Genomic DNA, 72089 nt, shown 5'->3' with positions numbered 1-72089 from the left:
TTGATGGGTTATGTTACCGGCGATCCAAGGCAGGCAGCCCTTTGCTGTCCTGCCTGCCTAATGAGCCAGCCAGCACGGTGAGTCGACGCTCGGACAGTGCAGCACCTTGTAGATCCTTATCTTGTACTCCCGCCCCCTCTTTCAGGGCGGAGCGGTATCGCACATCCCTGGTCGGTTCAGGCCCCCCGACCGCCGGAAGGACTAACGGGGCGCCGTCGCGGTTTCCCGGAACCTCCTGCGGCTCCAGGTCCTTGGCTCAGGCACCCTTACTGTGCCAAGCAGAGGTACCCTTACTGTACCAGTCTGCCCTAGAGGTACCTTTACTGTACCCGTCTGCCTCCAGATCGCCCTGTAACTCCGCTACAGCTCTGGAGGAGGCTACAGTCGATAACAGAGCCCCCCCACCTCCAAGCACCCTACTTCCATCCCACAGTTATCAAGAGAAACATATCTATCCCGACTTGGACAGTGCACGCCATCCTTTTAATAATAGCCTTCCACTCTTGCCTGCAATAGTGCGTGCTTGATGACCCCCAGCCTTCCTTTTCTGTGACCTCTGCATGGCCACGTTAAGCACTTTTGCATAAATGCTCTACCGCAGCTATGGACCTGGCACCCCGCCGTTCCCTACGAGGACAATCTCCGACCACACTAGCTCGCATGGCCCCAATTATTGCTGATGGTCCGCTGTATCACTTCACCTAGCCTGTAGGAGTGCCCTCCTCCCCATGGTTACTAGTCCTTGCCCCCTGCATGGGTAGACCAGAACAAGGGAGGGGGTACCCAGAAGAGAGCTGTTGTTCGCCTGCTCTTCCATCCCGACCCGGGGTGGCCCCCATACAACTGCGCCATGCCAACCTGGCAGCGTAGGAGTGTTCCCGGAACCACACCCGACAACCTGATGGGTAAAAGGCCATCATGTCACCACTTGCGTAATTGTTCGCGAACACTGCGCACCTTAGTTATTGCTCCTTTACTAATACTCAATGAAGTTGCTGCTCGTTGTGCCCAGGGAGGACCACGTTGCTTACAGCGGTGCCGCCCTACCCAGGAAAGTGCAGTCCTGCCTGGCCAAACTGATGGTAAGGGGAACACTCCCACCCCACGATTGTTGCAGTCGCTATCGCAAGCTGATCCAGCGCATGATGCGGATCACAACCAAACTATCTCAGTAGTGGGCGGCAGCTTCCCTATGCTGTGTTAGTGCGTGCCTCCCTTACTAGCTCAGACCTAACTGCTGGCATCCTGACGGGCACTGCACTCCATCTTATACTGCAAGCAGTTCTCACGCCTCCTCACCTGACCGTTGGTCCTGGAAGCTTTGGAGTGCTGGGTTGCTGAACCCCTTATTGCGCTATCTTTGTCATGGCAGTGCATTTCGCTGGTGGGACCCACGGAAATTTAACACGCACAACTAGCCTATGCCTTATCATTGTCCTAGCCTGGCGGTCCCTCGCCATCTGACAGCGGTCCATAGCTTCTGAGTCACCTTGTTCCTGACCGAACCCCGGGGTGCGACGCCCTGCGCCACACCACTGTTCGTGTATACCAGCAAGAAAGTAGTGGGAGGTGACAGTCCTGTAAACTCTTCCACTTCCTGCCGCCTAGCAGCTTTCACTGGTGGCAGTGTCTTATTGCAACGACTACCTGCCCCATAGACAGGTCACGGTTGGCCGTGCTGAAGTTGTGTGGTTACTTTTCATCAGTATAGGTGGAACATATAGCATGTGCCCCAAGAGCCCAATATGTGTGATGTTGCTCAGTGTAGACAGAAAACTCCCAATGGCAGCGGATAACACCCAGTACCATCCTAATTTGCTTTTCTATGTTCACTCACAGGTACTAATTTATCATGATTCATGAGTGTAACATGCCTGCCCCACATCCAGGTAAGGTACCATTGGGGAGAACGTGGGTCCCGCGACCCTAACACATTGCCCCAGGGAGTCCGCTCAGCTATCTGAAGAACGATTTTACAAATAGAAATTCTATTCTCCCTGCCTTTGGAAGTGTCTTTCCAGGTGATCCAGTGGTTAGCCACTCTGCCCCTAGTTGCAGTGGTATCCCTCACTCTGGGGTTGGTCTCAATTGCGACATGCCCCGTCACTGTCCTCTGATAATACACTGTTTGCTACCTCTACATTGTGTTTGTTTCGATGCTTGCACAAGTGGCACCATTGCGTACATAACGTTTGTTCTTATGTTCGGTAGTCTGATCTGTATCGCAGTACTATTCCCCACTAGTACCTCTTGTGGTTAATGTCCACCATCTGCTTCAGTATTTCCATCTACCTGCGTACGGCCCTCGTTTGTAACATGTACACTTCACCTCTCTCCTGTAACACACTGTTCGCTACCTCTCACTTAGTCCTTCGCCGGTACTAGCACCGTGCCACCTTGCCTACGTAACGTATGTCCGTGTATTTGGACTGCCTGTCATGTATTGCAGTATTGTACCTCTACTTGACTTTGTACCCTTTAGTAACTTGCACATCTGAGTTAAGATAACTATTTTGCCCACAATACATTCTCGCAGGAGTTTGGTGGAGCACCCGCTTGCCCACCTCCAGCGCTTGCTGCAGAAGTGGTGTCTTGAAACAAAGACAAACGTCCGCCTGCTCGTTCAGCTGACGACCATTGCACTTAGGGGTGTGTGAATTGGAGTCACTTCGGAACTCACCCCCCTACTCTCCCTCTCAGAAACACCTCCTCCTCTCAGGCCTTGAAACTGACCTCAAGTTCTCTTCCGTCAAAGCCACTTCCAAATGTATTTGGTGCCCTCTCTTACCTGACGGAGGCCTTCTTAATATAGAAGCTTCTACTCCCCTTGACTACGTAAGTGCCGTCCCCATGAGGTACTTGTGGTTGGAGAGTCTGCCAATTCTAGCAGTGTATCCTTCTACCTGTGTATGGTACTTTATTATATTTATCTCGAGTTAGCGTCGTAACTTTGTTTTTGCGCCACTAGCTGTGTATTTATAAGCTTTCTCTAATTGGTCTACTCATTCCTTTGTAGGTGTACGTAGAAGCACTTGTCATTACAAACACCTGAGTACTGCTTTGAACATACACCGAGGTATGTTCCTCGCTTGGCAAACACGAACTTAACGATTCTTCTCAGGATCGATATCATCAGTCTATGTGTGCTTGAGGTCCATTATGTTTTTCTAACATACTCCAGTGTGGTCATGATCTAGATTGTTTCATGCTACTATTTTAATTTTAGCAACTCTATGTCTGAGTTTGAACACGATATTCTGTTACTCTCTGTTCCATTAAACTAACACTTCTGCCAAGTGTTCAGGTTAGCGAGGTGGGAGAAGAGGGACTTTGAAAGCAAAACAAGACACTGTTGAATGGCGGCATTACCGTCATGAAAGGGTTTGCACAGTCCTGCAGCTTTTTTTTAATTTTTAAATCTTTTAAAATCCCACGGTTTCAATTGGCAAATACAGTGACAGAAACATGATTCACAACATAAGTGGATTGCTCATTCGGCAAATGAATAGATGTTTAAAGAATTATGGGCCTGATGTACCATGGATAGGGTCACAAAACAATTGTTTTTGCTAAGCCATTGGATGCACTCTTATCCTTCAAGTGGGTTATTACAGATTAAAGCAAAAAACTTGAATCCAGTGGCGCGCTTTGCCTCTGGATTCAAGCATGCTTGCATCGAGTTCAGGAAAGACCTGGTTTGTAGTTCGGCTGGACTGTTCCCATGAGGCACAGTCTCAAGGTTGCTTTGTATATGGCTGGGGAGGGGTGAGCTAAAGAACAATGATGGCTTCCACCCAGATCTGTAGATGCTTGTAATTACCTTGCAAATGAACTTCGTAAGGTAGAATGTAACTAAATAGTGGAGTAAAATCCTTATTATCTGTGAAGTTTTACATAAAAGAAAACAGAAAACGGAGCTAACCTGTAGGCTAGCACTAGCTGTGCAGGAAAGGGCCAGTGATCATGCTATCCTCACAATTTGATACTTTATTAAAACAAGCACACGTCACTTTCCACTTGTAACACATTTTATGCTACCCCTTACCATGTCATTGCTTCCGGTGCCTGCACAAGTGCCACCCTTGCCTGCCTTACGTTTGTTCTTATGGTTGGGTGTTTTTTTCTTTTTTTTCCTCTTTTTTTTCCATTTGTGTGTTGTTTGTGGGGGAGGAGAGGCACATGGCGTAGGCCTGGATACAGAGGCACTGGCAAACTCGCAGTGGACGCCTGTGCCGGTAAACTCTGCCACGGAGTGGAGTTTATGGCCAAATTCCATGGAGTGGCAAAAACTCACTAACTCTGCTGGCAGAGCGGAGCTGGCCGCCCACTCCTAAATTTCTACCTTTGACATAAATGCCATCTGCCCTTATCATTCAAAGAACCTGTAAAAATGTCAAACCATCAAGACAATGACATTGGTAGGACACCTAATGTGACATCTGTCTGGGACAAGTGCCTTGTTATCTATAGTTCAAGGTCAGAGAAGTAAAGTAATACCATAAACAATTAGTCTGAATTGACAAGTTTTACCATATTAGTTTATACTAATATGGTAGCGAACTTGTAATACATATTAAAGAATACAGATTTTTTCCGAAATTCCTTACAAATGCCCCATGTGAGATAAGATTGGTGGCCAACAGTATGAAGCTCATTAAGTTGCGACCGAGGTAGAGAGGTCCTTCACCCAGGTTATTGTACAAGATACTGCCGATATCTTGAAAAGACTGCTTTGTACTGCCACAACATCCAGTCCTACAAGGGGGGCGTGGCTTGGACGCCGATCGGGATGGCGGCGTGAGCTTGCAGCTCCGCGCAAGGTCCCGCTATTTCTCCTGAAAACTACACCCGGGGAGATCCCTGATCGGCGTAACTTGTCTGTGAAGTATTGGTGAATCATCGGAGAGCAGCTGAGAGCTCTTGGGAGACCGAATATACCACCGAGACCCTAAAAAAGAAGTCGGAGGTGCTGTCTGAAGCGAGAAGAAAATGGCGGCGGAGAGGGACGGTGGCCTCTGAGCCGAAGCCGAGGTGGACTGGCATCGGACTGCGGGGTGAACCGCCTTCGGCGAGATTGGTGTTACGGGGGCGCACCCGCACGGACCTGTGGGGTGAAGCTGGGGGTCTGGAGGCCAGTGTTGGACTGGTGTACAGTTTGTACGCACCCGCTTATACCCCTCCTTCCCCCCTCGTCCCGGCCCTGGCGACAGTGAAGCGGGCGGCCCTGGCACTCCTGGTTATTGGAGTTGCCGGCACGGCAGAGGTGCTCCCCCGCGATAACTGTTGGTGCGCACGTTCCCCGGGCAGAGGATATCGGGATTTGGAGAAGACCGGGAGTGTCCATGTGACGACGCCAGAGGCACCTAAGATGGCGGCTGCAGGCGAGGCGGCCATTACGGAGCAGGGCCGGGAGGACTCAACTGCGCTATCCCATGTAGGTGAGGCCCGAGCTTCCCCGCTGATGATGGAGCAGGAGCAGCGGTTGAACCAGCGCCTGGATACTATTCTAGAGGCCATAACCTCGACTAAGGAGGCATTGCAACAGGACATTGCGCAGGTCGCCACGGGGCTGGGTCTCCTGAGGGCGGATCATGCTAAGCTGGCGGACAAAGTAAAGGACCATGAGCAGCTGCTTCTGGACCTGAAACCGGCGGTAGTGACCGCGGAACATAAAATTACGGACATCCTCAGCCGTTTGGACACGTTGGAGAGACGAGCAGAGGATGCCGAAAGCCGTAATCGACGGAACAACGTACGGGTCGTAGGCCTGCCGGAGAAAATCGAAGGGGATGATGCAGTGGCTTACATGGAGAACTGGTTTCGGACGGTGGTGGCACCAAAGGGCCTCTCATCCTTCTTCTCACTGGAACGGGCACATAGGGTGCCAGCTCGCCCACCGGCGCTCGGTCGCCCTCCTAGACCGATGGTAGTGAAGCTCCTACACTATAAAGATCGGGACCTGTTGATCCAGAGGGCTCGAGCATTGGGCCCATTTGAGGTGAAAAATAGCCGAGTCACGATCTTCCCGGACTAAACGCAAGAAGTTCAAAAGAACAGGGCATCCTTCCTGGCAGTGAAAAAGGAGCTGAGGGAGGAAGGCATCCAGTACTCATTGCTCTTCCAGGCTAAGCTGCGAGTAATCCTGGATGGGAACATTCAATTTTTCCAGACTCCTGATGAAGCGTGGTCGTGGCTAGAATTGTATCGTGCCGGCACGGACAGGACTGGTAAAAGTCAGCAAGAGAGGCCTAAACCGCTTCAGGTCCGGAAATCCCAACGAATACCGCTCACGTAACAAGCTTCACAGAGCAAAACGGGTAGCTCAAATGGCTGCAGACAAATGAGGTGCGCTGGCAGCGACGGCAAGCATCACACGGTCGCAACAGGAGAGTGACCTGGTTGTATCGGACTCTGGTGAGGACGGCGGCAGGACCGGAGAAGAACTATCGGAGGCGGAGAGCTCGAAGGGCCCGGCGGTCACCCCACAGACGTCTGACGGGATCTTTAATGGATGACTCGTATATGGGACTTATGACACTGTACTTCTCGCAGAGAAATATTCAGTTGGTACTAGAAGGGCTGGCAGGTAGGGTGTGGCATTAGCAGTGCGGGATGGAAGGCGCGGGGCGCGGGCTCCGCCTGCCCTGGGTCGGTGATAATTCACCCCCTTGGGGCCCTTAAGGCCTTCTGTGGTGGCAACCACAGATTAGTCTGATGTGTGTTAAGTTTAAGGTTTGGATCAGGGCTGAAACTGGGTTATTAGGCTCTGTCCTGGGGAGTGGGGTTTGGGGAGTTTTTTCTACAATTCTTTTGGGGGGTAGCAACTGCTGCGATGTGGGTAATGACTGGCTGCACCTGAACTGGATCGTTATGGATTATCATGGGGACGTTACCTAACTTGAAATGCCTAACATGGAATGTCCGAGGACTGAGAACTATGATCAAACGCCACAAAGTGCATGCTTATTTGGTGAGGCGGGGTGTTCAGATTGCAATGTTACAGAAGACTGATTTAACTAAACAGGAATGCACTGCGCTACAGAAGAGATGGTGAGGTCAAGTCTTTGGTACCACTTATTCCGCGTTCGCTAGAGGGGTCCTGATATGGGTTTGAGCGGGTGTACCGTTCCAGATGTTGAACCAGCTGGTGGATCCTGAGGGTAGATATGTGGCGGTGGAGGGGAGGTTATATGGCCGGGATGTGGTTTTGTGCTGTGTATATGCCCCGAATGTTGACCAGGCTCGCTTCTTTGATGGCCTATCGTGCTCACTGGCCTCTTTCTTGGCGGGTCCTGTGATTCTGGGAGGGGATTTTAACTCAATTACTGATGTGGCATTGGATAGGTCGCACCCACCACTGGCTGATTCCCCAGTACGTAGACTAGCTGCACACAGGAAGGATTGGCAGGAAAGGTGGAGACTGCTGGAAGTATGGTGGGAGCAACATCAGGATAGTAGGGATTATTCCTTTTTCTCGGCCCTCCATGCTCTACACGTCAGGATCGATTCGGTCCTGTGCAGTGGTTCCCTGGCTGCAATGGTCACCCATACGGAGTACCTGACCAGGACCATCTCGGATCATAATCCTTTGCTGATGCACGTACAATGGCAACGTGCGAGATCTTCGATTCCAACATGGCGGCTTCGGCCCGACACCTTGGAAGATTCAGTGTTTAGTGACGCGGTCCAACAAGGCATCGACCAATACTTTGGGGAAAATGAGGGTACTGAATGGGATGCGATGAAAGTGGTGGTGAGAGGAGTGTGTATGGGTAGGTTCTCGAATGCCCAAACTTCGGTGTTCAATGCGCTTGCCAAAGCGGAAGAGAAGTTGAGGGGTCTGGAACAGCGTAGACCGGACCGACCGGACTTACAAGCCCGGTTATTGGAAGCCAAGGAGGTAGTGGCGACTGAAACGGAACGGCTACAGAGCTATGATTATAGGCAATATGCCATCAAAGCACATGCTGAAAGGGATAAGGTAGGCACGCTCCTGGCCAGGCTTGCTAATCCTGAAATCAGAGGCAGCCCAATCTTGAGCATAAAAACTGCATCGGGGGAGATGGTTTATTCGCAGACAGCGGTGATGGAGTGTTTTCGGACCTATTATGCGGAGTTGTATGAGTGCCAACTGGGGGTGGAGGCCCGGGAGATCAGTGATTACTTGGAATCGATGCAGCTTCCGGTGCTGGATGACGACGATGCGAAGGACTTGGGAGGGCCTATCACGCTCGCCGAGATCAAGGCGGTCATCAAACATATGGCGAGGAACAAAACGCCTGGGGTGGCTGGCTTGCCGATTGAATTTTATCAGAAGTATGTAGATAGTTTGGCGCCTAGATTACTGGTGGTGTACGGGGAAGCTAGCAGGTTGGGGTGTCTGCCCAGATCGATGAGGGAAGCGTTGATAGTACCATTGCTGAAACCCGGCAGAGAGGCATCAGATGTCATATAGGCCGTTGTCCATGTTGACGGTGGACTACAAGATATTGAGCCGTATTCTAGCCACCAGGTTGGCTCCACATATGACCAGGTTGGTGCACAGGGACCAAGCAGGGTTTATCCCTACGAGGAACACGACGCTTAATATTCGTCGTCTAATTGGGATATTGGACGGCACGGTGGACGCAGACGGTGACCCGGTAGTGTTATCTGTGGATATTGAGAAAGCCTTTGATAGCCTGGAATGGGTCTACTTAGAAGAAGTCCTGGTGAAGTTTGGCCTTGGCGAGGGGTTTCGTAGATGGACGAAGGTGTTGTATTCTTCGGCCACAGCGAGGGTACGCCTGGGCACTCTTGTATCCGCGGATTATCCAGTTTGTAGAGGGACGAGACAGGGGTGTTCGCTATACCCATTGCTGTTTGCACTAGCGATGGAACCATTAGCAGCACGAGCCAGGTCAGGAGTCATGTACGCGGGGATCAAAAAAGGTGAGCAATCGCACTATATTTCTTTATATGCAGACGACTTGCTGCTGTACATGGCGGATGCAGAGCAGGCTCTGGAGGGGGCGATGGATATGTTATCCGAGTTTGGTCGGTTGTCGGGCCTCATGGTTAATTGGACAAAGACTTGCATCTTTCCGCTTAGGGCGGACACACAGTGCCCACCTCGTGCTATAGGGGTGGCCTGGGAGCCATCTTGCTTCACTTATTTAGGAGTCCGCATCTACCATGAGGTCGCGAATCTGTTGGAGGGTAATATTGGGCGATGTATAAGAGCACTGAGAGGCTGTATATCCTTTTGGGCCTCCCTCCCCTTGTCGGTATTGGGTAGAGTAGCTCTAATGAAGATGGTGGCGCTCCCAAGATTACTTTATTATTTCCGCACGCTACCCATTTGGATTCCTCAGAGGATCTTTAAGGACCTGCGGACGATGATAATCGACTTCTTCTGGGGGCACGGACGACGTAGAGTAGCATTGAACACCTTGCTTCGACCCAAGCTTGAGGGGGGGATGGCAGTCCCCGATTTTGAGTTGTACTATTTGGCTGCGCAGCTTCAGGTTCTCACGCAGCACGTAGCTAGGGTATTCAGAGGGCTGGAACACGAACGAGGGAATGGTATACAACGTCATGTCCTGGCTTACATTATCATGCAGCAGAAACTAGAGTTACAAGGCCTCACTATGGAGGAAAAGACTCTCAGGTTGTGTTGGCATAGGAGTTTGAGGAGAGCGAAGGCTTCCCGGCCTTATGCACCGGAGATACCGTTGGGAATGTTGACCGCGCTGCCGCATGGTGGCGATTGGTCTCCGCTGCTGGAATGGGAGGAGCTGGGATTGCAGATGGTGGGTGATCTGTATATCGATGGAACGTTGGTCCCCTTCCAGACGCTGCAGGAACAGTTTGGGCTGCCGGAGGGGAGCTTCCTCTTGCATGCAGCTGTGGTGGCGGCAATGCAGAAACACTAGAAAGGGGGGCTCCTTGAACCGGAAACGACTATGGCTTGTCAGTATGTCGTGATGGCCGCAGGTACATTTAAAGCGGTGACCTGCCTCCATAGTAGGATGTTGCATGAGGGGTTGGATCCGCTCCTAGGCCTGAAATCGAAATGGGAACTTAGCATAGGTAGGCCCATTCCGGATACAGTGTGGGGACATATCCTGAAGCGCACATGGAAGGGAACAAGGAATGCACGCTTTCAACAGGTACACTTTTACGTCCTGCATAGGGCTTACCTGACCCCGGAGAAGATTAAACGGTATTTCCGGGTGCAGAAGGCGCGATGCCCGAGGTGCCTGGCACTGGAGGTTGATATAGATCACTTGTTGTGGGGCTGTCCAAAGCTGGGGACTTACTGGGTAGAGATTGGGGAACTCCTAAATGCAGTGACCGATCGGGAGGTGGATTTTGACATGGCGGCATGTTTGTTGCTTTGGTTCCCACACACGAAGAATACAAAGGTGACGAGTAAATTCATTGATCTGGGGCTTATACTGGCGCAGAGGGAAATCACTTGGCATTGGAAGTCCAGGGAGGGACCGTCAGTGAGGAGATGGGTGAATGAACTGTTGAGATGGTCTGAATGTGAGAGTGTGCTCCGTATGAGACAGGCAGTCAAGATTGACAATGAAAAGAGCCTAGAAATGGCGAGAGCGTGGGAGATGATAGTCCAGGCGTTGCGTGATTCCATGGTGGAGGACGAAGACTGAGCTATTTGTGCATACGGGCTCCATGAGGCTTATGAGTATAACGGTATCAATCGATCTGTAGCGAGACCCATTGTAGAGATAGGAACATGGCCCACATCGTTAGCGGTTGCAGGAGGGGGGGGGGGAGGGGGTTGTTTGGGGGTTGTTGGGGGTGGGGTTAGGCACCGAGGCCCAGGTCGAGAGGCAGCAGTTATCTCCGGGGTTGGACGTGTCCCCAGCGTGACAGGAGGGCCCAGATAGGCAGTGGGGAAGGGACAGGGACACATGAGACTGACATGATAGGGGCCCACCATTGGATGGACTGGGGTCCAGGATTATGAGTATCGCTTGCATAACTGGAATGCTAGTGACTGCTGGATGGTGTTGGGGGAGGGTTAGGAGTTTAGGGGGGTAAAACGCAGATACACAAAGCTGTTATTGACCAATTATCCCTCAGGGATGCTCACTATGATGTTCTTGCTGGAAGTATGGATTACCACGCCGCCCGGCCTCCGGGATAGGGGCTGAATGGCTGTGTACGATCTATGGTTTATTTTATCCATGCGTGGGGACACCATGAGTGTGCTGGTTGATTTATTATATGCAATGGTTTCTAACTCTGCAATAAAAACAAATTAAAAAAAAAAACACCCAGTCCTACAATGAGAGCTGAAACAGAGCTAAGTATGAGAGGAAAGTAGCAGAGCCCAGCTGATGTTTGTTTTTCTTTTGAGGAAACACTCCCAGCTCCTGATTACAGCTTTTTGCTCTAAGCAGGCATGCAGTGCTCAGAATCCTAGGAAACTCTAGATGCACGCTAAGCTACACCATTCTCTCATAGTGTAGTGCATAGAAGTAGTCTTTAGGGTGTTGGGCTGGCAAATGACTTTTTTACTGTTTTAGAAATGTTCATATTATTCTCATTCTTAGTAACATGCATCAGTGCTGTTTTAATAATATTCTGTGTGGTTATTTTACATTTGCTAAGCAACAGGATGGTACTGTAGAAACAAAACCCTTTTAAATATAAAGTGTCTTTTCTCTTAGTGCAGAACTTGTGTTAGATATTGTGAAGAACAAAATTGAGTTTGAATTACCACTGCGTCCTTGAACCCTTTCTACAGAAGTGTTAGTAACCCAGCAGGCACGAACACCACTTCGACTATATATTGAGCTGGTTTGTGTGGGGCTACAACAACCTGTACTTTTAGGATCATGCATTATTGCACTGAATTCAGTTCAGGCATCCATGAGTGGGAAAGTCAAACCTTTTAAAGCTAAGCCAAAGCCTTAGTTTATGTAACAAATGGATTCAAGAGCCCAGCTGGAAAATCCTAAACTGATATGGTGGAACAACTGGCAAACAGGCAATAAGGAATACTTCTGGTAACACAGAGGTACCCTAGGAACAACTGGAAATTACATGACACATTCTCCTGCTGGTCTGCCTCCATTATATGCAAAAATTTTACCAGGAGCAGTAAGCGCAGCCACAAGAAGAAGATGGTGGCATGCTTCTTTGGAAAGCTATTGTGGGAGAGCAGTGTGGCACCATCTTGGACTGGGACCCATATATAAAATCCAAGATGACACCCACACTGTCCTAGACACCGGAACGCAGAAGGAAACACCTTCCTTGCTGCCCGTGGTGTAATCAACATCAGACAGCAGCTTTTCAGCTTGTATGTGGTAGGGCGCCTTTAAACCAATTTTGGGGTTCTTTAAATGTTAGAGGTATTTCTACTGCTGCATAAGCTGTGCAGTCGTTAGGAACTGCAGCTACATTGTAACTATGAAAGTGTTTTGTGCATTTACTGCTGGGATTGTGGCCCATGAAAAGAATACCTCTGCCCTGTACTTTTTGTGGGCCTCTACCACAAAGGTAATATCTCCCCCGTAAGTGTGAGCCCATTTTGTTGCAGCATCTGTGTAACTACATGTCTGCAGTTTACTGGTATGTTAACTGCTGCTGCATTAGCCAATTGAATATGTGGAACCAGAGAGGGTACCTCTGTGGGGTGATTATTTAAAAGGTTGAAGCTTGAACATCCTACAGCCAGAAAATAGGGGTTCCCTACTTAGCTGAGGAGGATTATTCCCTAACACCACTGATGTCTTCAGTTAGTAGGTGAGTAGGGGTCTTTCGGCACACAAAAGAAAAACTACTCGACAGACCCATTAAATAAGTACCCACGCTAAAATGTTGGTGGAGCCATGTCATACGGTTCATACTGTTCCCAGTAAAGCTGTGCATTTGTTGGACAGCATAAACCTCAAAACTGTACACAACTGATTCACTGCACACCATCAGGATATGTTGACCTTAGTCCTACTAGCTCGCAGTGCACCATCTGTACCCCTAACCTGGCAAGGTAACCGGTGGAATGTGCAACCTCAGTGCATGACAACCCTGACTCCCCAAGTAAATCATGGAAAAAGATCTCGAACCTTTTCGTCATGCATAGCCAAAGAGATCCACAAGGAATGCACAACATTGTGGTTCAATATTTATTGAAGCATTATGATTCCTCTGTAATATATGTGCACTGCAGTAATCAATATAAGGAAATAGAACAGTGTAATCAGCATTACGAGAACTGTAAAGAAAATAAACAATTCAACCATTGTGCTGTTACTTAGGATATATGCTTGCATATAAGTACTGTTATATTGTGTGCTCCTACCTAGAGTTACATATCCTAGTGTGTCTAGGGTCGATGAATCAGCCAGAATCCCTGTAGGGTGATCCATCTCCCCCTTCAACTGTGGATATGTTTCATCATGGAGCCTGTCCTGGTGGACAGCTGGGCTTCATCCCCACAAGAGGTAAGCAGGAATCAGCTGTACTGGATTTACGACATGGGGTGACATGAACAGTGTCAGCGAAATGCTCCTCTGTCTTAACAAAAGAGTGATGTTGTTTATTTAATAAAATGCAGTCCTGTAATCATGCCGGAGTCCCAGCCAGGCCAATATTGTTGATTCTTTCATGATAGCTCAGTCGTTGAGTGGACAGTAAGCATTTTGCGTAGTGAACTTAGCCCTTGTACAAAATGTTCAAGGCAATTGACAACGAAGAATTGTAAATACCAGCAGAGCCATTTCAGAGAATATGATCCTGCACAGGCACGCCAGTAAATGAGTGTCAAATGTCAGTGTTTATGAAAAGGTGGTAACTTTAAAATATTAGCATGTATGGTAAGGGGGTGTACCTACTCTGGCCAAAATGTGACCACATGACACAGATGGCCTGCAACGTTTCCATTCTCAGCCACCAGAGAAGTTCTGCATGGTCACCCCGCCGTGCACATTGCACCCCCATTCAAAACCTCGGCGGGTGGCAAGTGCATAATGTATGTTGTCTCTTTAACAAGTTTGGCATACAGTGAACACTGTTCTTAGTAGATACTTTGTGGTGTACTTCTCATGAGAGTTTCACTTTCTGTAAACAAGGTGGTACAGAGTAAATTCTCTCCATATGGTAAACTCTGTTTACAGTACCCATCTTTCTAGACATATCCACTTCATTTCTCAATGTAGATTTGGTGTCTGTGAGGGGTGTGATACAGGTAAAGGCTGTCTGTAGTAGAGTATTAGTTATGTAACAGAAGATGAGTATCTGGAGGTACTTGGTTTTCTCTGAATAGTTTTATACAGATTAAACACCGTCGGCAGTAGTGGTTACCCATCTATCTGTGGTTGATTGTCAATCTGAACTCAGCTACCCATGGAGTGTATGTTACAGGGTCAATATTTCACATAACACATGCTTGCGATACCTAAAGGATTTGTATGTGTGATGGCATTAATGATGCTGCACATTATTCTGAGTGATATTTCTTACTTACTTTCAGACCTCTAATGGCATACTCATTTATGCTTCTCCAACGGCTGGCAGGGGTGGGGATCACCGGTCTGGCCCTCAAGTGGTTTGCTTCCTTCTTGGAGGGTCGCACATTCGAGGTATGGGAAGGCCCTGAAAAATCATCTTCAATCCCTCTCCAGTGTGGTGTGCCACAGGGCTCTTCATTGAGCCCTACGTTATTCAACGTCTACATGGCCCCCCTGGAGAGCGTGGTACTGCCACTGGGTATCAAAATCATCAGTTATGCTGATGATACTCAGTTGGTGGTAGGCCTTTCCCAGTCGGCTCTCCATCCTGACCGGCTGCACTCGTGTCTGGAGAAGATCTACACATGGATGTGCAGCTCAGCTTTAAAGCTCAACGGCTCCAAGACGGAGCTGATGCTGCTGGGAAACTCCTCTCCATCTCTGTCTCCCAGCAGCTGGCCCGACTGCCTTGGACCTGTACCCACCCCCAAGCAGGAGATTAAGAGCCTCGGGGTCTGGCTTGAGCAGGACCTGTCGTTTAAAACCCATGCCAAAAAGACTGCTGGCGTGTGCTTTGGCCTGCTCCGCTCGGCTCGGAAGATTCTACCGCTGCTCCCAGCGGCCACTAGGAGACTTCTCATCCAGGGGCTTATCATCTCGCGGCTGGATTTCAGCAACGCGTTGTTCCTGGGTGCTCCAGAATCTACCATGAACAAACTGCAGCAAGTGCAGAATGCGGCCGCCAGGCTTCTGACGGGTATCCCCAGACATCAATCTGCTCGCCCTGCGCTCAAGGCACTGCATTGGCTCCCTGTGAGGGACAGGGTGAAGTTCAAGTCACTCTGTATCGCTCATAAAGTCCTGCAGGGGGCAGGTCCACCTATTCTGGGGAAGATGGTTCAGCCCTACAAAGCCCTCCGCTCTCTCCGGTCTGACCACCAACATCTTTTGCAGGTTGGGAGGGTGAAGAAAGTAAGAACTGGTGGCAGAAGGTTCTCTATAAACGTAGCCACTCTGTGGAATTCTCTTCCCCTACAACTTCGCTCGGAAGCCAGTCTGCTTCGGTTCCGCAAGCTTTTAAAAACTTTTCTGTTTTCTGCTTAAACCCCCGCATTACTCTGTAGTTTCATTCCCTGGTGAGCGCTGGGATGCCTTTCTGGTAACCAGGCGCTATATAAAACTCAGAATAATAATAATAATAATATAATTTATAGAGTAATGTGTACAAAAGAAACTTGGGTGATATCATCAGTGATGTCATCAGAGATGTAATCAATGATATCATATGAGATGTCATCAATAATGTAATTTGAAATATCATCAATGATTCCATAAATGATGTCATAGAACATGTCATTAGATATGTAGTGTGTGAGGGAATAGCCAGTTCATGGCAGGAGTGCAAGTTATAGTTAGCTCTGTTAACTAAAACTGGTAAATTCCTGTGTTCAAAACATTATGTTGGAACTGACATTCACCTAACTATAAATCACAATAAAAATAAAGTGAGTCTATTTCTATGGCTTTTTATTGTAAAGATAAATATAATAACAATTCCTATTTATAATGTCACTTCAACCTATGTTTTTTTCTTTGAATTTCTAAGTTTTCGTATTTTTACGTAAAGTAATATTTTGTTACCATACGCAAAGCCAACATCCCACTGCACATCTCCCCTCCCTGAGCCTTATTAGGCCCCGGGGACCCCATCCCAGGGCCAAATTGAACAAAAAAGGAGAGGCGGCCGCCCGGCCTCTGTGTCCGAGCTTTATCAGGTCCGAGTGAACCCTATCCCCCGGGGCTTAATTTTAAGGGGGTGGGCATACAGCCCCTCTGGTCATATTGTGCCCCGGGTACTTCATTTCTAGGGTCAAAAGCAGGTATAAAGGGGAGGGAGCCAGGTGTCCCCCCTCCCTGAGTCTTTATAGGGCCCGTGGACCTCATCACCCGGGGCTGCATGTTATCTAACTGGGGAGGGCAGCTGTGCGGCCCCCTACCCTGTGCCTTCTCGGGCCCGAGAACCCCATCCATGATGTGGTGAGGTGCCGATGATGAAGCATGCCACTATTAAATGGGTGAGACGTCTACTCCAAAATCTTTGGATTTCCTCCAGAACCTTCTTTTTTGAAAAATTCAACCTAGTTTCCTAAATGTGGTTGGGATTATGTCTGGGAGAACACAAGTAGGACTCCTCTTCTCTCACTCTCTCATTGTTGAAGAAAGGGGATTAACCCTCACAGCATAATCTCAGAATCTATATCCTGGACTACTTCTGCCATTAATTATTTCTGTGCTCTTGATATCACTGGCATAATACAGCCCCATGGGGCCTCGGTTATTACTACTGTTATTGGACAGGTCAATTTTTACATAATCAGCCCACGCTGTGTCGCAAGTGCATTCATTGCAGGCCTTCACAATGGCATCTGTTTTCGCAAGTTTAGAAGCAAACATGTGACCTAACTTTTTGAATAAATGGAATCAGTGGTTGCGAGGCACACGGAGGAATGAAAAGGATAGACCTCGAAGACCCACAATGTTACAAGTCACTTTGACAGTTGCTCATTATCGATAATTCATATTTTATTTTGCATTAGTAAACATTGGATTACATTTGCCTTGACGCCCGATTGTTTGCCTTTGAAGAAATTATGCTTGATTAGAAGCTAGAGGAATTGTATCATTAAATGTGTCTTGCATGTATTTTACTTCCTCGCTGGGCCAGATAAACAGATTCCATTCACTTTGACTCTTCTCAGAGGCTTCTTCGATTAAATGAATCTAAAGGTGTTTGGCACACAACATCTGTGAAAAAACAAAAAAAGGAGAACGTGTTAATTAAAATGATTCAGACATATCAGTTATTAATAACTTTCTGGGGCAGCTTGTGAGTATTCTGCATTGTCTTATGAACATTTTTTTTTTTTTTTTTTTTTTTGAAAACCTTTATTTTTGAGAACACAGTACACAGCGTCAGCCTACAACCACTGCGGGCCGGCCGCTATGACAACATACAACCATTCCGGGGAACCTTGCGATGCAGCAAGTAAAAGGTAAAAACACTACGATGGATTAGCAAGGAGTCACAGGAAAAGGATAAGGAGGGTTTCATTTTATGTTTTTGACGAATCACCCTAAAGTCAGACAGGGTAGCTGAGCGGGCGAGCCACGTGGAGGAGATCCACCAATTATACATTGCTAACAAAGGATTGGCGTGAATCGTTCACAGTAAGGACACGCAAGCACAAGAATAGATGTCGCCCCAATTGGCACCCGCCCAGTCAATATATCACAACAGGATTTACCATCTAGATTGCCTGCAGTATAATAGGATATAGAAGGGTTCATTATATAGCAACTAGAAAGGATCCAAGGACACATAAGAGGGACACTCGTTACTTGGGAAAAGTCATGGCAGGATATGCGCCCTCAAACGATAGTGGAAAAAGGAAGGAAAAGCTAGTTCTGTAAGCATTCAATAAAGATGCAGTAAATCAAAATCTTAATAATAGAATCAATAAACCATGTGATACAGACTTGGACGCAAACCACAAAGAACATCCCGTGAGGAACCAAACCCAACCTCCCGTCTGACCCGAGATATATGGGAAGAGAGAGAAAATAAGAGTGAAGATAAGAAGAAGGCCATAGAAACAAAAAGAAAAAGTAAAAACCCAAACCCCCCACCCTGCACGTCGAAGAGGCTACGGCCCACCCCCCCCTACTAACGTGCCTGTCGCCCCAGGAGAACCCACATAAGGAATAGAGAGTAAGAAAAGACTAATCTAATCTTAAACTCTCATAGAGAAAAAGAACATTGGAGGAGGAGGTACACTTCGTACACGCTCGGACACCGCCGGCATCTTAACAGTCTGCGCCCCAATATCAATTAACGGAGAACTTCACCAAAGATCCTGCCATTGGAGAGAGTCAGAAAATAGTACACCGTGTCACATACACAACCCAAGTCTCTCCCCGCCTCCACCCGCCACTGTATTGATGCAACTAGGATATCGCCTAACCCTGGCCCGATCTAGGATACAGTCCATCACCCAACCAACTTGGTAATACGATACAGTCTGCGTCGACAAAGAAACATGGCCGCCTCAAGGATGGGGGAGGTACATCACCGCAGAGGAAGCATAGCCCGTCCCTCGCAAACAATAGTCCCATAGGAGAATGCCCTTCCAAGACATACTGGCGACAAAAGTCACTGAAGGATGAAACAAAATCGTTCCAAGAAGGAGAAGGGGACAGGGCAGGAGAACAGGCTAGCAATGAACAGCTAAGCGAGACTGGTGCACGAGGCAGACAGTTGATTGAAGAACAAAGGGGAGACATTGTAACAGCAGCAGAGTCGACTAGCGGCAACAAATCTTCAAAAGTCCCAACAATGGTTCTCTCGATCGATACAGTGTCTCCAGGAGATAGTGGTGGGCCGACAAGCTGCAACATAGTCAGTCCCGGCTCTTGTCGGGGATGGGCCCCCTGCATTCGGCTCTCAGCAGTAATATAGGCATCCAGAGTCTCAGCCAGTACCTTATAGAAGCGCCGCATTTCCAACCGTACTTCACCCAGGATATTCATCACGTCCCTGAGGGTGTAGTCCGGCTGTGCTCCACGTAGTCCTCTATTCATGGAGGAAGAGTCAACTCCGGTCCCCTGCGCAAGGATGCACTCACCTCCCCTGGAGGAGGGCACTGCGCCATCTCCGCAGCGCTGGTGAGCAGGCATCGCCATCTTGCCAGCCGTCCACAGGGCACCAGGAGGGGGAGACACGGGGGCCACGGGCCCCGATGGGAGGTAGATATTGCCCCTGCAACAAACTGTACCCCCTCCGGTGTGTCACGGGAGCAGAGGACAACCAGTAGTGAGGCAGGCAAATAGGGCCGTGAGGAGTTCACCGGCAGCCTGCACAGCAACGGAGAAGTCCGTCCGACAACATGGCGGCCACAAACAAAGGGAACCTCATGAGCCCTCAAGTATCCGTGCCGGCGCTGCTCCGCTGGATCTCGGCAGGGCTGAGGACGCGGGTATGGCAAGCAGCAGAAGGGTGAAAGCGTGCCCGTGTGTTAGCCAGGCGCCGCAGCAGACTGTCCGCCTCGGGGCATGCGAGGTCCGGCAGGCGCCGATGTGCGGGCGGCGACCCGGGGCAGAGACGAGCCGCCCAGAGCTCACGACTCCGGGCGGGCGGAGAAATCAGAGGGACACCGACAGGATCAGCTCCGTGTCCCGCATATTCCGGGCGAGGGAAACCCAAGGATAGGAGTCAGGATGTAGCGCGGGTCTCCAGAGCCGGCGGAGCCGAGCGACCACACGTCCGTTCAGGTCGCCATCTTGGCTCCTCCCCGTCTTATGAACATTTGATAATGTCTTCCAGCAGGCAGTCAACATTTTACTTGAAGACACTTGGGTAACAATGGCATGACACAAGGCGCACTTTAGAGTCACTCTGCGGATGTTTCAGAGATACTGGGCAGACACTTTAGAGACACAGGGGAGACACTGGGCAGACATTGCAGCTGTGGATTTTCTTCGCCCGGTCTCCTGGCCCGAGCCTGCAGCCTTTTTGCAAAACCGAACTCCCCCATTGACTTGCCTTGGGCGCTCGACACTGTGTTGGCACTCTGTACCAGGCCACCCCTGTGCCACTGAGGGTGTGAGCTTTGTGTAGCCTTTTGGCCCTTTCTGTGCTTACTCTAACCCCTAGAGACTGGGATACCAAACTGCTTTACTCACTGTATTAGGCCAAAGGCAGCTTGACCACATTACGACAAATTGAGCACTTTGGTTTACATTGAGCCCTGTACACTTCTGGGGGATCTCTGGAATCTTTGCACTATATAGCCACTTAGTGGTATCTCATATAAAGGACCAGCTTACTACACATAGGATAACATTGGGATGAGCTTATTACTTTTTAGAAGTGTAATTTCCAATTGGGAACAGATAAGACCCCTGAGTCTGGTGTCTCCGGAATCACAATTTAAAATTACAACTTATGGTAAAGTCAGATTTTAAATTGCAATTTTGAAAATACCACTTTTAGAAAGTTTGAATTTTCTTACTTTAGCCGTTTGGTGCCTGCACTTCAAAGGCCCTTTTTTGAAGTCTCCCCCACTTCAAAGGCACAACTGGGTATAAGTACTGGAACTCTGACACCATGACTTGAGTATACCTCTGGACCTGCAGATACTCTGCCAAGAAAAAGGATAGCTGTGCTGCGGGATGGACTGTCACTCTGCTGGACTGCCCCTCTGAAGTAGCTGCTGCCCTGCAGTGCTAACCTGTTGCCTGCTTCCCTCTTACCTGGAGAGGAAGAACTGGACCTGGAATCCACCTTGAACCCAGGACCCCAGAGGGACGCAATGGGCTAGTCTGCTGGGCACCTGGTCTGAGCCTCTGCCACATAACAGGCTCCCCACAGCTCCTGGACACGTCTTCTACAAGTTGCTGCCCCTCCCCCTCCCCCCCCCAAGAGGTGCCTCTCAGGTCTCTGGGCCCTTAGGTGGATCAGCAGTGCCTGAAATCAAGCTTTTGGGCTCTTCAGAAATGCCAACGGGTCTGTTTGCACCGGAACCGCGTTGCTCGCAGAAGGGATCAGCAAGAGTGGCTGGAAGTTTGTCTCTTCGTACAGAAAATACCACCATTGGCAACCGCGAGGCTCTAGCCCATCCATCCATGATGCCCAGGGGCTCTTCAAACCCTGTGGACCACAGCCAGTGATGCTTTCCTTGCTCCCGGCAAATTTCTCCCCCGTGAAAGGGACTCTTGGCACAATTCTTGAGAAGGTAAAACCTCAGCTGAACTTAACTGAAATGGTTTCCGACCCGTGCTCCATTGCATTTGGCCTGAACTTTTGGATTTGTCCCTGTCTAGTGTGGCCAGATATTTCTCCACTTAGTACTTTATGCTTTTAGGAACTATATATCAGTTTGCTCTTTAAAAGATCACAACTCTGGTTCTACTTTTTGGATTTTTATCGTTTTCATCTTGTTTTGTTCATAAAATTAAGCTTTAGTTTTCTAACCTGGTATGGGGTATGTTTATTGTGTTTTCACCGTGTTATTATTGAAGTGTTGCACAAATACTTTACACATTGTCTCTTAAGTTAAGCCTGACTTCTCTGTGCTAAACTACCAGAGGGTGAGCATAGGTCAATTTATGCTGTGTTTGTGACTTACCTTAAAGAGGGTTGTGGTTACTGTTTGACCAGGGCTTCCACCCCAGTCAACCAGGCACCCAATTTCTATCAGGGACACAGACATTGTGGACATTGGGAGGCATGGAGACACACAGACAGGACACTGTGGACATTGGGAGGCACGGGGACACACAGAGACTTTACATGGATGAATCATGTGGACAAACAGATTCTGTGGACTTTGAGAAGACATGGACATTGGATATTATGGGTTACACAGAAACACTGTGGACATTAGGAGGCGTGGAGACACACAGCAACTGCGGACATTGGAAGGCATGGGGACACACACTGTGGACACTGGGAGGCACAGGACACACAAACACTGTGGACATTAAGGAGAGGTACACTGGGAGGCATGAAAACACAGGCACTGTGGACATTAAGGAGAGGTACACTGTGAGGCATGAAAACACAGGCACTGTGGACATTGGGGGACAGCAGGATACATAGACGCTGTAATTATTGTAATTCATGGCTACACACAGAGACTGCGGACTTTCAGCAGACATGGAGATTGGGAGGCATGGATGCTAAGAGGACTCTAGGGAGTGGGCGCTTCTCTGAAGAAAGTGCTCATGGGAAATGGGATAATGCAGGAATAACCATGTTTGTCACTGCTGTTTGGTTCATGTGACTCCTGTAAGCAAGGATTAGGAATAACAAACATTGGGGTTGTATGCTTGTCCTACATTGGCTTACTATTTAGAAGCTTTATTTTGATATAATGTCTAACGTGGGTTGGTGCATTTATCATAGCTAGGCTGCATTAACAGGAGTGTGTGCCACATTAAAAAATAAATCAATGTTTGTTTGCCTTGAACGAGCTGTGCATTTTTATGTTTCATTTTACTTTCAAAAAATCATCGCAATTCGGCTGCAAAACATGGTCCCTGACTCTGTGTACAAATGGAACGTTTCTCTAGCTTCTCCAGACCAAAGAATGTGCGCGTTTACCATTGCAAGGTCATTAACTTAACCTCCATAAACATGTTGATGTTATTAATGGGCAGAAAAAGTTCATTTCCTCTCGTTTTTGCATTAAAAAAACATGCAGTGTCTTCGGTAAAACATATTCTGTGCCTGACACCCAATGAAAATAAAGTGCAAGTGTGTGTTATATATATAGAGATGATTGGTTAATGTGCAAATAACACTTCTAGTGCTGAATTCCTATGTAAAATCATGTTATGAAATTGTGTGCTTTTCATATCCAGTACATTATAAAAGACGTAGTATTTGGGGAAGAGCAAGAGTCTATTTTCATTTTGTTCTTTTCGTGCAGAGCATGTTGCTTAGAGAGGGCTAGGTGCATGTGATCCTGTGTCATGTTGGCTTACTATTATTAATTTGATTATTTGACAAATGTGCAGTGGATTACTTAATTTCTTAACGACACATTGCATTTTTGCATTGACTATCTGATTCCTTGAATAATTAATATTTGCTTTCTGTAATGATATTATTATTTGAATAGACGTAGGCGGAGGAGCATCACCCCACTGCTTTCTCGCAGTGCGAGAAGCAGAAACATAAAATGGTATTATAAATACCATTGTATGTTTCTGCCTCTCGCACTGCGAGAAAGCAGAAGGATTTGGTTGGTCCTGTTCTAGGGCAGGGGAGGAGTGGCTTGCCCACTGCTGAGGGAGCTGACTGTTTGGTCGGCCCTTTGGGGCTCACCAAACCAGTCATGCGCACTCTGCCTTTTCTCCATTTTGGCTGCATGCAGAAAATGGCCTCCCTATAGACGCCTGGCTGGTTGGCGTCCCGCAGCATTGTGATTGGCTTAGGGGAGTGGAGGAAGGTTGCCTGCTTCCTGTTCAGGAGAGCAGCAGAGACGTCACTGGACCGGGCCGGGTAAGTTAACTTTTTATAAGAATAAGAATTTTAAATCAAACCTCCCCCAGCGCATCCCCCTCACCGGGTGCCCCCCCTACTCGCAAGTCATGCTGACCACGACTGTCCATCTCACATGTTAACAAAGCTTAATTTGTTTTGAGAGGTTTTCAGATTTAAGGTAAAAAGTAACTGAAGTGCTTAACTGTATGGACGGGTATTCTACACGACTTGTATTTGTATAAAGCTCTTGTATGAGAAGTCCTGTACATAGTACTGTTATCATGCCATGGATAACACAATAAAACAAGATTTTTCCTTTTTAAATTTCATGTTTTTCTCACAGAATGATAGAGTGGGAGTTTTGTGCTGCTGCTATCTGTAATACTAAAGCACAAGTAGCAGGGCTCTTAAGTTACTCAAATTCTGGCGTTCTGTTTTAGGTCTCTCCTACTAGATAGCTAAAACACTGTCTGTTGTGAGACGTATTGTTAGCTTATAATGGGCTTAGAGGGCACCCATTGCTTACCATTGGTTGGCATCATTGTCACTCTCCTTTGCTTGCTTCTTACTCCTTAGTGTGTGGGGACTTTCCATCCTGTTCTTGTGTTTGTCCCTTCCATGGAGCATGGATGTATTACTGTGCCTATATACTTTACGCCTAATCAGGGACTACTTTTTTCTTTTTTTTTAAGCACTGTACAAGAGTGGATGTGTTTTTTCAGCTGTCTCTATTGTGTGCCTCTCTTCTCTGCATTGCATCAGCCCTCATCAGCCCCCTATGTTGATTCCACACTCCTTGTCCGTGTTGTTCCCCCATCTGCTTTACCCGCATGTTGCTTTTGTGTCTCGCGCATGTTGCTTCCAAACCACTCACATTACCCCACTCACTTTCCCTCACTCCCTTTCCCCCCAATAAACGCTTCCTCTCATTTGTACTTTTTGCCGGATCAAATCGGCAAATAGAAATAAAAGCGCCTGCATCCTTTTGAAGGCACGCCCGTGTGGTGTGTTTGTCTACAAAATGGCAGGATAGGCTTTATTTTTAATTTGGTCATGCTGCACATAATTGGGAATGCTGTACAGGTAGCTAAAAAACAGTGACAAAGCCAATAGGTCTCAAATGCGAATAAATTTGGCTTTGCCAATGCATGGCTCTTTTAGTATTATGGTTTGTGTGGTCCTGTTCTTATAATAACAGAAGCAAAACTACAAGTAATGAAAGGGAGATGAAAAGAAAACAGGAGTGGATAACCCACTAACTGGGGGACAGCCAAAGATCCCTGCAAGAGGGTCAAGTCAGGAGAACAAGAAGTGCTGGTGTAAGGTAAGTCAAGAGCCTTTCTTGTCAGCGGCTAATCTTGTGCTGTTAATAAATTCTGTGTTCACGTTTAAAGATTGTGGGGCATATTATCAAGCCTGGGCGATAAAATTATCGCCGCTTTATCGGCAGGAAACTTCCGATAAAGTGGCGATAATGGGCTTGATAATATGATCTATGGAATTCCAATCGAAGCTCATGTTAAATGTGAAGGACATCTAACATGAGCTTCGATTGGAATTCCATAGAGCATATTATCAAGCCCATTATCGCCACTTTATCGGCAGTTTCCTGCAGATAAAGCTGCGATAATTTTAGCGCCCAGGCTTGATAATATGCCCCTGTATTTTGTATAAACCATTTGATATGATAGAAAGGTGCACTTACATGTAACCCTCTGCACACCCCTTCGGTCCCAAGGAATACTCAAAAGCGAAGCAGGCGGCTCGGCAGTATCCTCTGTAATCTGCGCAGCCCCAGACTGCAAATGACATCCCTTGACCTGAGAAGAGAAAAATATAAATCAAAACCATGCCACCCACAAAGTAAGAGAGAAGCATCCTTTTCACAAACCTCCCAACTTTACCCTTTAAGAAGAGAGTCTCAATTCGGAATCCTGGGATTGGCCATATAGTGCCTGTTATTCATTTATTTATCATTTAGGTTCCCAGCCATGGAGCCCCACCAACAGACCCAGAAACTCAGATACCTTCCACGGCTCAACACATTTCCCCCAATGAAGGTTTTATTCAAAGATCTGGTACCAAACTTGACATGGGCCTTCCGGTGAAGGACGTCACAATACAGCTCAAAACCCAAGCAGACGTCATCAAACAAGGCAACATTCTAGAGCGCCTCCTGGTGGTGATTGTTAGAGATGCAGGACTGGGGAAAGCATTGCTTTGTGCTCTTCACTGGAGGTCCCCTTCAACCAAGCCTCTACGAAGGAGACCATGAGGTACTTCTTCTGCATGGCCAGCATTTCCTGCTTCAAATATAATTAGGACTCTTTCAGCTAGTTTCAGTGCTTCCACATACCACTCCCCCGCCCACTCTAGCTGTCACGTCTCACTCGCTTCACCATGAACTGAGCACTGCTGTGGACCACACACACTGCACCTCCGGATATACATGTACACAACCATACACCATCAAGCACTTCTCTGGCCAAAACGCGGCAGCTCGCTTTCTGCTGAACTTGCCAGTTCGAATGCGGATTTCACCTTATCCGCGTGCTCTTCACTGGCTTCCCATTAGGAAAAGAATCATGTTCAAGGCTTTTGTTCTAGTGCATGGAGCTCTTTACCACACTGGGGCTCTTTGTCTTAGAACCAGATTCAGGTTCTATGTTCCTCCATGAAACCTGAGGTCTGCTAACCAATTAATATCAGTGACTCCCAGAATTCAACACGCTACAGCGGGAGGATGAGCTCTCACCCATCTAGGATCAGTAAGATGCAATCAGCTGCCCCTAGGGTTGCGCGCTGTGAGTAATGTTTTACCTCTCTTAACCTTTGCAATGCGCTGGGACACTCCTTGGAGTAGCTGTGCGTGATACAAATTGCCTTCATCATCATCATCTGGCCCGCACACACTGCACCTACGGATATACACAAACACAAACACCATCAAGCACTTCTCTGGCCTGCACACTCTGCACCTACAGATATATACATATACACCACACACACCATCAAGCACTTATCTGGCCTGCACACTCTGCACCTATGGATATACACAAACTCCCCACACACCATCAAGCACTTATCTAGCCCGGACACCCTGCACCTACGGATATACACATAAACAACCACACGCTCCATCAATCACTTATCTGGCTCGCACACACTGCACCTACAGATATACATATATACCACATACACCATCAACCAATTCTCTAGCCTGCACACTCTGCACCTACAAATATACATATACACTACGCACACCATCAAGCACTTATCCGGTACGCACACCCTGCACCTACGGATTTAGAAGTACACAACCACACATTCACCATCAATCACTTATCTGGCTCACACACACTGCACCTACAGATATACATATACACCACAGACACCATCAAGCACTTCTCTGGCCTGCACACTCTGCACCTACAAATATAGATATGCACCATACACACACCATCAAGCAGTTATCTGGCCCACACAGAAGTGTGGCTCAATGATTAGAGCAGCAGACCCTGATGGAGATGTCTAGCCCGGGACCAGGGTTCGATTCCCCGCCTCGGCGGGTCTTGGGCTCAAAATTCCACGGACCTGATAATTCTCGCCTCGTCCCTATTCCAATCATGGAGTCCCACTCTGCAACTCTGGGCAATAGCTTGCTTAATCTCCACAACGGCCCCCACAATGCTAAGGATGCCTGGCCTCCACCTTGGGGGTGCCCAGGAGTGGACGCCTCACAGGGAAAGCCAGGATGGGTTCCACAGCGGTATTTGTACAAGTGCCTTGAGACCCTTGCGGGAGAGTAGTGCGCAATACAAGTATCATTTTTTTTTTACACACCCTCCACCTACAGGTATACACATAAACAACCACACACACCATCAAACACTTATCTGGCTCGAACACACTTCACCTACAGATATACATATATACCACACACACCATCAAGCATTATACATCCCCCGATGCCCCCATAGTGGGCACAGAGATCTGGTGAACTGTACCACAGTGAGTTCGCCACTGATGCACAACTTCTAGCGCTCCCCTTCTGTACACCACCCAGTGCTTCTGTGAGGCACATCAATCAGTTCTCTCCAGAGCAACATCAGCTGCTGAGGCACATCGCCCAGTACTCCCATGGTGCACACCACGCAGTCTTCTTCATAGCAACATGAGCCGTGGTGGCACATCGCCCAGGTCTCTCACAATGCACACCACACAGTGCTTCTGTGAGGCATATCACCCAGGCCTCTTCATAATAAATGTAATTGTAAATCCGTATTTGTAAAGCGCGAACTGCTCACCCTTACGGATCTCAAGGCGCTGGGAGCCATCCGGGAAATTAAGTGAGCTATTTCCCAGAGTAACATGGTGCTGAGCTGAGCTGCCGCCGGAGCCAGGGATCGAACCATGAACCCTGTGTTCTGACGCTGCCCTGGCCGCTGCACCACACCTCTCTATTGTCAACAGAGTGACATCACCTGTTGCTTCCATGGTGCACATCACCAAGTGATATCCTGAAGCACATCACCCAGTGCTCCCACGGTGCACACCACACGGTGCTTCTGTGAGGCACATCACCCAGTCCAATACAGAGCAACAGAAGCTGCTGAAGCACATCACCCAGGGCTCCTATGTTGCACATCACCCAGGGCTTCCGTGAAGCCCATCACCCAGTTCTCTTCAGAGAAACATGAGCTGCTGAGGCACATCACACGGTGCTCCCACAATGCATATTCCACAGCGCTCCCATGGTGCCCATCACCCAGTGACATCACTAGTGTGCCTATGGTACACCTCTCACAGTGCTCCCTTGAGGCACCTCACACAGTGCTCCCATGAGGCACATCACTAGTGCTCCTATGGTACATCTCACACAGTGCTCCCATGGTGCACATACCCCAGTGACATCACTAGTGCTCCTTTGGTACACCTCACACTGTGCTCCCTTGAGGCACCTCACACAGTGCTCCATTTGGTGCACATCACCCAGTGCTTCTGTGAGGCACATCACCCAGTCCTTTTCAGAGTGACAGCACCTTTTGCTCCCATGGTGCACACCCCCCAGTGCTCCTAAACGCATATCACCCAGCGCTCCCATGGTGCACATCACTATACGATTCCTTTCTGGGTGTCCACCATTCTCCTAACACACACCTTCATGTGCCCTCTGATGTACAGGTTTATGAATGGTTGTGGGTTGGGGTTAATTGGTGTCCATATGTTTATTTATCTGTGTGCATGGGCGCTTGTATGTCTGCAGGACTAGTGATAGTGGATGCCTCTTGTCCTGGTGATCTGTGTGTGTCTTTGCACGCTCTATCTGAACATAGTTTCCCATATGTTGTCTGTCTTTGTGTGTCTGCACCACTATACAGGCTTTGTCAAGGCGTACATTTACATACGTGGTAAAATGAGTGGCACATTTGTTTACTCCATTCCCTATTAAGCAACCAGCAAAATATTGCAAATTCGATTTGTGCTTCTTTTACACCAGAGGCAGATTTCTGCAATACAGTTCCTGTCGTTTTGCCATAGATGGCAAATCAATTAATATGGATACTAGAATTGAGATAATCCCTTTACAAAGTGAATAATTCTGAATAGCCAGTGAGAGACGTTTGCCTCATAAAAGAAAATGTATATTTCAACCCACAGCACAAAAATGTACATTAAAAATTAAGCAAAACAAAATCACAATCCTCAAGCTATAATGCTTTTGACTTATATATATATATATATATCTATATATATATAAATAGATAGATAGATAGATAGATAGATAGATAGATAGATAGATAGACTTATGATTTATGTTTGTCTGTGATATTTGAAATGTGCTTCATTGGTGCAGCATGGTTTTGAAATATAGGGCCAAATGTACAAAGAATGGAGTCAGTGAAAGTTGTCACCATGTCTGTGATTGCTTTTAAATGATTCAATAATTTTTGTTAAAGGTTGGTTTTAAAAAATTAACAGTTTACCATTTTTCAGGAGTAGGCAGTGGCCTAGTCTTAAAACATATTTTTTCGACAGTGAGAAAGGGGAAGAGATCCCTTGAGGAACCCTTCCTATTTGGAAATGCATTACCCCTACCGTTTAGTAGTCAGTAAAACATTAATGTTTAGCAACCTGATTTTGGTCACCTTCATTAATACAGCCCGCTGCGATTTGGTATTTGGAAGGGATGCGGTAAACACGCCCCTTCCAAATACCAAATCTGTATGAAGCTGTAAACCAAAATTGCAAAATCGATAACGTATTACCGAATGGTAATTTGGGTTTCTTACATACCAATAGGCCATATTGCAGTTGCAAGCACCCCGACTCTGCAGATCTGGACATTTGCAAACACAAAAATGCTTGTATTCAATTCAATTCAAGAATCTTTATTCGATTGTAGATTTTACAATCATAAAAGTACAATTCATAAGTACACATTTAAAATCATTCCAAACAATTCATTTCATGTGGCAAATAAGAGACACAGTATACAGTACAAAGAGAAAGATGGTACATCGGGCACTATGAGCATGAGCAGTATTTGGTTAAAAACATAAATTACTATATTGTTTAAAAGAGAAAAAAAAAACACCTAAAACATTCACAGCATGATTATCCATCCATACTTTTCCTAAAACAGATGGCTTTTTTTAAAAAGTTGCAGACAAATAAGGTACAGTCGCTATTCAGTAGTTGTAGGTAGTAAAGTGCAGGTTTGATTTGTACAAAATTCAATTTTTTAAGGCACGGTTTAAGATATAGTTTCCGTGGGGTGGAATAATAGGGGCAAATAAAAAGAAAGTGCGCCAGATCTTGAGGAGACTTTCCGTCGCAGCCATAAGCTGGCAACACTTCACCCCGTTGAGCCCCACTTGGTACCGCCAGTAGAAGATGATATAGATCAAAACGGAACCTTATTAGTAAAAACCGTTCATAGCTGGTCATAGGCCATGTCAGGTAAGGTTCCATTTGTGGACAGGTTTTGAGTAGTAAGTGTTTCCTAACACTGTCCTTCTGTATCTCAGCATCTTCTCTGTCAGTGCATCTTAACAATAATATGGCATTTTTTACCGAGATGACATCGGATTTTGTAATCAAGTTGGGAGCATAAAACAAGTTAGGGCGGCCTATTGCCGTTAAACAGTCCTTTATGTACTTCACCCACGGGACTTTGAACCTCCCGTCTAGCAGTAAGGCTTCTTTCAGTAGGGCATGTGTGAGTGGAATGTCAGTATTGAGCCAACAGTTCAACCAACACAAAACCGGGTTTACTGCTATTCTATCGCTTAAATAGGGGACCCCCAACTCCTCATGTACAGAGTAGTTCCCAGTACCCCTTGGCAGCCTCAGTATCTTTTTCAGGACGTTATTTTCTGTAACCTCTAGGTCTTTTATCTTACGATAGCCCCAGAGCCCGCTTCCATAACAGGCGACAGCAACACTTTTTGCCTGATATAATTTGAGCAATGCGGCCGTAGGGCAATTGCCGATTTTTTTTGCAAAGCCAAGAATGGCCGCATTTACCCTTGTTGTTTCGTCCTTCTTTTTGTAGACTGCGGGGCCCCACGATAATTTATGATCTAAGAGGACCCCAAGGTATGAGAAAGAATTAGTTGAAGGGATTTTCTCCCCATTTATGCTAAAGGAAACAGTTTTCCGGGTACCCTTTCCTGTTTTCATGACATAGGACTTGGAGTTGTTTATGCTTAGGCCACGTGACTCCATAAATTTGAAGAAGGAATTTAGTAATTTCTGAAGACCGATTGCTGTTCTAGATATAAGAACAGCATCGTCTGCATAAAGTAACACAGGCACCCCTTTGCGCTCAACAAGAGGGTAATCTGCTTCAGTGTTTAAAAGAAATTCCTCCAATTCATTAATGTACAGGTTAAAGAGGAATGGGGCCAAGATACAACCTTGTCGAACTCCCCGGGTTATTCTAAATTCGTCCGTTACTTTAAGATCTTGGGTGTAACGGACGTTGGCTCTTGTATCCGAGTGCAAATCGGCTAGGATGTTGACAAGATTCCTCTCTACACCCATTCTCAGCAGGGTAGCCCATAATAAGCTTCTGTCCACGCAATCAAAAGCGGACGACAGGTCCATAAATGCCATGTAGACAGTTCCTTGTCTAGCCAGGGTATATTTACTTAGGATCAAATATAGGTTCAGACACTGTGTAATGGTCGAATGGCCGGGTCTAAACCCATATTGTATAGGTGATAGGATGTTGTTATCTTTAGCCCATGTGGATAGCCTGTTAAGAATTACCCCCCCTACCACTTTAGCTACTGAATTTATTAAAGAAATCGGCCTGTAACATAATGGGCTGCTGCGATCGCCCTTTTTAAAAACGGGGACTAAAGTCGATAGACCCCACGTATTTGGGCACCCCGTTAACACTGCTGCATTTATTACAGCCGTGAGAACAGGAGCCCAAAAGGGGGTACTAGACTTGAACAGGTCCGGTGGTAGTCCATCCGGGCCCGGGGCCTTGTTGCTGGTTAGACCTTCTATCCCCCTTGCAACCTCATTTGCTGTAAAGCATAATGGGTTCACAGATGGTGTTAAAAAAGCATTTTCTGCCCAGTGCTCATTACTCTTAAAAATTGTACTAAAGTGGGACACCCACTCCCCCTCTGAAATATTTGTACCAAGAACTGTGTCGTTAGGGTTATCAAACAAAGGTTTGTTGATAATTTGCCAGTACTTGCTGCTGTTCCCCAGCACTGAAGGATCAAGGAGAGATTCTATGATGTTAACCTTGATTTCCTTTTTTGTAGCGGCTAATGCCTTCCTATAGGCCAGGCGAAGATTTTTCATCATATCAGAGTCTCTGGGTTTGATTTTTAGGGCATTTTTCAGATCCCTACTTGCCTTTGAGCAATTTTGGTCAAACCATTTTGAATTTTTTCCACTTTGCCCCTTTGTTGGAGCTGTTAGCATGGACCCAATTTTAGAGACCAGCCCCGCAAACCCGGTCAAAATGTTCGTGGGGGATGAGTCAGAAGATGAACATGCAGACAGCTCCTCTTCACACGCACTGTTTATTTTGGAGTATAAAGTGTCTTGGTTTATCACTGTCCATTTAATACGGCGTCTGCCATTTATACAACTCAACGTGCCTCGGTCATTGCGAGACAGTCGTTTTGTGAGTAGAGACCCGCCCAAACTAATAACTAGGGGGTTATGGTCACTATAAACACTGAAAAGGATAGTAAAGTGCGAGACCCATTGTACAATATCAGAAGATACTATTATATGATCAATAAAGGATCCCTGCCCGTGTCCTTTGAAGGTCGGAGGGTCAAAAATTTTTGTATCAGGAACCAAAGACATAGCTACAGTCAAGTTATTATCATTCACTAAGTCATTTAAGTTCTTACCTCCCCTAGTATGAGAGAAGTGGAAACCTTCAACACTGTTACATCCCAAGGAGCCCATTGGGGTAGAGCCTGGGTTACCGCATGGGTGAACATTAAAATCACCTACTATCAACAGGTGCCGCGATACAGTGTATGCATTTTTACTCATTAAATCTGTTAGGGATGCAATGTTACAATCACCATTACTGCTGTTAGCATTATAAAAGTTAACCAGGGTCAAAACATTCTTGCCATATTTTAAGTCAAGCATCTGGATGTTCAAGTTATCATTGTGACAGTTGCTTACTTTGCAGAGCAAGCCCAAGTTAATAAAGGTGGCCAGACCACCCTTTGCTCTGCCCCTACTCGAGGCAACCGCTGGGATAATGAAGCTTAAGAAACCTTCAATGTGGACGTTTTTATCCTCCAACCAAGTCTCTTGAAGGCACACAATACTAAATTTTTTGATAAATGATAACAAGACTGGGTCACATATCTTATCGGCCAAACCAGCTATATTCCACAAGATTAGGCTCACACAATCATCAGATGCTGGGCATGTAAAAATTTCTCTGATAAATGGAGCGGATATTGGGGTAGGTATCTCTATATTTGTGTCCCCCAAGTCCACGATGCTTGGTACAACCGGTTCTGGGTGCTCTAAAATAGGATCAAAAGCCCCATACAAGGCAGAGAAATTATCAGTTTTAGAATGAGAGTCCAAAGTTAACAGTGACATACTGGGGTGGTTTTTGTGGCAACCTATCATACATGCACCTTTATCAACACCACTTTCATAGTCGCTACTTTCTGGCCTCATAGCGGGTAAAAGCAGTAAAGACACCTCGTTATTCCCAGAAGACACTGTGGATAATACAACAGGGGAACTACTATTCTTATCAGCATATGTAACAGCAGTATGTGTTTCTGTTTCATAGCAACAAATACCCTTCTCTTCATGTGACCTTATAGTGCATGGGACGTTTTCACCCCCCCCCCCCCGTGCCCTCAACACACCTTAAACATCAGTCGCATTCCTCCAGGCCACTGAAGGCCTCAAACCTATTAGAGAGCTCTAGAGGAGTAAATGGCATCAAATGTGACATATTACCATTAGCTCCTATTTTATGGTTTAATGGTATGGTATTCCACCCTTGCACTGCAGGTGTTGGAGCTAGATGGTGCATATATGCCGGATTCAGGGCAGACTCCATATTGAGGAATTGGGAGGTGAGATAGGTATTATTAGGTCAATATTGTGGGGGAAATACAGTGGATCTGGGGTAAAAGTACGTCAGGGGACGTGGTACAATGCAATTATTTTCATTGCCGAATGGCCAATTCAGAATATGGTGAACTGCTTTTCTGTCCCTGAAGTTTATAACCACAACGTCACCCCCTATATCCTTCGCTCTGCCCCCCAACCAAGACAGGCGACGGACATGGACTATTTCGCCATTTACCAGGTTGGGTTTTGGTCTGTACAGAGAGAGCCAGTGCATTATTTTATTTTTTAATTGAGAGTATCCCTCTCTTTTTCCATTTGGCAGTTCGGGGACCCCGGTGAGTACCACCACATACGATAGTGCTTCCGGTGGGAGTTCCATAGGCGGTCTCCTAGACTGACCCCCTCTCCCCCGGGTAATCTCTTTCCCATCGGGTCTAGGGAGTCTATCCGGGAGGATACTACTAGGTTCCCTGGTCAAGATGTTAGCTGAAGTAACAGCATTACTATTTGATGTTATAGTGGTTGGTCTACCCTGGACTGCTGTTGAATCTGTTGACAGAGATTTATTAGGAATATTGCCATCAGGTATTATCACGGTCGCATGCAATCGGTTAGAGGCAGCTGGGATTGCTACTGCTGCCTGGCTATTACCAGTAATGGATGTAGGGGTGTAGAGACCACAACATTTTTTGAAAGGGAGTGTGTTGTTGTGATAACTTTTTGTTGTTGCACTTTTGAGGGCCCTTGTGACCGTACAAGATTCCCTAGTGCAGTCAGATCCCCCTCTATTTTACCTAGCCTTAACTCCATCCCCTTAAATCTTTCTGCCAGTGCAAGCATGTAACTACGTACAATCAGCTCAATGTTATCCAAAAGCGACTTAGGAGAAGCCGATTGTGAATCTTCTTCCATTTGGGTATGAATAATATCTGGCACTATAGTTACTTGAGATGGCGATGTTAGGGTAGTAGAGGTAGCTGCTGTTACTAGATTAGTAACTGGATCTCCCGATGACGTTATAGCAGCAATGTTCGCCTTTTTGCCAAACTCAGTGTGACTTAATTTGGACTTATTCGCAGTTGTTGTTTTCCGTCTCCTTTTAGATGGTGGGGGCCCATGCATTGTACGTGGCAGTGACCTCAAGCTTTTGCCTCTTACAACCTTGCCAGGTCTAATTGTAGGTGAAATCAAAATCTTGGAAGTGCTGTTAAGGGCATTAGTCACAGTTGGTGAGTCTTGTTGAGTTTGAGTAGGTGACACGGCTGGGGCTAAACATTCTTGAAGGAGCAGGGGTACACTGGCAGTTAATGATGTATTATCTGCTGTTGTGGTGATCAGGTCGTCGTCCAGAGTAACAGACAATATGGGTTCAGAAAATGTTCTGTTTTTAATACGTTCTATTGAGCGACGGCGATCTGCCCTCCTCTCAGCTAGCAACAGCTCCTTGTTACCCTCAGGAGCGGGTTTAAGAAAGTAATCGTCCAGGGTTCGATTTAGCGTACCCCCATTTTTATCTACTCCCGCAATAGCAGGGCTGGTAGCAGCTGTAGCCATCATACAGTGAAAGGTAGAGGCGGACTATATAAAGAATCAAAGCACAACTTACAGAAGTCGGGGACCAGGACCTCTGGCCCAGCCCAGCCTCCTCTGGCCGTAGAGGGCCCGCCCTTTGCCCGGGCTTAGCCCGGCTAGTCCCGCGCGCGGTCCCGCGACGCGGGAGGTAGTGCGGTAATTTATGCGCCGCTTGGCGCGATGCTCCCCAGGTGCGGCTCCGGCCGCAAAGGCTGATGGTAGATGGAGTCCCCTCGCTGCAGAGGCCCCCCCTCCACTCGGCGGCCACTCGGCGCTGTTATTCAAGAGCAGCAGCGGGAGGCGGGAGGCATGCAGCGGGGACCCAGAGCAGGTGAAGAGGGATTCCAGTGATGTCAGGGACAGATGAAGGCGAAAACCAGGCACAGCACAAACAGCAAACAAAGGATGCTTGTATATCTGTCCATGTTTGCTTTACAAAGTAAAGTTTGGAGGCCAAAGGACAGTGGCATGACTAACTCAAACTAATTGGAACATTCTTTTAATGATTCCAACCGATATGAAGCATGGCTTGAGTTGAGCACCCTGGCAAACACGCGGTGCTCGTGGCCTGCACAGTGCCACCTTCCTCCACCGATAGGTTCAATGCTTGAATAATTGGCACTGAGTTCTTCCAAGACATTAGCTATTCAAATTTACTGGGAAATCAGACTTTAAATGGGGCCATTTAGACAGTCAGAACCTACAATATAAAAATGTAATAGCCAAAGTTAAAAAGCACACTTTTAAACAATGTAACCTCAAGTTACATATGCAAGTGATTATCGATTAGAGCTCGTTGTTTTTTTTTGTTTTTTTTGTACAAATTCCTCCGCCAGAGCCACTGTCGCCTCATGGGCGAAACCTTTCCCAATTACTGGCTTTTTAGGAAACAGTATTGCACGTTTTGGGACTTGTAGTTTCGCTTTCAGCATTACCATATAGGTTCACAAATGGAAGCACGCACCTTTTTGATAGTCTTTGTTTAGAATGCAGCATAGCCCTCCTCTAGATGTGATCTGTTTCTCTCCTTGTAGGTCGAGCGTAAGCGTACAACCTCTTGTATACTTTAGTATACATATATCTCTGTGGGCCAAATGCCATTCCTTGCTTCTCATTTGTTTATTTCAATGTCCTTTAAAAATCCTTGCTTACTAGTGGCCAGTCCTGCCTCTTTGTCCCTCCTTTTTCCTCCAAGGTGCAGGGACTTAGTACAATATCATTACCCTTTGTTCTGTTGAGCTGCTCGTGGGGGGGCTATTTTATTATGTTTTCAACCTCATGTTACACTGTGGCTGCTCAGACCCGTAGCTGCTTAAATTTTATTGCAGCATTAACCCTCTCAGTTCCTTCCATGTGGCTGGAATTCTTTTGTATTCTTCCTGAAGACAGCTCGCTGGCTGGCTTGGAATGCAAGCAATTAATTATTGTGGTTTTAAGTCTAAGTCTGCCTCCTTTAATTTCTCCTAGAAACCGGCACAAAAGCACTGCAACAGCATGCCATCTAGCTACTGCATCTCTAAATCATGTAAAAAAGTTAAACCACTACTTAAAAAAGGCCTTTGTTTCAGTTCCATTAAATCAGAGCTTCAAATGATACTTTATTATGCATGCTGCTTGTGTTCTTTCCTACCCTCCAGGACCTGTGCTTAGCTGCTAGCTGAGGGGTTGGAAGTCCCTGCTCTTGGTTTAGCGCTGATGTCAAAATATTTCTTTCTGGAAGAATGTTCGCTGTAAATGTGCATTTGAATGTAGTACATTAAATAAATGCAGAACAAGAAAGCAGGGCCGGCACAAAGGTGGTGTGATCGCACTGGATACTGCACTGACTGACACATTCCAGGCCTCAAGCAATTCCAGACAATATAAATGTCAAGATATCTCCAGTGATTAATGTTCTTGCTGGAGAGATGGAGTTGTCTAGTAGAAGAAGTTTGACTCATTGCAAGGTAGCAGAGGGTTAATATTCCGGCTGCAAAGAAAGTGTACCATGCAGACCACAAAATGCCAAAAATGTAAATAGGTCAGTGGGTTACTACTTTTCTGTTACTTGAAGCTTATAAGTTAAAATCCTAACCTAGGACAGTGAATTTATATCTGTTATCATAGAACTGCATTCACTGCAAAGTATAGATTAGAGCAGATGTTAATGTTGCAAAAAGGGTTCATCTGGATAGAAATTGGTTCTTACCCCCAACTATGGTGAGCTGTTTTCAATTGTGAGTTTGTGGTTCTGGGGCCCAAGCCCTCTTTAACAATGCTGCCTACCAATATGCATGACTTGTGACTCCTACACCCTGAAGTCCTCTGCCTATGTAACATTACCTTTTCGCTAATTTATACACATATGATTGATTGCTTCTGTGTAATTTGTGTGTGATACAAAGTGCTTTGACGCCCTACACTGGTATGAGTGGCGCTTTATAACTAATTAAAGGCATCTAGACATTAGTGGTTATTGAGCCTTAAGGAACGGTGATGAAGGAATCCACAACACTCAGCCTTAACCTCAACATCACCTCAGCACCACCTCAGCATCAGCGTAGCACAACCTCCCCATCAATACACCACCACCAGTGCAGCACCAACTCAGCATCAGCGCAGAATTAGCGCACTACCAGCAAAGCACCAGCGAAGCACCACCTTAACATCAGCACTGCACCATCTTAACTTTAGCACAGCACTATCTCAGCATCAGTGCACCACCACCAACGCAGCCCCACCTATGCAGCAACTCAGCACCATTTCAACATCAGCGCACCACCACCTCAGCACAGCACTCAACATCACCTCACCATCAGTCATTACCACCTCAGCATCACTCAGCACAGCACCACCTCCTCATCAGTGAGCCACCAAAAGTGCAGCACCAACTCTGCATCAGTGCAGCACCAGCGCATCACCATCTTCACATTAGCACAGCACCACCTGAACACCACCACCTCAGCATCAGCACAGCCCCATCCCAACATCAGCACAGCACTACCACCTCATCAGTGCAGCACCATCTGAGCATCAGTGCAGGAGAACCACCTCAGCATGACTCAGGTCCACCTCAGCATGGTCCGCACCACCTCAGCACCAAAGCAGTCCCACCTCAGCAACTCAGCACCAATACTGCACCACTTCAACATCAGCGCAGCATCACCTGAGCACAGCACCAACTCAACATCTCTCATCACCACCTGAGCACCAGTGCAGCATCACTACCTTAGCATGAACCAGCACCTCGGCATCACTCATCACCACCTCATTATCACCTCAGCATCACCACCTCATCAGTTCACTAACAACTCAGCACCACCTCAGCACCAACGCAGCACAACATAAACAGCAGCACCATTTCCACATCAGTGCACCACCACCAACACAGCACCACCTCAGCATCAGCAGAGCGTGACCTCAGCACAGAACCAACTCAGCACCACATCAGCACCAGCAGAGTACTACCACCTCAGCATGACTCAGGTCCACCTCAGCATGGTCCGCACCACCTCAGCACCAAAGCAGTCCCACCTCAGCAACTCAGCACCAATACTGCACCACTTCAACATCAGCGCAGCATCACCTGAGCACAGCACCAACTCAACATCTCTCATCACCACCTGAGCACCAGTGCAGCATCACTACCTTAGCATGAACCAGCACCTCGGCATCACTCATCACCACCTCATTATCACCTCAGCATCACCACCTCATCAGTTCACTAACAACTCAGCACCACCTCAGCACCAACGCAGCACAACATAAACAGCAGCACCATTTCCACATCAGTGCACCACCACCAACACAGCACCACCTCAGCATCAGCGGAGCGTGACCTCAGCACAGCACCAACTCAGCACCACATCAGCACCAGCACAGCACTACCAACTCAGCATAACTCAGTGCCACAGCGTCACTCAGCACCACCTCTGCATCACTCAGCACCACCTCAGCATCACTCAGCACCACCTCAGTAACACTCAGTATCACCTTCACACCAGCGCACCACAACCTCAGCACCACCTGAGTATCATTTAGCATCACCTGAGCTTCACATCTGCACCAGCACACCACTACCTCAGCCCCAATTCAGCATTACTTAGCACCACCTCAGTGTGCCCTCGAAATCTGGCATCTGTTGATTCTCTCCTAGTGCCCGTCGACTGCTCGTGTTGTAATTCAGGCACTATTTCTCAATCTCCACCCTCCTATTGTTTACGTCCCTTCATTCATAACAACAAAAAAGCTATAATAAACAAGCATTACAACAGGCAGGAAGAGGTTGCCAGCATTGCAAGGAAAAAAAAACTAGAAAACATTTCTTGTTAATTCTTTTTTTAATAGTCATTTATTGTACATAATGTCTTCTTTAAAGTCCACTACATAACACTCCACAACACAAAATACCATTCCACATACTTACACACAGTCCCACTCCACATAATTCCAATACACTCAAAAACACATAATTACTATCCACATAATACAACTGCACATCATACCACTTAATTCCACTACACAGATCCACACCACAAAGTTTCACACCACACAATACCACAACTAGCAAGTCCAATCCAACCCACATAATTGGTACACACCGCATACATCCTCTCCAATCCATAAGACATAGGTAAGAGTCATTTACATTTACAATGCCAATTATTCCAACTCGTTCCTTTTTTTAAACACACAGATCTTATGCTTAGCTCCTACCTATTTGTTATTTTCCCTCTCCAAAAACGCAAAGCTATACACACAGTTCCATGTCACACAATTCAGCTCCACACATTTCCAGTCCACACCCCATAATTTAACACCAAATCACATAATACAACTCAACAACACAATTACACAACACACCACAAACATCCAATCCACACAATTCCACATTGTGCCGCAAAATTCAACAGCACAACACATAATTAAACGGAACTATTTACCACTCCACAACACACAATCCCACTCCACATAATGCCACTACACTGAATGCCACATAATTGCTGAACATATATTTCCACAGCACACCATGTCACATAATGCCACTACACAAATCCACTCCACACAATTACACACCACACAATTACACAACTAACTAATCCAATCCAACCCATATAGTTCCACTACACACCACATACGTACACTCCATAACTCATAAGAATACATAGACCCCACTCAAACAAAGGTGAGACCGGTTGCATTTCCAATGCTTGTTTTCATTGCTGGAACTTTCTAGAGCAGTGTTTCCCAAACTGTGGTCCGCGGACCCCCAGGGGTCCGTGACACATTCCCAGGGGGTCCATAGGCAACAGTTTTAAAAGCACAGAAATGTTTCTGGTCTAATTAGCAGCTTTCCAGAAACAATAAAAGTGTCAAGAGAATGCCAGTGATTAATGTACCTGCTGGAGAGTGAGGAGAGTTTTGTTCAGTGGCAGCTTTGATTGAACTAATGTAGCACAGAGGGTTAATGTGCCTACTGCAAAGAATGTGTAACATGCATCTTAAAAAGCAGTATTTTATGTGCCTAGGTTCGTGGTTACTGCTTTTGTCACAGAGATTCTTTTGTTACTGTGCACTTTATAAGTGACAATCGTTATCTAGCAGAGGGACCTATAAACTATCATCAAAGAGCTGCTTGCAAACTGCATGGTACCAGTTAGTAACTTATATTTTGCCCCAGTTATTAATTATCCTGATTCTGCTAAAAAGATATATTTGGGTGGAAATACATTTTTTAATGTTAAAGGCAATGCTAGCCACTGTGTTATGTTCAGAATCCTGAGATTGTGCTTTTCCAGACCAAGCACTCTTTAAACATTTTATATATACACACTGATTTACATGTATGATTCAATGTCTCTATATGTGTGTTATGTAAAGTGCTCTGACATCCTACAATGGTATAAGAGATGCTATAAAACAAATGAAATACATGTGACAGAGGGGCTATTACTTTAATATAAAATAAATATATATATATATAAATAAAATACCAAGGGCCAGATGTATGATCTGTTTTTATATGCGCAAACGGGTTCGCGAACCCGTTTGCGAATGCAAAAACCTATTGGGCCATGTTCATAGCCCATTTCGCGAGTCGCAATTTGTTTGCGACTCTCTAAATAGGTTTTGCAACTTGCTATTTGGAAGGGGCATTCCCTTCCAAATAGCGAGTCTCAAAACCATGTACATATGTTTGCGGTCGCAAAACAGTCACAATTACCACCTACTTCAAGTAGATGGTAATGCATTCACAAATGGGAAGGGGCCCCAGGGGACCCCTTCCCCTTTGCAAATGCATGCAAAATTATTTTTTAAGGACAGGCAGTGGTCCCAGGGACCTCTGCCTGCCCTTAGAAAATAACAAAACGTTTCATTTTTAAATGCATGGTAAACAGGCTGCATTTTTTTTTTTAAACTGCTTTATTTAAAAGCAGTCCGAGACATGGTGGCCTGCAGAGCCCAGCAGGCCACCATCGCTGGGAGGGCTGGCATTCCCAATGGGCTTGCAAATTGCAAGAGGCTCATTAATAATAATGAACCTCACAATTTGCGACCCCATTGGGAATCCCAAACAGTGTTAAACACACTGTTGAAGATTTCATTTAGTGACTCACAATTTGCCACTCGCAATGTGTCTCCAATTGCGAGGCACTAAATGAAATGATCGTACATCTGGCCCCAAAATCCTTAGTACTTTGAGTATTTGTTTTGTGTGCACACATGTGTATTTTTTTCGAATTACTGTTTTAATGTTTGAAATTTAACTCATACAAATTGCTTGGGGGTCCCCGGTTTCCATTGGTAACTCAATGGGGGTCCTCAGGAGTCAAAAGTTTGGGAACTACTGTTCTAGAGAATGTTCCCAAAGCCCCATGGAAGTGTCAGCAGCAAAGACCGAATAGAACGTTAACCGACACCTGATTCTTGGCGCAGCAATACTGCGTCACGTTAGAATCCAGTAAAAATATAAACACTTCAGCAAACTTCAAAGGAGTTAAGGTTTACTTGTTGGTTGTAAGATGATGGGTCTGATATCTTCCACTGGGGCTTCTTTGCCTCATGCCCGAGCCCCGCGCATTGTGGAGCCTGCTAACTAATGAAACAGAAGCCTGCCTGCTCCCTCCTGCTGCAACTAACGTGACAACACCACTAGGGGTCACCAGAAGCTGTTTTTTGCTCCTCGGATCAGAAACCAAAGTGAGTTTTGCTTCCCCACCACCCTTCAGCTCCACCCCCCACTCCCGCACACACCACCACAGGCCCCTAAGTGCATCAGCCAGGGCCAGCCACTAACCTGCCAGAAAGATGGCTGATAGGAAGCAGTGATGTATATAAGATATGATTTAGGCTGTCAGAAGACAGTCTGTACAGTAACAATTAATGCTAAGGCCTGAAGGACTTTTTATTCCAAAGCAAGACAGATATTAGACTCTAAAAATATGTTGAATAAAAATATGAAAATATGAACGCTGACATAAAAGTGCAGACGGTGCAGTTATAAAGTAACTGTAGCTCGCAGTCACTCTATCACTGCACCGTGTGTTGGAAGTGAAAATAATTTACTCCGGCCCTCCATAAATTATCGTTCAGTGTGTGGCTGGAGTAATGAGGAACGAAATGATACATTTATTGTTCAAACCTGGCAATATTTTTGTTTTGGCTTACTTAATGGACAAAACACACTTTATTTAAAATATCCTACGGTGTTAAGGCACCTTCTGCAGAGATCTTTGCGTGTCTAACAATTTTAATAGGATAATAATAAGGGTGAGATGGCCAATGCAATTGTTTGAGAGTTCTGTGTTAATTCCAGTCAGTTTTGACTCATCATAAAGTAGAATAGAGAGTTATTGTGTGTAAAATACACATTACAGATTTGTGTCTCATGTAGATAGCTCAGTGGGTTACTGCTTTTGTCACAGAGACCCTTATGTTACTTGCAGTTCATAAGGTACACTCCTCCTAACAGCACAGTGAGCTTCGAACTGTTATCAAGGAGCTACATGCACACTGCAAGGCATAGGTTTATAAAATTATTCTTTTTTTCTCGATCTTTCGTTATAAGATTGCTAAAAAAGGGTTCCTTTGGATAGTAATTAAGTCTTATTAGTACAGGCAATCCCAACCAATGTGTTAAATATAAAATCCAGACTTTGTGTTTCTCCCGGCTCAGCACTTATAATATATAATGCCTTCCGGTATCGATGAATTGTGACTCCTACACCTTGTAAGCCCTCATTGTCTTATATAACATTTCCTGTACATTGATTACACACTAGTATCATTCATTGTCTCTGTATGATGTAAAGTGCTCTCAAAAAATTAGTAAGTGCTATTTAAATCAATATTATTGTAATAACTCCTACAGACAGACACAGCAGATAATCTTACAGTGCACACACATCTCAAGCACTCAGGAGTTGAACAAAGTCAGAAACCTATCTCCCAATCACAGTTTTCATAAGGGCTTGTGAAGTGACAAGAAGCCAAGTTCCTTTGTTTTCCTCCATTGCATTAGCTTCTATGTGTTAGGTGTACATGTCTCCCAGTCAGGCTGAGACTCCAATAAATGAAGGGCTGATGGCCCTATAGGTCAGGCCTTTGTACTGACCGAGCTGGAAGTTAAAATAAGAAATCCCCCTCAGCCCCTACATGCTGCCATTGAGAACAGAAAGTGGAAAACCTACAGATGCTGCTGGATGTGTCAGCAAATTACACTGGGACAAAATCAGCATATTTCACTAGATCTGCACAATAATAGCTGCCTGCCTCCCCTCATTTCCTGCACTGCTTGTATTACATTGTATATTTTACTACAGTGAAAAAGTAAACTCTGTCCAAAAACGGTGTGTATACTCACTGCCGCTCACAGCCATGGCCACCAGCACAAGCACCACCAATGCCTGCCCGATCATGATGTCTGGAAGCCCCAACTATTCTTGGACAGCACTCAGGGACACAAGTGCTGCATCTCCAAGGCAGGGATCACTGGACTGGGCTTTGCATCCACGAGGAACTATTTATGACTCCCCTTAGGAAGGGTCAAATGGGTGCTTCTGATAATGACTGAGAGGACGACACAATTACTGACACACAGAGAGGCCTTATCTCCCTCGAGGAGTTTTGAAATTAGATCTTGGTGGCCAGGCATCTCAAATTAGTCCTGAAGGAAATTTGTTGCATCTGACTGGAGGAGGGTGACTTTCATTAATGAAGGCCACGCGGAAGGGGACTCGGAGGGACCTGCTGACCAGGGGTACAAGGGGGCTATTGTTCACTGCCATGATGAGTCTGCATGAGTTACTGAGCTCCTCTGGTGAGCGGGTGGATCTAGAACAGAAACTGAATATTTTAAGGGTAGGTCTGGAGCACTAATTGGATCAATGGCTGAAATTCAAGGGCATGTCTAGGAACCTCTTCGGTGCCAAATGTACTTCTTTTGTCTATTAGTTATGCACCCTCATCCCCGCTGTAGAGCAAAACGTTGGTGCAAATATGAATGCCAGAGCTATCAAAATGTGCTCAAGATACTCACAGGGCTGTTGTATGTTGCAGCTTCTTTTGTGAGCGGTCCCCAGGTGAAGTAATGTTAAGCAACTTCCAATGTAAGTTTCGTAACCAATACTGCAACTGAAGTGAACCAGGAAATATGACCACACCTTATAAAAATCCACGTGGAGATAGACACCCTAAACCGAACACGAACATAAAACGTCAAAAATACTTTTAAAATCAGAAAATAATTCAACAAATAATGCGTAAACTAAATTTTTCCTGGGATTTCTTTCTGTAGGGGAAATATGCGCGGAAGGAAACATTTTTTAAAGGACAAAAATGTTTATTTCTTTTGCACACAATGTTCTTTTTGGTTCTCTTAACTAAATACACTCAGGCCAGATTTTCCAAAATCGACTTACCTGCTCCTGTAGGTTTATCCCCTATTTGTGGATTAAGGTTATACTTCTGTTTAAGTTTCTCAAGAATTCCAGAGGAACTCCTGCGAAACTGCAGTTTTCTCAGAAGAACTCAAATGCCCAAGCATTTACACATGTGTAAGTGAATATGTAAATGCCACTTGCGCAGCCTTAGAATCCCACCTTCCATGTAGTATGTTAAAGCATACGTACTAGGTCATTTATTGCTGTATATGCTTGAAACATGCAATTTGCAATGCATTTTACATACTTGCACAGGGACATGCATATACGTCTTGGCACAGAAATAATGCGGAAGTGTGGAATCCAGTACAAATTCACACATTTCCTCGAACTTCTTTAATATCCAAATTTGCTTGGTGGCGCCCTCAGTCAGTGCCCAGACAAGGCTGGCTGTAGGGCGGTGCGCGTGGTGTGGCCGCACTGGGCTCTGGCTTTGAGGGGGGCAGACCTCAGGGGGGAGCTGTGTTTATCAATAACTTACGATTTCAAAGCACCTGCTGCAGAGTTCCTTCTGTGTCCAGCTTTCCGGCCGCAATAAAAATGTCAAGATAACTTGTGAGATGAATGTTCCTGCAAGAGAGAGAGAGATCAGAGTTCTGTCCAGTGGCAGTTTTGACTCTCCATAAAGCAGCGCAGAGGGTTAATATGCCTGCTGCAAAGAACAGATCTGTATTATATGTGGGTAGCTGAGTGGATTAGTAAAGCCAGCCTTTACCAGCGCTTTAAAACAAATGAGATGTATGGGAGAGGGGCGATGGAGAGATGATGGGGACCTTTGCCAGGTGGTATTGAGGGAATCCGAGGAGGTAATGGGGGCGCCAAAAAGATTGTTGCACCAGGTGCCACCAGTGCTAAAGCCGGCCCTGCCTGGGCATCAAAGCACTTCATAGAGAATTTCATTAGACATTAATGTGTAAAATGTTGCTGCTTGGTGGCGCCAGTGCCCTCGTGCCCTGGGTGTTTATGGAAGCATCAGGTTTCTTGCACTGATGCCAATCAGGGGTAGCCAGGGGCAGCAGCAGCTGGTTTCGGTGGTCCCCTGGCATTGCCCTTGCTGGCCTTCTCTCAGATGTCACAAAGGCAGTAAATGGATTACGAGGTAACCAGAGTTCTAATAGCAGGTGAAAATATAGACTAGAAACAAAATATTTTGCATAAACATAGACTCCATCAACTTCACTGCCCAAACCTCAACCCTGCGTAAATATCATTCTACAAAAATATCAATGTGTGTATAACTTTTAAGTCCTGCCAAATTCACTTGCCACATATTTTACAGCAGTGCTCACTTACTACTTTAACTCCAGTCCTTGCATATTTGGGAACCATATTTGATAAAGGGGTTCAGTTCAGGTCTGTATTTTTGTAGTGCAATATTTATGGAAGGTCGGGATTTTGGTCATTTCAATTGTGGAGTCAATATTATTGTGAAGGATTTTTTGCAGTCTGTATTTTCACACTTTAGCCTTCGTGGCCTGCCACTTCCTGTAGGTTTCACCCCCCTACCCTCTCTGCGACAAACGAGAGGCTGTTGAAACACTCAGAGTGGGACACAGACTCAGGCCTGTGATGTCACATGTGGACACTTCCAGTACCCATGGCATTTTGATGAATCAACAGGGATGGTTTAATAAGTTCAGCTTCTGAATGGTTAGTGGTGTGTATGGTTAGTGGTCAGGGAGGCTAATGGCGTCCATCTTTTCTGTGAATAGGCAGTCATTGAATATTAAGAACTGTAGCTTTTTTTTGGCTAATTGTCAAATATTGAGTTATTAGGTTGGGAAGGGTGAACGTCTACCAACTCAATAAACACACTCTGGTTACGTCAAAACACAGTTCCGAAAGTCGCTTTGCATAAAATATGTATACAAAAATATTTATCATTGCATATACAAACCTACGGATACGCCAAACAACCCAAGACTGTTTAAGCTCATAGGTTCCTTAATTGTGAGTATTTTTGCATGTTTCTGCAGACTCCTTCTAGCCTAGTAAATTTCTGTCTAAATGAGGGCACAATATCCCATCCCCCTACTCCATACCTGGGGGGTTGGTGTCTCTATAGAGCTTCACCTACGAGCTATATCACTTTTGGCGATTATACATACCATCCGTAAGAATAAGCTGCAAATCCTAGGCTCACCCTCCTCCTTCAATACACCCAAGATGGGTACTTTAGGAGTCAGCTGGAACAGTCTCCCCAGTGCGGCCACCAGAACTCACTCCACCGAGACCAGAACTGCCAGATGACCAGGCATTCCTGTACTACATGAAAGAAAGTACCAGTCTCCTCTGAGCAGCCAGTACATCTGGGATCAGGTCTGCTCCCTAGCTTCCAAAGCTTTTCGGTAGTATTGTAGATCCTGCTTAAATAGTTAAGTTGGAGACGACCCAAGGCAGCCAAGACACTGGTGGGCATCCTCGCCTCACTCCATTCAAAGTTTTCTAAGGCCCCCACCAACTCCTGCCATTTAATATGTCCAGGATCTATTGTTCGGTGTATTTAGAATAAGGAAGTGATAGCATTTTGAGATACCTCGAGCACCCAGAGTTTCCAATATCTGCTTGGCTTCCAGTGGCGTAAAATCCAGATGAGCTTCAGGGATGGACCGTAAGGGGTCCAACTTACTTCTAAGATACAGAAACTGAAATAAACTGTGAGTTGTGCAGGGTGCATTTTCTCTTGAGCTCTTTGTAGGACTTCATGTACCTGCCTGAACAAATGTCCCTTGTCTTTGAGATCCCTATGCAGTCTCATCCCACGACCTCAGGCCCTGTCGGTACTTGCCAACCAATACCCTGCCGACAGTGGCATCTCCTGTGGGAAAGTTTAGTGCCATTCAATGTTTTTCAGTGCCTCCGCCAAGCTTGCAGTTTGGATTTAGTGGCCTCAGGGAGAGAAGGTGGGATCTCTGAGTTAGACACAAAATGTGAGGCACTTGTTTTTTCCAAACAGGTCTAGTTTCAGCTGGTAAGCTGAGTCACTCAAATCTCCGAAGAACCATTCATTGATTACTGTCAGGTGTGCTGCCCAATAATACAGAAGATTATCAGTTCCAGCTAGCCCTTCCTTGTATATGTTCAATCTGCATCCTAGGACTCTGCCAGTCTAAATGAAAGCCCTGTAGGATGTTTTGATATTTGAAAGATTTGTATTAGCATCTCAAGGGTAGGTTTTGAAAAATGTATAACATCTGGGGGAGTGTGATCACTTTATATAGCTAACAGAGAAATTAATTTTCAAATATTTAAGGCACAAGGTACCTAGAAAAAGTAAAGCACTATGGAAAACCTGCAGTTCAAGTGCAATTTCTGACTATGAATGAGCGCGATTGAACAGAGCCAAGATACACCAAGTGGGTTGTCATGGTCAAAGGTTTTACCTTCAGATTTAGTCTCAAACTGTTGGGAAAGCTTCTTGATTCTGCAGCCCTTAGCTGCTCAGGCCAGGCTTGTGGGTCTCTCTCCAGGCAGGTCTCCTGCAAGATCTAATGCTCATTAGTTTGCTGGGTCCTCTTGGAGTCTGGAGCCCATTGTTTCTTGTAACCCTGAAGCAGTTTACAGGAGGCCAACAACTTGACCCTTGGAGAGCAGTTTCTGTGCCTTGGTGCCTGCAGTATCCAGGAGTCCTAGAGTCCCTGTGTGAGTCCTCTTCTTGCAACAGGAGTCAGAAGGCAAGCTTCTTCTTCTAGCAGGACTTCTTCAGATAAAAACTTTCCAACTCCAGTAATGTTCAGAGGAGGTGGTGGTGTGGGTGCCAGATTTATCCTGTGCTGTAACCAGTGACTGGAGAAAATGTATCCCTCAATCCTATTTTCTTGTACACCCCCACATCGTTTGCAGGACTTCCTCTTTGTCTTACTGTAAAATTACTGAGAACCCTTTTTTTCAACATGGCAGTACCCAGCTGCAAACAGGCAGGCCTGTCTTCAACTTCTTGGCCACTCCCATACCAGACAGGGTCAAAACTGGTCTCCTGCTGTGAGTATAGCGTGTCTTGAAGGGTCCTCGGGTGGAAGAGGAGAATCCCTCCCTAGAATCTCCGAGCCAAAAGAGGTAGCATTAAAGCTGCCAACTGTTCTTGTCCACTCCCAGATAGCTATTCCTTGCTAAGTGGTCAGTAGTTAACAGGCATTGGCCTTTCCTGGGCCCAGAAGCAATTCATCATCCTCTCAGCCAGACAGAGACATTAACTCTCTCAGCCAAGGATATGTATTAAAGCTCTGGAGGTGTGATTGGTAGCAGAATGGGCTTTAAACCTGTTCTGGCTTAGGCAGCCTAAAATACATTTTTACAAGCGTCGTTTTTTGATTAAGTTATCAAAAATATGATATTGCAATTAAATCAGGTTTTGAAAACAAATCAGAAAATAACGTTGAAGCATATTTCTAGCCCCTCCCCCTAGCAGAGGTGTAAAATAAAGATTTTAATCCCGCCTAGGCCTATGAGGTAAACATCTGGCCGGACCATACAGCAAAATAGCATTGGGAATTTGTATTTACTGTGTGTGAACACTAACCCCAATATGTAATGCCAGGATACTTGTAGGGTGACAGGTACACTCTCTAAATGTTTTAAATAAATTAAATTCATGTAGTGTGCTCAGTTATTATATATTAACCCTGCCATGTGAGCTTACGAGGCACACTTCAAAGGCAACTGATGAATATGTAAAAATAGACTTTTCCTAAATGGCAAAGGCAATATCTCCTGCCATGTTTCAGTGCAGTGCATTTAAACCATAGCCTATCCAGAGCGCAGTGGTGCTCCTGGCAGAAATATGTTTTGTCCCATATGTGGGTGGTGTAAATACACACTCAGCCCACATATGAAATGTAACTTTCCATGCCATAGGTGCACTTTAGACATCATTTTCAGTGGCTTTGTGGAGTAGTTAAACAGGCCAAATAGGGAGCTCCAATGAACAGCACGTGTTCAGAAGAGAAGTACAGGCACGCTACTACTTTTTGGCAGTGGTAAAATGTACAGAGTCTTCAAGCCAACAAAAATAGGCAAGAAAATGAGAAGTGCCTTTGAAGAAAAGGCGCACTTGCTACATCAATCATTGTCGTTGTAGGACGCTCTATCTTTCTCTAATGCAGTTCTGTTTTTGTTTTTACCAAAGTTTCCAGTCCCTTCATTTGTATCTATAACTCACTCTTAATAAGTGTAATTAAACTTGTAATTATGCCTTTTCCTCTTGTTGCTGTGCTCAAGACGTGCATCATTAGGAGTGGCGTGGGAGTACAAAAAGCTCCGTTCTCTTTATTGCGACATATTTGAGCATAATTACGGATTTAGACTAATGATCTAATAACCCACAACATTATGGAATTATTGTCATGGTTTTCACTTGAAAGCATTTGGTGGAAACTAAGCTTGAGGTATCTGCCATTCAGTTGCTCAAGGCACTAAATATGGAGATAACACTGACTGGTAGTGTAATTATCACTTCTGGGCATTATGCAGAGACAACTAAGAAACAGAATGAAAATGATTATTGTTCAGCAGGTGAAACACTGAAAACCAGCACTGCAATCACCATACTACCTCCCAGCATAAACATGTGAATGGTAGACTAGCAAGAGAGTCGTGAACCACCTCCTTCGAGAGCTGCAGTAAGGGAAGAGGTTTTGCTCTGGCCATTTGTTCTGTCATATTAATTAATTAATTGAATTGCTATTTATGGCTTTGGGAGACTCAAAGACCACTGCAGAGAAGCTCAAATATAGCCTGAAATGAAACAGCGTAGCAGGGCCGAAGGATGGGGGCAATAGCAAGAATACAAACACAGTGGCCATGAGAGAGTGTAGAAATAATGACATTACGAAATAAAAGCAAAAGTTAGATGGGAAAAAATAGAAAGTGTGATAATGAGAAGTAAAGAAATAGAGAGATGAAGGAACGTAATAAATATTGAAAATTATAAGAAATTTTGAATGGAGGAGAAATGAATGGAACGAAAAAGGAAAGACAGAAGGATGGAATAACAAAAAGAAAATAGAAGGAACAGGAAATGAAAGAAGCAAAAAGTAAGACTGAGACCTGCAGAAAAGAGCAGGAAAAAATATGGAAGAGAGTTGTATGAAAGGAAAGAAGAAGGGAAAAGAAAGAAAGATGTAAAAAGAAATACATGGAATCAAGAATGAAACAAAGGAGAGAGATAAAGATTGGAAGAAAAAAGACAGAGAGATGGAAAAAAGGAAAGAAAGATGGAAAGAAAATAGAATTGGGTCAAATAAGAGAATACATCTGAGAGAAAGAAGAATTATGCAGAAATCCAAAAAGAAACCCTGAAAGTTTGGGGGTCATTTGCTATGCTCGCTTAGTGCAAACTGATATAGTTCAAAGTGGAGGGAGGTTGTTTTTTTTCTGGCTAGTTCCCTGCAGAGACTAGTAAAGCATATGGCGGGAAGTTAGTTATACACAAGTTCTCATGACAGCTTGTGGCAAGGCCCCAGGTGCGCCCCTGGACTCAAGGGCGGGAAAGGCGCGGACTCCTTGACCTCTTTAAGGAAACGGCACGCTTGATGGCAGCCGCTCAGACATAATGCCCGTGACGCAGATGAGCGGGAGAATGATGACAATCCTCTCTCCCTCGTGGTCACAACAATGTCGTGGCGCTCGTTAAGGAGCCCTGGATGCGCAGGTTGGCTTCCGTTTCCGACCGCTGTTTATATGTCGTGCTTTAGCATTTCCTGCGTTGAGGAATGCCGCTGTTCCCTCGGTTGACGGAAGGAATTCTCCGTCTTGAAATGTTCCTCATCGCGAGAAAACAGCCTTCGCTCACCCTTTCGCCCCATCCTCGCGCCGACGCATGGCGCTTCCTGTTTTGAGGCCGGTACCTCGACGACTTCCTGTTCTTGGTAGATATCTGAGGACGGCTGCCCCTCAGCTGTGTTTTCTTCCGTTTGGTCCTCTCCTCTTGCGTCTTGGACATCACGCTGCTGATGTCAGAGTCACAAGTGTTTGTGGCCATTTTTATCATCCACAGACCTTGGCTTTTTTTGCATCCGAGTAAAACAAATCTTATCAAAATATTGAGCATCCTGTAAAACTAATATTTTCACTCGGGTTTTGCGTCAGCAACGAGAGTAGCTGGGACTCAAGAAATCATCACTAGTCAGCCTGCCTGGGCATCTTGGCCAAAACTAAAGCACAACAATGGTTCACAAGCATTGGCAAAGCCAATAGGTTGACGATAGCCGGCCCCGCAGTTTGGATCCTTCCATCCATGCAGTTACTCCATACTTCCAAACATTCAGACGCCATCCATACCCTCAGTCACTCATCTTTGCACTAACCCATCTCTTAATTCACCCATTAAATCATTGTTGCTTGTACCCGCTTGTCCATTCACAATAGCACACACAAATCCCCGGTCAGTGAAGATGCACTTTCAGGTACTGAGCGGTCCTACTGGTGTTGCTGCTTGTTTGCAAGAGGTATGAGAGAGCCAGGGTTGGATTGGGATACAAAATAGGCCCGGGCACCTTAAACAAAAGTGGGCTACTTTTGCGGATTGCGCCTTTTCGCAAAACACTGCTTTAGTGTTTTAAGTATTATCAAAAGAAGGGGGAATGAGGGAATTTAAAGAGGCATGTTTTCTTAACTTCACTGAGATTTAAAAAATGCAACTCTTGCCAGGACTCTTTGTGCATGGTTTAGTTCACAATGGCGAACCACACCTGAATATAAGTGAGGCCACTTCTGCTCAGACCCGTTGCCTTGCTCAATCTGCATACATTAATGGACCCCCCTGCGAGAGACAGGGAATGACACCTGTGCCCCCTTTAGTAAAAGGGAGGTAATGGAGGCCCATCTCTCCCCAGAAAGGCTCTTAGGCCCCCACTGGGCCCCTGGTGGCATCTTAACAGCACAGACACGGCCTAAACGTCCCCCAAGCTGGCCAAAAAAGTGTCCAACAGCTGCAAATAAGAAACCTGCCCATCACCCATTGCCTGAGTCCTTTTCTTACCAAACTAACCCTGGAGAGAGCTTTTAGTATTGCAAGACTGCTAGCAGCAGCACCAGGCTATTTCCTCGGTGGAGGTCGGTTTTGGGCCCCTGGAGGGCCGTTTTTGTTACGGGGTCCTGCAATATAGGCCCTCTATAACAAAATCGGCCAAAACCGGACCTAACAAACAGCTCAGCAGCCCCCCAACACCCGGATGGGGGGCAGGGCAGCCGAGCAGTTTGCCAGGGCCGGTGTCGATTCCCAGTCCGGCCCTGACTGCTAGTCCGCGAGAGGTGTGAGAGTGCTTCAGGTAGTGTGGCATTGCTGGTCTGTGAAGCAAAGCCAGCTGAAGATAACAAGGGGCATATTTTATAAATCAGTGCTTGGGTCTCATTGAATATATGTGGGCCCCATTCCAATGCATTCACTTAGGCAAATTACACATCCATCTGTCCATACTCTTAGCCACTTACATACATGCACACACACTCACGAACACACATACACTCGCTCGCACAATCCCAGTTATCAGGCTGTTCTATTATGGTTGCTGTTTTTTGGTGAGTGGTGAGAGAGTCATTCCAGTATTTTGTGTATTATGTGACTGCCAGTCTGTGATTGGTTCAGGAGGGCTACTAATAGTGTATGACTGCTAGTCTGTGAGACAGAGCCATCTGATAATGAAGAGGGACCAATTATAGCTAAATGTGTAGGCACCCCTTGAATATATGTGCCCAACTTTCCAATTGCAGACATGCACTACAAAAATACCTGTAAAGTAATATAGCCTTAAAACAAATATTGCAAAATTCAAGATAGGCAAGTTGTTAATCATTAGCACAGTGTGACCACCTGGGGTGGGGGGCAAGGCATCCCTTGAATGCTCCTGCCTGTCATTAGCTCAAGCCGCAGACTTCAAGCTCCTTCCCTCATGTGGAAAGCCCCCACCAAGGGAGCTGGGGACCCTTTGAGTTTAAAGGGATGACATTCCCTGATACTGGCATTGCTGTGAGGGGCATGAGTGAGTGGTGTGACCCAGCTACTATATTAGGGGTGTGAGAGTGCTTTCAGCAGTGTGTAAATTCCAGTCTGTGAAGATGTTATTGTTTGTGTGAGATTGCAATTGTATGTGGGGGTGAAAATTAGTATTTGCTTGCTACTCTGAGGAGTGCTAAGGAAAGTGTGTCACTACTAGCCTCTGTGGGGTGTGGGAAGTCTTCACATAGTGCGTGACTGCTACTCTGATGGGTGTGTGAGTCGACTCTAAAGGGCATGGGTAAGTATGTGAGTATTATAAGAAGGCTTCCATTTGCGTATGAGGGGTGTGAGAGTGTAGTTGGAATTTTGGGTGTGTTTTGCACGACCCTGTGCTGGAAGAGGATTTATAAAGGGTGTTACAGGATCACAATTTAGGATATAGTCGTCCTGTTATTAGCCCCTTGAAACTAAGAGGTTCCAGCATAGCCAAACAAGCAGGCCTACTGAAAGGAGTGATCGGCCGCTTGTCTGTGTCTATGTTATTAGGACTGGTGCCCCATGAACTGAATGACTAGAGGCATCTTTTCTTTTTCCTTGTTTGTATGTGGTGTTTACATGAATGTTTTTCATTTATATTGTCTGTGAAATGTTTATATGTATTATGGTGTTATCTGTGAATGTCGCTATTTGAGTATGCTTTATGTCTGGATATATTGAAATGTTTTTTGCAAAATTATGAAATAAGGAAAAATCACTAAATGAAAAGTTTGCCTGCTTAGGATTATTGGCTAGGTTGGGTGATAATACATTGTACTAATCTATCTGGCCATCCTGTTGTTGTTTAATAAATTAGAGTGGTCTAGGCCAGGTAGTAAATAGAGCAAAAAAGGGAGAGGTACCCCTTGAGTCAGCCAAGGGAAATGGGATGTATGACGTTACCACGCATACTATTACCACGCATACCTTTACAACGCGGTATTTACAACGAATACCGTTACAACGCATAGCGCTTAGAGGTGCTGGATAGTGGTAAGTATAATTTTCTATTCCAACTCCAGTCCCCGTGGACACTAGGGAAGGTGTTGGATAGAAAATTAAACTTATTCCCTATCCTAGAGCGCCCCCCAGCGCAATGCGTTGTAATGGTATGCGTGGTAATGCCTGCGTTGTAATGGTAGTGCGTTGTAAAAAATGCGTGCTAAACGTTGCATACCAGGGAAGGGAAATGGGGTTATTAAACCAAGGAAGAAGAGGATTCCCTTGAGACAAAGCTAAGTGGAGGTTTAGAATGCTAAACCTTACAGTGTCAAAGTTACATACAACAGAAACATATGAAAGTTAAAAAATCATTTATTTTGAATAAATTAAAACACACAATAGGGCAAACTAATCTAAATCCCTAAGAATAAAACACAATAAAACAATTCACTCAATAATGAACCGCACTATTGAGAACAGACAAAGATGGGTACAACATAAAAAATTGTTGGTTACAACTTGTACATTCCTGCTCCGTGGTTTAACAACCAGTGTTGTACTGCTACGACATCGGCATATCAAATCTGGTTATGGAGACTTGAATTGTACGGTAAGTAGCGTCGACGCGTTTCGGTGGGTTCTCTTATTGGTTACCACCTTTATCAAGACAAGATTTATTCTGTCCTCACCAGGGAGTGCTAACAATCGCCGTGAAATAGATATCGTACAAATAATATACGTAAGACTAATGCAATAAACATTTTGTATAATGGCTGAATTGTACAATGACTAGAAATAGGACAACCCAATAGTCCCCTAGGAACTGGGTAACTTAAATTAAATAGAAGAAGGTTCCTTGAGGAATTGTTTACAGTATCTCAATAATTTCTAATAAGTCTTATACAAGAACTTTACTTAAGAAGAGAACAAAAGAAGCATGGTATCTTTCAAAATCTTTATATTATTTAGACAACGATCCCTTTGTGTATTTACACATGATTCTCAAAAATTCAAAATATAGGCAACACAAATAACACTACAATTTCCTAAATATTTTCTGTAGTGTAGTACACCGTTGGTACAATATGTAATATACAAATATATACATAGAGTGCTCCTATACATGTAGTCAGCTAATCCATCTATACATTATATACAAATCCTTGTTTGGACAGGTATAAACCAAACGGTGTATGTGCGTCGACGTTTCGGTCTCTATAGTATGTATTTCACCGAGACCATCCTCAGGACTAAGCGTTGCACATGGAATCTACAAAAACATATACAATATATACAGTCAGTATAACCAGACCAGCTACTAATGTCCAATATTTGATCGTCTGCTTACATTAAAATACCAACACCACACCCAAAGTGTCCAAAAATCTTATGTACATATATACAACCTTACATTCCTTAGCACCTCATGCCGAGATTCTTTATACTCACTAGGCAGGTTGTCTTCCTAAGCCTCAATCCGCTATCACTTTAAGGGTACTATAGACCACTCCTAGGTAAACAATACATAGGTTCAGAATATAATCCTTCCCCTCATATAGTCAAATGCGGTAAAAACCGTACTGGGGCTTACCTCCGCCGTATTTGAACTTGACACTCGAAGGTCGCTATATATTAATTATGGGCACCGGGTCATACCTCGGGTTTTTCCAATGTCAGCCTACCAAACAAACTGTAGGGAAAATGGACGTGTGAATTCCGATTACTAAAACCATTCACGACTAACAAACAAATTATTTAAATCCGTCCTAGATATAGGCAGGGGACCTACTTGGTGAGCTGCACAAACGTGGCCGTGTGATTCCAGTCTCCGTCGGCGTCTGAAGAAAACAGCAGCGACTATACACAATGTCGCGTTTAGGCGCATGCGCATTGAGCAGCGCTCATGATAATATTCACAGCGGCCATCTTAGCGTGGAGTATAGTATGCTGAAAGGCCTGTATTAAAAGATCGTTCTTCCTATATTGTGCGGAATATACGATTTACGGCTAAAAGTCCCCAAAAACAGTGTCAACAAGTGAAGGACAAAAATAACAAGTAAGAAATCAAAGTGAATAATAGAAAAATTACGCAAGTGAATATCACGACCGGGACCAGTCAAAGAACACCCACAACTCGCTCAAATCACAGAATTACTACGGATTGCTAAATATACGTTCAGGTAATCAACCTTACATCCTTACAGGGTTGCCAAATTATGCCATTCAACGCATTGGTTCAAACCACATTCCACTGTTTTCCCGGTCCAAATCCATCTATTCTCTTTTAATGTAAGTAGACGATCCACATTGGTCCTTCTTTTCGAACCTTTGACCACCTCCACAACATACCATTGCATATCTTTCGGGCCATGGGATTGTTGTGTGTAATGTTCCACTAGTGGGGCTGTTAATACTTTGCACCTAATGCGAGACTGATGTTGGGTTATTCTTTTCCTCACTTCTTGGGTAGTCTTGCCTATGTACAACAGTTTGCACGGGCATTCTATACAGTAGATGACATTTTTGGTTAGGCAATTGGAGTGGTGTTTAAACACAATTTGTTTTCCATTCATTACACAGGATTTAGTTGGAGTGGTAGTATCGCATGCGGCGCATTGTCCACATGGATAATGTCCTACAATGGGTGGAAGCCCCCATTGGTTTAGTAAATTATTTCAAAAAATTGGCATTTGATACAAAAAGTCGAGCCCCAAATGAGTCCCCCCAGGTTCGCGTTCAAACGAGCTAGAAATCTCCGTGACCATTTGGTAAAGACTTACAGGGAACCTAAACCTGTTACTTTACTAAACCAATGGGGGCTTCCACCCATTGTAGGACATTATCCATGTGGACAATGCGCCGCATGCGATACTACCACTCCAACTAAATCCTGTGTAATGAATGGAAAACAAATTGTGTTTAAACACCACTCCAATTGCCTAACCAAAAATGTCATCTACTGTATAGAATGCCCGTGCAAACTGTTGTACATAGGCAAGACTACCCAAGAAGTGAGGAAAAGAATAACCCAACATCAGTCTCGCATTAGGTGCAAAGTATTAACAGCCCCACTAGTGGAACATTACACACAACAATCCCATGGCCCGAAAGATATGCAATGGTATGTTGTGGAGGTGGTCAAAGGTTCGAAAAGAAGGACCAATGTGGATCGTCTACTTACATTAAAAGAGAATAGATGGATTTGGACCGGGAAAACAGTGGAATGTGGTTTGAACCAATGCGTTGAATGGCATAATTTGGCAACCCTGTAAGGATGTAAGGTTGATTACCTGAACGTATATTTAGCAATCCGTAGTAATTCTGTGATTTGAGCGAGTTGTGGGTGTTCTTTGACTGGTCCCGGTCGTGATATTCACTTGCGTAATTTTTCTATTATTCACTTTGATTTCTTACTTGTTATTTTTGTCCTTCACTTGTTGACACTGTTTTTGGGGACTTTTAGCCGTAAATCGTATATTCCGCACAATATAGGAAGAACGATCTTTTAATACAGGCCTTTCAGCATACTATACTCCACGCTAAGATGGCCGCTGTGAATATTATCATGAGCGCTGCTCAATGCGCATGCGCCTAAACGCGACATTGTGTATAGTCGCTGCTGTTTTCTTCAGACGCCGACGGAGACTGGAATCACACGGCCACGTTTGTGCAGCTCACCAAGTAGGTCCCCTGCCTATATCTAGGACGGATTTAAATAATTTGTTTGTTAGTCGTGAATGGTTTTAGTAATCGGAATTCACACGTCCATTTTCCCTACAGTTTGTTTGGTAGGCTGACATTGGAAAAACCCGAGGTATGACCCGGTGCCCATAATTAATATATAGCGACCTTCGAGTGTCAAGTTCAAATACGGCGGAGGTAAGCCCCAGTACGGTTTTTACCGCATTTGACTATATGAGGGGAAGGATTATATTCTGAACCTATGTATTGTTTACCTAGGAGTGGTCTATAGTACCCTTAAAGTGATAGCGGATTGAGGCTTAGGAAGACAACCTGCCTAGTGAGTATAAAGAATCTCGGCATGAGGTGCTAAGGAATGTAAGGTTGTATATATGTACATAAGATTTTTGGACACTTTGGGTGTGGTGTTGGTATTTTAATGTAAGCAGACGATCAAATATTGGACATTAGTAGCTGGTCTGGTTATACTGACTGTATATATTGTATATGTTTTTGTAGATTCCATGTGCAACGCTTAGTCCTGAGGATGGTCTCGGTGAAATACATACTATAGAGACCGAAACGTCGACGCACATACACCGTTTGGTTTATACCTGTCCAAACAAGGATTTGTATATAATGTATAGATGGATTAGCTGACTACATGTATAGGAGCACTCTATGTATATATTTGTATATTACATATTGTACCAACGGTGTACTACACTACAGAAAATATTTAGGAAATTGTAGTGTTATTTGTGTTGCCTATATTTTGAATTTTTGAGAATCATGAATTGTACAATTTCACACCAAAAGAAACATGCACATAGGCTAGATCAAAATACATAAATCATATCATTTTGAAGGTTAAGTAAACAATTGTACAGTTTTTTGTCTCCATATTTCCCTCCTAATCAAGCAATAAGTTTCCTATAGTTATCCCATGGTCCCTTTCTTACATATGATATTACTACTGACCCTTATGACTCATATACTTGACTTTAAATTCTGTTACATTACTTTTGGAATTGAGATGTGGACATCACAGTAGTATACCGAATACAATTTCTTAATAAAGTTGACATCATTCTAGTTGCTCAAAGTCTGCATATTGTTTAAGGGGGTAAAGGGGGTCACAAATAACATTGTTAACCTATAGAAAAAAGTCCCTATGATCTGGGATTCTGACAGTTGGCGCATGGTTATTCATGGACCGTTAAAGACATAAATGGAAAGTGAGGCAGGGAGCAGCCTTCATACTATCTATTTAGTGGAACACCCAGAATTCAAAGGGAGAAAGTTTTGACGGTTAAAGGTAGTCACCTTACCCTGAGTTGAAAGGTGGACTTATATAGGTCTTCTGAGTAAAACTTCTTGAAACTAGAAAGCAGTATTACTTGAGCCTTCTATAGTATCTGCCACTAGTGGGTTGTCCTGTTGAACCAGGATTACTAGATTAGTATCATTAACAGTTAAGTGTGGTTGTCTCATTCTATTATACAAAGGATAGATGCCTACCTGTTATACCTATTTAAGTTCGAAAAAGTTCCCCTTGGTTCGCAGTTCCAGGTTTGTTGGCGAAATGTCAGAGATAGATTTTGTTCGATTTATTTAAAGGCTAGGCCAGGGTTGCCTGTAAGTAAAAGAAGGGGAAGGGGGAAAAAACGCCTGGGTTTTAGTTTACAACGTCTTATGTTAACCGATTGGCGCACAAACATCAATAAGGTAAAGAGTATACCATTTGGAGTGTTCATGAAGTCCCAGTTAGGGTGGCTTGATTTTAGAGTTAGTCCTTTCTGGTCTGTTTCTCCCTCTTGGCTATTTCAGTAATTGTCTTTGTTTAGGAAAAGAAAGAAGAAGACCATGGTCAGGGTACTATCCTGGTGTATTTTGATAGACTGGTATATGAAAAACTGGGGCGAAATTAATGCTCACCTACTCGAATGGCACGGGATTCCAATGTCCATCTGGTAGTCTATCCTGGCCTTTGTTAAAATACCTGCAATTAGTTTAAGAAAGGCAACACTGTATGAATATCTAGAAGGGTGTCCTGCTGTATGCATTCTCTAACTGTTCTATTGGATTCCTAATGGAGCAACGCTTTGCCGTGCACTCACCTATTCCTTATGGAAATGTTCCGCTGTCTGTGGGGGTCCGCCTTGAATGCAAGGTCAGCTCTGGCAGTTCTCTGTTAAGAACCCATAGACGAATTGTGATTGGTTTAGGACGAAGTTCTATCAACCAATCGCGTGATGGGGATTACAATCCTTATATGTAAATTGATGTCTCACGAATACCCATCTCGTATTTGTTAATATTAACCAATCGGGACGCACTTGGTATTGGCAGGCCAGTTTCCTTTCTGGTCCGCACCTCTTTTATCGCTGATACTAGCGGGGCGTTTTTTTAACCAGTATTGGGTATTTTGAGATTTATATATGTTTGGCCGAACGCGTCTATGAGCGCGTTTGTTTATAAGTGAAGAGGAGTGTTGGCGATCAACCCTGTTCCTGTGGCGTGAAATTAAAATTAAAATACACTATTTTGGCTGCAGTAGACAAGGTGTGACTGCATCGAATTGCCTTTTAAATTCTCTTACAGTATTTTTTGAATATTATTCGGGTCGAGCATTTTGGTATATATATATGTTTGCTAATGGGCCCATGGGATTGAAATGAACCTGACCCTGCCAGTGGGCAGTCAGTTCCCGTATTTGGAATAATTTTTTCGGTTGTCGCTGTCTGGATGAAAAAACAGGGTCATGAATGTAAATCCTGATTTAAGCACTTGTGCCTATCAATTTGTGAACTATTACGGGAGGATAATGGGGAAAAAGGGATCCCAGTTTAATATTTCAGGACAAAGTGAGAGGAAAGAAGAGTCTCTACAGTGACAGATTCCGGGGATTACTATTTGTCGTTTTGTCCAGTTTTCCCTACTGTTTACCCTTTATAAGTGGTATTTAGATGGCAGAGGTACCAATGTTCCTATTACTTATAGGCATTTTGTCCAATCTTCCCTACTGTTTATCCCTTTATAAATGGTATTTAGATGGCAGAAGTACCATTGTTCCCTAGTCTTTCTAATTTTGTCAATGTCTCCTCCTCTTCGGGTGATTCTAATTTTTTCCAGAATAAACCATCTTAGATCATCACAAGAATGGTTATGGGTTTGAAAATGTTCAGTTAATGGGGCATTCGGTTTTTTGGTCCGTATTGCTGACTTGTGCTCGAGCACTCTGCTCCGAAACTCCCTACTGGTTTCTCCAACATACCCCAAGTTACAGGGGCATAGGAGTAAGTAGATAACGTTTTGACTTCGACAGTTGTTGAAGGTGGAAGGGGTAAGTTTCTTGCCATTATACTCCAGATTTTTTGCAGTGATGCAGTGAGGACATATGGAGCATGTCCCACATTTGTAGTTGCCTGATGCAATACCCCCAGTGAGGGTTTGTTGGGTTTCCTTAACTGGTTTGTAGGTATGGATCAGGCTATTCCTGATTGTCTTATTTCTACGAAAGGAAAAGAGGGGTTTATTTAACTGTTTGTCTGTGTTGAAATTGAGAATTTTCCAGTTCCTTTTTATGATATTTTTGATTTGATTGCTAATATGTGCGTATAGTGACACGAAAACTATTCCATCTAGAGTTGCATCCCGTCTGTTATTTTGTTTATTCTGGTCTAACAGGCTTTCTCTGTCGTAAAATCGGGCGCGTTTTAGTGCATTTTTGATGAGTTTATTCGGATATCCCCTAGCTTTTAGTTTGTATTTGGTATTTTCGGCGTGTTTGTAAAAGTCCTCTAAATTCGAACAATTACGCCTCAATCTGAGGAATTCGCCGAAGGGCACATTATCTTTCTGGGTTCTAGGATGGTTGCTGGAATAATGGAGGAAAGTATTTTTATCTGTGGGCTTCGTGTATAGTTCCACTTTGAGACAACCACCCTCCTCCTTAAAGTTAATGTCCAGGAATGAGACTCTTTCATTGCTATAATGTCCAGTGAACCTTAAATTTGAGTCACCCATATTCAGCCATTCCAAAAAGGAGTCCAAATCACTGCTAGCACCGCTCCAGATAAAAATGATATCATCTATGTAGCGGTGCCAGTAGGATATGTTCTCGTAAAAGGGAGCTATCTCGTTGAATATGTGGTGTTCCTCAAAATTGCCAACGTAGAGGCATGCCAGACTGGGGGCACATGTGGCCCCCATGCTGGTCCCCTTTACTTGGAGATAAAGCTCATCACTGAATAAGAAAAAAATGTTCTTAAGTATGAAAAAAAGGCATGACATGGTGAAATTACTGTTTCCCCCTCCTAACTCTACTGTTTCCAAAATAGACCGTATAACTTCTAGGATATCATTTTGCAGAATATGTGTATAGAGTGCTTCAATATCTAGGGCGACCAAAAATTGAGTCGCCCTATGAAACACTCTGCCCTCGAAGGTAGCAATTGCGTGGGACGTGTCTTTTAGGAAAGACCTTTGTTTTTTTACTAGTGGTTGCAGAAAATGATCTACATACCGACTGAGCGGTTCAAGGATGGATCCAATCCCACTAACAATGGGTCTCATCGGCGGGTCTGCCACTTTTTTATGTATTTTTGGCAACCCATAAATTGCCGGAGTTATGGGGTGTGTATTAAGAAGAAATTTATATTCTTGCTCTGTGATGGACCTTCTTCCTTACCCCTAATTAAGAGGTTAGCCACTTCTGTTCTTAATTGGCTCAGTTCCATATATTGGGCTCTCCTATAGTGCTCTTGTACATTGAGAAGCTCTCGTATTTTATTTTCATAGGCTTGGGTATCAAATAACACTACCCCACCGCCCTTATCTGCAGGTTTGATTGTAAGCTTATCACTGTTTTGGAGATTGGTGAGGGCTGCTCTTTGTTCCCTAGAGAGATTATTATTAAAATTCTTAAACTCCGGATTTGAACACAATGTCTTGATCTCTACTTCTACCACATTTTCAAAGGTTTCAACATTTTTATCCACTTGGTGTAGGCTAGGGAGGAAGGTGGATTTTGGTTTAAGGCCAGTGACACTGGGGGCCGGGTCGTACACTCGATTTTCGAAAAATTTGTTCAATCGTACCTTTCTAAAAAAAGTTTTTAAATCACTTTCTAAGTTATACAGGGAAAGAGTATTGGTAGTGGTGAAGCTAAACCCTTTTTGTAAGACCTCTTCTTCTACCTTGGTCAAGACTCTGCTGGAGAGGTTGACTATTGGGAACTCTTCTACCTCCAGTATTGTTTGCTTCTCGTGGCTATATATTCCCTGGAACTGTTCTGAGGTAGATGGTTCCGAGGGGGTTCTTGACGATTGTAGCCCCTGTAGTTCCGTTGTCCACGGTTTGGTCATTTGTCTAAAAAAGATTCCCGGGAGAAATTAGAGCCCCCTCGATTCTCTGGTGGTCTCTCTGGTTCTTCCTCACTACTGGACCCGGAGGTTTCTGAGAATGTAACACGTTTGTTACCACCTCTCGAATAAATTGGTCTTTGGTGATTAGGTCTATCCCAGCGTGGTTCATTTTTGTTAGAGAAGTAATCTTTATGGGTGTACGGATAAACTAGCTCTTCTGAATATTTCTCTACATCTTTTTTAAATTTCTTTGATTTTTTATTAGATAAGTATTCTCGATAACCTACTACATCCTGGTTGATTTCATCTAATTTTTTCTTTGCATCATCTAGCGCTGGAGATTGTTTAAGTGATATTTCCAATTTCTCTATTTCTGCTTTTTCAATTTCTATTATTTCTTGTGCTGTTTCTATTATTAATATTAACCAGTCACGACTACAGCGATTTGCTATCATGGTCCAGGTCTCTATAAATTTTGGGTGTTCCACAAATAGTCCTGGTTCGTTACGGACCTGCAGTCCTATGGGAATGACTCCCTCTTTAAGATAATCAATTAGGAATTCAGCATGTAGTTCAGTTCTGATTAACTTTTTTTTTGTATTAAGTATTTTCATTAATTGATCATGGCTGGCATTGTTAAGCCCTGTAGAGCTATTTGCCCTGGAATTCAGATTCATCAACCTACTGTATTGATCATCAGAGAAACCAAAAGTTTTCAATTTATCCATATTGGTGATTAGCGTGCCTTAATCCATGCTTGCACACCCACAATAAGGGTATAGTGATGAGACAAGTTGCCTCTCCAGCCGGCAGGCTGTGCAAATTATGAGTAAAAAAGGGAGAGGTACCCCTTGTGTCAGCCAAGGGAAATGGGGTTATTAAACCAAGGAAGAAGAGGATTCCCTTGAGACAAAGCTAAGTGGAGGTTTAGAATGCTAAACCTTACAGTGTCAAAGTTGCATACAACAGAAACATATGAAAGTTAAAATTCATTTATTTTGAATAAATTAAAACACACAATAGGGCAAACTAATCTAAATCCCTAAGAATAAAACACAATAAAACAATTCACTCAATAATGACCCGCACTATCGAGAACAGACAAAGATGGGACAAAGATGGGTACAACATAAAAAATTGTTGGTTACAACTTGTACATTCCTGCTCCGTGGTTTAACAACCAGTGTTGTACTGCTACGACATCGGCATATCAAATCTGGTTATGGAGACTTGAATTGTACGGTAAGTAGCGTTGACGCGTTTCGTGGGTTCTCTTATTGGTTACCACCTTTATCAAGACAAGATTTATTCTGTCCTCACCAGGGAGTGTTAACAATCGCCCTGAAATAGATATCGTACAAATAATATACGTAAGACTAATGCAATAAACATTTTGTATAATGGCTGAATTGTACAATTTCACACCAAAAGAAACATGCACATAGGCTAGATCAAAATACATAAATCATATGATTTTGAAGGTTAAGTAAAGCATTGTACAGTTTTTTGTCTCCATATTTCCCTCCTAATCAAGCAATAAGTTTCCTATAGTTATCCTATGGTCCCTTTCTTACATATGATATTACTACTGACCCTTATGACTCATATACTTGAGACCGTTCAAACCCAAGAGCATATTTATGTCACCGGTATCTCATAAAATCCTAGATACCTTTGAGTCATTAGTACGTCATGATTTATCGAAATTGAATTTACGTCCTCAAGTCAAAGCTAATTGGAAGATGGATGAAATGAACATATTGCGTCAATTGAGTTCGAATGAACAAATCACTTTTCAAATGGCAGACAAAGGTGGTGCTTTAGTCATTATGGACACTAGCTTTTATGTCAAGAAGGTGACTGAACTTTTAGCAGATACAACAACATACATTAAATTGGATGAGGATCCCACTACTAAAATGATGGACACCTTAAATCAAATACTGGACAAAGCGGAACAAATGTCTTGGATCAAAACACCATTACGTAGCTTTCTTACAGTGCAATACCCTAGAAGACCGAAATTTTACATGTTGCCAAAAGTGCACAAAAGCCTCAGAGATCCTCTATTTCGCCCAATTGTTTCCGGTTGCGTATCCATTTTCACACCCGCAGGAAAGCTCATTGATCACTTTCTTCAAAAATTTGTACAGTCATGGCGGAGTTACGTGAAGGATACTACTCATTTCTTGAATTCATTGCAACAAGTACAAGAGCATTTTCAACCATCATGGCTTTTGTGTACCATTGATGTGACATCATTATATACTTCTATTCCATTGAAAGAGGGAGTTGAGGCCTGTGAGTGGGCCTTGTTGCAACTGCCAGAACTTGGAGTGAATAAAGTTTTTTTATTGGAGTTACTCATTTTTTGTCTTCAACACAGCTACTTGAAATGGCAAGAAGATTTCTATTTACAAGTCAGCGGGACCTCCATGGGTTTTCCGGGGGCCCCTGCGTATGCCAATACATTCATGGCACAGTTTGAGAATGATAATATATTTAATCATGATGTATGAAAGACCAATCTTGCATTTTATCTCAGATTCATTGATGACATTTTCCTTATTTGGAAGAACACCAGGAGTCTATTGGAAAAAGTCATCTTAGAACTCAATACAAAACATGAGAGGATTAAGTTCACGTATGCTATCAGTCAAGATAACATTAATTACCTAGATGTCTTGATCAACAAACAAAATAATACTCTCGAGACTTCGGTTTTCACGAAACCAACAGATAGGAATAATTTGTTGCTCCACTCCAGTTTTCATCCTCCTACACTGATTAGAAATCTTCTGTTTTCTCAGATGTTGAGAATTAAACGATTTACATCAAATCCCAATACTTTGCAAGAGACATTGCAAAAACAAGAGAAATTCCATGATCGTGGTTACCCTTCAGACATCTTGACTGAAGCAATGAACAAAACACAACTCAAAGAACGCAATACTTTGCTTACTCCGAAGATCAAAAGTTATTCAAAACGCTTAGTTTTTGTATCGAAGTCTTCCACCAGATCACCTGCAATTAAAAGAATTATCAAATCCAGGTGGGAGTTGTTGAAACAAGAACCAGACTTCAATGGTTTATATGATGAAGAACCACTTTTTGCTTACACTCGCAGCAAAAATATCAAGGAAATTCTTACCACTAAGGTGACAGAAGAGCAACAATTTCATGGCATGCGAAAGTTTTTCAATTGCGTGCATTGTAATAATGTCATAATAGGCAATGTGATAAATCACCCATAATCAGGAAGAGCAATTACATTGAGATACAACGGGGATTGTAATTCCTCGAATGTAATCTACACAATAAAGTGCCCGTGTGGGCTTTTATATGTGGGTAAAACTTCACGTAAAATCAAAATACGAATCACAGAACATAAAAGTACGTTCCGTACTAAGTCTACAAAATCACATTTTGCTTTCCATTGGCTTGAACATCATCACACCAATGCACAACAAAAATTTACAATTTTAGAATTATTAATTCCACAGTCAGATCAAAACCAAAACACAGTGTTAGCGCAAAGGGAAGCGTGGTGGATAAAATATTTGCAGACTTTGGTACCGGGTGGGCTAAATGACAGGATTGAATTGCAATGCTTTCTGTGATTTACCAACATGATCTATTTCACCGAGATTGGCCGTCTTTAGTTTTGTGAATGTGTCTATCTCTTGGTCAAATTAACTTTATTGTTTCTGACACTGATTAAAAGGTGGCAATTCTCACTTTTATTTGCAGATTGCTCTGCTTTTCTTCTTTTCTCTTTTTACATACGTTCTTGGTTTTTAGCTGTTTTAGTGATTAGTGTGCACCCTATAGCGTAGTGGTTCGTTTCAGTAATCCCGGGGTACCTCCGATTTCATTCTCATACATTAACGGTAATGACTATTGTATGGCAGTGGAATGCAGTGTCGTGAGCCAGTAACACGACTTTGAAGGTCTAGCAATGGGAATGTCATTTATAGATTTCCAATTATTGATACAGTTTATCAGAGGCTGTACCTTACATCTTGAATAGGTGGATTTTAGTGGATGCAGTTTGAACATCTCAAGAAGTGAGTCTAAGGAGAGGAATGTAACGGTCATATAAGATCATTGACGGAGTGGTTGGTCATTATTTACCGAGTGGTAAGCGTGGTAATAGACACTGGTGGGTTTCATATCATTAAGTATACATTCCCATTTTTTTGATTCCTTGGCATCGGTGGGAGTATATACACAAAATCATATACTGAGATGAGGATTGAGCAGTACACCACTATAAGATGGCCGACACAGATTAGTCTTGTTTCTATTTTCATTATGTTCGATCTGAATAGCATACGCGGTTGCATGATGCCAGTAGCGTTTTGACGGTCTATGTGGGAGCATTAGCGGGAGAGGAAATTGCGGCCACGGTAAGTTACTTGGAGGATTGAGAAACGAGATGTTGACTGAACAAATAGATGGTTATCGGGATTTGCGCGGTCTAGAACTAAGGAGATTTTGTTCTGTCGTCTTGTTGCAGATATCGGGGCATATCTTCACGGCTGTTTAAGCAAAGTTGGCGTTTGATACAACATTCAGGTACACAGCAGAGGCAAGAGTGACATTTCGTTTAAGTGTTTGGAGCATGATTTATTACTCGAGTTCACGAACTGCAGTAATGAGATTGACACGTTTATTTCCCACAGATTGCCTACACTTTTTACCATCCTTGTGACGGAGAGGACTCGATTGACTTAGTAAGTAGGAGCTTCTATGTTAATAATATGAGTCTGGCGTGATTTTTCAACAGCATCTAATATTGGAGACAGATAATTGATGGGCATTCCCTTGTGTTTATGTAGCGATATCATTTTACATCGCTGAGGTTCCCAGCTAGTAATGGCATATACTTGAAGAACGCACTGAGTTAACTCATATTTTCAATTCTGGTTCAAGAATAAGGAGGGAGATATGGGTTGAACACATTTCGAGGTGATACTGATTGAGAAGACTTGGTCGGCACTGAAAGTAGATTATTCACATTCATGGATTTGAGACAACACTAATTAATTTTATTATTTTATTTTATTTATGCAATTTTATATAGCGCGGACTTTACCCGAAGGTGTCAGAGCGCTTCACAATAGGAACAGAAAAGATACAAACTGAGAACGTTACACGAGCAACAGATTGCAGAGGCATTCGTTATGTTACATACGGTAAAGTGATAATTGTGAGCAACCAAGAATACATGAGGTAGTAAAAATTGTGAGAAACCAAAAATACATGAGGTAGACAAGGTAATTGTGACACTTGTGAGCAAACAAAATACATGAGGTAGCAAAAATGTGGGCTACCAAAAATACATGAGGTAGTAAAAAGTGCTCAGGAGGGAAAAGTGACAAGTGTGCAGGCTACAAGAGAAAATAGAGTATAATTTGTGGTATAATACTGCAGTATATGTTACACACTCAAGCACAAGAACAAACGATTACGTAGGCAAAAGTGGCACTTGTGCAAGTATCAAAGGTAAAAAACCTGTGAGAGGAAGCAAACCGTGTGTTACAGGGGCAAAGTGGTGAGTGCAAGTTGCAAGAGGGTACCAAACACAAGTACATGGATAATACTGCAATAAAAGGCAAACACTCTAACCGCAAGAACACACTGGGAAGGCACTTCCAGTGTGTTCAAGGCACTAATGCACTTGGTGATAGTTTTTCTTTCGTGCACTAGTTCTTTTTGACCTTTAGTAGACACATGAGGTATCTTGCTATCATGTAACTAAATTGTAACTTGGCCATTGTTGAATTTGCATCTTCATTAAATTGAGTTTAGAGACAATAGTATATGATGGATCAGTAGTAGAACTTTTAATTTGTTTTCTTTTCATTTTCCTCACCAGCGCCACTGAAGAAGGAAGAACCTCCCGAAATGCATTGGGCTTGATATTGATACATGTCACAAATACACCAGTATTAAAAACTAGGGGTGGGTGGAATTTGCGTAGTCACGCTACGCAAAGCTCTGCGAAACAGTAGCAAATCTCCATGAGCACGCAAAAGCTCTGCGAACACACGGAATTGCTTGTTCCGCCCGTTCGCAATGCTTTTTTCCTGTTTGCAAACGTTGTTTGGTGCTCGGGGAGAAATATCTTGCAAACACGCATTTTGAAAGCGCAAAAAATTCCACAAAGTGGCGGATCGCTGAATTTTTGGCAATTCTGCGTTCTCCGCAGAACGAGAAATTACCCAAATTCTGCGAGGGGAACGGAATTTACTGCCCAAGCCTATCAAAAACCACAATTTATGGGCGCAGACCCTACAGCCATATCTGCGATATGCATATCATGCACACCTCTCAATCATTCACACACTTGACACACTATACAAGGATTTCTTTTATCCCCACTTTGAAGAATGCATATATCTTTCTTTCACATGACCAAATCATAGTCCTTAAACCACACTAAAAACGGTTGACACATGTTTCGGGGCTTCAGTCATTTTTGAGCCACTTGCATGAGGACCAGTAGATTTTTAAAGGGTTTCTTCTATTGTTGGAAAGGCGGAGCTTGCAACATCTTTGCTGTTTCTGCATATGACATGCAGCTATCTATTTTCATTTTCTTCCTCATATTCCCATGTTGTTTGTTTATTTAGACCAAATCATAATTAAAGAGGCCTTTATTCTGTGTTGCTGTTTTTAGCAGAGATTTATTGGTTCACAAATTCAATTAAAAAGGGCTGACTCCCTTTGATGTTGTTTGCCTCACTTGGATGTTCTTGGAAGTCAAAAGTTTGGAGTACGGAGGCCTGAATTTTGATCTCCGCAGGATTGCTATACATTAGTACCACTAGAGTTACTTAATTGGAGCTTATTTTAAGATTTCTGTTCTTTGGGCTGTATAACATATAGGAATATTGAGCACGCATTCACATAGAGCTGGACGTATTTGAAGTTGAAAAAAAACAAGCAAACATATGCACTACAATATTCCAAGCAGAAATTACAATCGGCATCAGGCATTGCTGTCACAATTCCAACCATGTACCATGAAAGATCGTGCAAGAAGAAACGCCTGGTTTCTGAACGTGGAATGAGGGTTCAGAGGCAGCAGCGCTCTTAGATTAATGTTTCTTTCTGGACGTAAACTTTTTCTCAGCGTTGGCAGAATTAACAGGTTCTGTGTTCCCAATAGAAGTTGCGTGCCAGGGAGTTCCGAAGAGTGCACAGAAAAAGAGAGTGGGAAACAGAGGAGAGAGAAAGGGAGTGAGGGAGCAGAAGACAGGGACAAGGAAGAGAGTGTGAATTATGTTGAGAGCGATGGTGTGAAAATGTTGAGTGCAAAGAAGACTGCACACAGGAGAGCGAGGCTGCGACAAGAGTGCCATGTTTCTGAGTGCTCTAATGTTTTGAAAGTGTTGAATGCCAAACAAAGCTTTACTGAAAGAGCACTCACAAGGAGAGAGCACTGGATGTGACAGCATTGGGTGTGCAAGTGCTCAACACATGACACAACTTTTGCAGCACTCTTCCCCAGATTGT

At 44.5% G+C, this 72089-nt stretch overlaps 1 long non-coding RNA gene across 1 annotated transcript; it reads right to left on the bottom strand.

Moving 5' to 3' along the window:
- Positions 1–17027: 17027 nt before the first annotated feature.
- On the bottom strand, positions 17028–44672 carry LOC147693590 (uncharacterized). The gene is made up of 3 exons (XR_015299115.1): positions 44525–44672; positions 25217–25331; positions 17028–17270 (listed from the first exon to the last, which is right to left on the bottom strand). It is a non-coding gene; the product is annotated as an uncharacterized LOC147693590 (long non-coding RNA).
- Positions 44673–72089: the final 27417 nt, after the last annotated feature.

This window comes from Lissotriton vulgaris, chromosome 8 (assembly GCF_964263255.1).
Source record: "Lissotriton vulgaris chromosome 8, aLisVul1.2, whole genome shotgun sequence".
Taxonomy (NCBI): Eukaryota; Metazoa; Chordata; class Amphibia; order Caudata; family Salamandridae; genus Lissotriton; species Lissotriton vulgaris.
This window is presented reverse-complemented; position numbering and strand designations above follow the sequence as displayed.